At 47.7% G+C, this 72,089-nt stretch overlaps 1 protein-coding gene across 1 annotated transcript; it reads right to left on the bottom strand.

Moving 5' to 3' along the window:
- Positions 1-13,869: 13,869 nt before the first annotated feature.
- Positions 13,870-43,605, bottom strand: si:dkey-234i14.3 (fibulin-7-like). The gene is made up of 12 exons (XM_056282344.1): positions 43,532-43,605; positions 43,080-43,221; positions 42,838-42,989; positions 42,531-42,652; positions 42,109-42,419; positions 35,626-35,791; positions 35,237-35,428; positions 34,235-34,261; positions 32,736-33,029; positions 26,933-27,070; positions 26,694-26,829; positions 13,870-14,230 (listed from the first exon to the last, which is right to left on the bottom strand). Exons 1-12 carry the CDS (start codon positions 43,603-43,605, stop codon positions 13,870-13,872), a joined length of 2,115 nt encoding a protein of 704 aa, XP_056138319.1.
- Between the last annotated feature and the right edge of the window lie 28,484 nt (positions 43,606-72,089).

The following is a 72,089-nucleotide window of genomic DNA, read 5'->3' as shown; positions in this document are numbered from 1 at the left end:
ATCTTTCCTAGCTGCCATGACTAGTTACTGTGGACTTCTCTGCTCTACTACGCCTTACAATAAGTGGCCATGGTTGCTGTCTTAGCTGCCACGCCTAGCTGATTGGGCTTCTCTGGTCTACACAAACACAAAGGTGATATGTGACCCTTCCTAACCCTTACACATACATGTTACACTAAAACCCATTGCCTCGGTAGGGTAAGTGTAGTGTTTCAGTAGTTATCAGGGTGTTGGATAATCCAGTTACAGTTGGATGGAACAAGTGAGACCGGCCGGTCCAACTGTGTTATGATGGACCAACCAGTGGTTGGATGAAACGACAGAGGACGAATGTTCCTGCTGTTGTCGGATGAAACAACTGAGAACGAATGTTCCTGATGTGGTCGGATGAAAACAGCTGAGAACGGATGATGAAGTTGTGGTCGGATGATCCAGCCTCTTTGTGTAGGTCCACCCTTAGAGGGCGCAGGGGTTCACCATTGGCTAAACCTTTGATTTTTTTTTGTTGGATGTTTCAATGTCTTAGCTGTTTTATCCGGTCGGACGTCTGCTACCCACACAGAGGTATCCAGCTGTTCTAGAGCACCAATCGGCTTCAAAAAGGACGACAGTACACTTTGTAACCCTCTAGGTCCCTGGGTTCTCCGTCATGAACCAAGCGGTCCCTTTCGTGGATTTGTTCCCTAACATACCCTGAGCGCAGACCAGTAGCTCTTCATCTTGAACCTAATCTGGTCGGGGTGATAATCAAATCAGTCATGTTTCACAGACAGGAAGAGGCCCTCTTGTGCAGAGGGTTGGTGGTGCAGGCTCGACATATTAGCATCTACACTACGGTGCACTTCAAAGTTACTGGCATAACTCCTGTTGTGCTACGACCTAGATTTTATTCATGATCAGGTTGGTGAGGAAGAGACCTGGGGATCGGTGCGGGACAGGTGGTGCAACCACCTTGTCGAGGAGCCAGTGCACATCCACGTTCTCCATGATGACATTAAGCGAAAAGTAAATGCTCAGGTTTTCCCGCTCAAATGTATATCCTTGGCTAAAAGGTACTTCGAAACTGTAAGACGCGCGCTGACTTTTGGGGACTTCTGTCCGGACAGGGGCTACTACATTGCTCGAGATGGTAACACATCTGCCCTATGCTCCGATGTTATGTTTGGCAGGATGTATTTCATACCTGCAAACAAGCTGAACCAGGACCTTACAGCCTCCGAACTCATCTATGATCACGACAGGTCGGAGGCCGAGGCTAAGCTCTTTGACAGTAAACACGTGCCATATTTCTACAAGGCAGCGTGTTTAGATATAGAGACTGTGTTTGACAAATCGTACCGGGATATGTCCCTACGATGCGAGTCTTTCGCCTACAAGTTCCCCTACTGTACCGACCACATGGTTGCGGACATGACAGAGTACAGGAATAAGCTGGTTCACATGCTAAACACGGGCAGGAAACAATTGTCCAAACAGAATAAATACGTATCCATCCCTGGTCTGGCGCCTGACATGCCAGGTCAGCAGCATGAGATAACTTGCGTCTCTCTCGTGATCCTCAACTCCCATATAACCAAGACTTCACCCGGACACTACAGGAAAAAAACTGATAGTTCTCTATAACAAATGTAAGGTAGCGCACAGTCCTCACCCAGAGGTAGATCACGAACTGGCCAGGAGCACCGGTGTGGACAATGTCGCAAGGATTTTATTTTACCCGTGCTCCGGCGAACTCGCACTCTTGGAGAAAATGATCCAACTGCTGTACCACTATGGTATAGACCTCCTGTACGTATTCAACGCCGAGTTTGACATGAGGGTGATCGAGCAGCATGTGCACTTCTACGCGGAATCGAACTATGCAAAGCGTCACGATGTCGCTACCCAGAACAGATGTTCCTTGTTATTGCGAGCCTGGTACGGGCTCTTTGTGACCAGGGCCCTGGCTGAGGATATGGTCCAATTTGATAACGTACGTTACCTGGATATGTACAAGGACATGCTCAAGAGCGTCGGGTCGGTGTTGCTGAACGGAACCTTGACCGAATACAAGCTCCGATTGATATCTGAACACATGGAAAGGTTCAACAAAGACTCTGGCGGGGACCAGAGACATTAAGTTCGCGTGCACCAACATGACGTTGAACGACGTGGCGCCCTTTGTCATTGCCAAGGTCAGGGAGCTGCACAGAAAGCCACCCAAGGCCACCAGAAAACTTTGCAAGCTGGCAGACGTCGGCTACTCTAAAATGGATGAGATGATCAAAATGGGGGGGGGGGGGGAGTCTATTCGCCGTGCTCGTCTACAACTTGGTCGATTCGCAGCTGTGCGCCAGGCTGGCTAAAGTCCTCAACCCCGTATCAGCTCTGTTCCATCGATGTAGGAGCACTCTCAATATAGACGTCGTGGTACATGGAAGAGGGGATAACTTTGGCGGTTTTGTGCAGAGCATTCACTCGGTACAGATCCCGGAACTCAAGTTTACACTCGATACTCTCCGAGTAAAAGCAGGACCCATGGGTATGGAACTAAACAGCCGCCTGCGATGGGATCCCAAGCTTGCCTCTGATAATGGAAACATGAGAAGTGGAAAGGGGGAGTGGTGTGCGATCCTCTCACGGGCCTACACTACTCCGGACCCGGCATGGGCCTGGAGCTTTCGTTTGACTTCTCGAGTATGTACCCGTCCATCATGTGCGCTCTCAACATCTCGCCTGAGACCACCATCCCCTGGCCTCCCGTGAAATTCCCCCACGATCTATCCTGTTGGGTTTGTTACAACTGGAATGCTGAGGAGTTTGAGTACACATCGTTCATTCTCAAGTACGACCAGACTCAAGGCGGCTTTGTCCGTGCGCCGGCCATATTCTCTTCATCGGTTGAGTACTATCTAAACCAGCGAGCTGAGTTCAAGAGGAAACTCAATAACCCTGACATCTGTGAGGCTGAGCGGGTCTACTACAAGATTCAGGAGGGAGAGTGTAAAGTGCTGGCCTACTCCTTCTACGGAACGGCTCCTCACCCCTGTGGGTCACTCATATTTGGCCACGGCAGGCAACAGATTTCTGTGGTAAACAGCTGCGTATCTACCTTTTACCAACACCGCTGCCCCGTTGTCTACGGAGACACCGACAGCGTCATGGTCTCAGTTGGGTACGGGTCCGGGGACCCTCCTGAGAGCGACGTGCCCGATGTAGATGTCTGCAGAGGCAACGCGCTTGATCAGGAGGACGAAAACGGCCTCCTCAAGAGCTTCGCCTGTAAAGCCCAGGCGGCTTTGGGTGACAAATTTAAACGGGCTGGTGCGCGGGTACCTGCCTTTCTGGACTACGTGCATACGGCCTTGGTAGAGGACACTCTCGAGAGGATGTACGTGATAGGCAGAGGTAACACACACCAAAAGGTAGTCAGAGACCCAAGAGGAACATTCACCAAGGAAGGCTACCCCGTCTGCGTGGCCGGTGTCCCTTGGTCTGAAGAATTTGCGGATATCACCAGACCCTTCGTCAAAGACAGAAGAGTCAAGCTAGAATAGGAAAACAGTTGCTCTGTCTACTGTCACGTGAAGACCTATGTGGCTCTCACCCACAGCTTCAACGACAAGGGTGATCTCTCGTCGGTCTCTGTAAAGATCAGGGAGTTGTCGGCCTTCAAAAGTATGCGCTCCCCTTGCGATTCCGCCGTCACGGACACCTTCATAGCGTGCGTCACGAGGGGAGACTGCATCAATCTGGAGACGGACCAGGTCTCATGCTTTTCCACTTCTCCCTGGCACCAGCTCAGGTCCGGAGATGTAATCTTGTACCTGGAGCGGGAACCCATCTTAGACGATCTGAGTCGGTGGTTAGAGCTGCATCGAGCTAGCTCGTTTCTCACCGCCTACAGAGTGGAAGCTGTTACAACGCTGCAGCTGGACTCTGGTTACTCTGCGGTCTCTACGATACTCGTCCCTGCGAGGGGCTACGAGTCTGGTTCGGTCGCTACCCTCTCGGTGAGAACGCTGTACAAGGACTGGAAATACTGCATGAATCACATTTTCTCACGTAAGCAAGCCATCCTCAGAGACCTGCTCATGTGCAAATCATCTGAACTCATCGCGTCCAACATGGGAGCGGGGTTCCTTCCTTGGAGCAGTCTCATTAAATCCTCAAAGAACAAGCACTTTAGTCAACAAACGCTGGATCGTTTGAACGTTAGCAACTCCAGCGTCAAAACCACGTACGTAGAAATTGTAAAGACATGGCTACAGCAGATCACAGGGCTTTCGGTCAAGCCCGTCCAGTGTAATGAGTATCACAAGTGTAACCCTTGCGAAGCCGCCTTCTACAGATACCCGTTGAACCTTCAGGCCAACACGGGGTGTATCACGGCCATGTTTGGAGGCTCTCTCATGTGCGAGATCAAGCGGTCAGAACCTTGTGAAGTCCCCGATAAACATATGCAATCTGAGGACAACGACACTGACAACAATGTCATCTCGGACACGCGTCAAGACCAACACCAAGAAGCCACGACCAATCACTCTTCCCGCACGAAGCTCATCTCTCACCATTACCAGCCTCTCAACAAATGTTTCGCCGACTCTAGGGTGTTGATAGCTCACTACGCGGACTGCACCTTGGTCAACCGCTCCGGGAAGCTTGTGGCTCACTGCATCATAGACTACTGCTTGCCCCGCCACATGTACAGCTCTGCCCTGGGCACCTGTAGTCTGGATGACTGCAAGGAGCACCTGCTTGCCTCCATCACCTCTGTCAGAGAGAGGTTGAAGAGGGGAACCGCGGCTTTCAACACCATAATGAACAACTGTCCCGAACACATGATACCAGCCTGTGGGACTCGGGAGTTGGAGCACCTAAGGATGAACAGGGAGACTGTGGCTCGTCTGCCAGGTGAGAAACTCAAGGCCTGCCTAAAGGTAATCACCGAGGACATGTCCCTACGGCCCCATGATGTCTACAGGAACCTAAGCGCGTTGCTTGGGAAAAGGCTCACTGAAGCTCTGTCCGAAGGTACGGTGTCCCTCTGAACCACCGATTCTTCACTTGTCACCTGCTTGAACGCCTCCATCTCGCTGTCGCTACCATCTGTCATGCTGGCAGATGCGGGCATCGTATCCTCTACCGGTAGGCTTTTCATAGCAAGAAGCGAGCTGTGCGAGAAGACGTTAGTTGACCTGGCCGGTCTTGTGTATCAGACCGTACTCATGTTGCAGATACACACTCCCGACGCGTTCAGCTCAGCGGCTGTTATGTACCCCGGGTCTGTTCTTGGCATCATGCCTTACTCGTGTGCCGACTCGAACCTAATGCAAACATGGATCAAGACCTTCAGGGAAAAAAAGTGGCTCAAACCCAACCGAGTCAAGCTCGGTAAGAGGACACATCCACTCGCTGACTGCAGGGAGGTGACGTATCATTGCGCAGGCTGTAAAAACTTCTACAGAGACCTTTTTATCAACAACGTCCCGTCACACAGACTTATCCGGCGCGTCTATGGGCAAGACAATAGGAGGAAGATAGGACAGTGTGTCAACGAAAAACGGTGGATCTCTTGATACTCACTTGGGCTCGATTTCCTCCACATGGCCTTACACCACTGGTTGCTTAACGTAGATTGGGACTAAAATCACTGTATATACGATTCCTTATACATGCATGAGCAAACCCTGGCGCCTGTATTCGTCCTCCCAATACAGTTACACTCGGTTAAAGATGTCGTTCAGTCAAAAGGAGTACGTCTTCTCACACAGCATGACCAAGGTCAGTCAGGCCCACCAGCCTACGATGTTCAAAATCGACTTACGTGCCCTCATACCCTTCGGCGACTGCAGTGCTCTGTTTACCATTGACAACATGAGCGTTACAGCCTACGAGCAAGGCACCTTCGACAGGATACCGGTCAAGTTCACCGTACTAAGTGACAACAAGAAAAGGGTCCTAACAAACGATCCGTGCAAGCTGTCCTCCAAGTGGCCGGTCGACATTAACTGTGGATCTTGTATGAAGATAGCGGGGACAGACACTGAACCCTTTTGTCGCACCTTATCTATGTACGATGAAGAAAACAGGCAGGCCTTTGTCAATGTCTTGGCTTTTATGATGTCAAACAGCCTTTGGGCGTCTGACAGAGCAAGAGGGGCGTTCGACGTCCTCGTCGACTGTACTCGCGGGGAGTTTGAATTCACGTGTGATCTGTGTTCGGAGGTTGGCATTGCCTGCCTTATGAAAGGACCCAGCGGACTACCTTCATTCTCTTTCCCACAATGCACAGACGGTTACGTGTGCATACCGACCCAACAACCCTTCGCAGATCAGGACTATGACGCTCTCAGAAATATCATTATGCTTTTGCGGTCGGCTTCCCTTGACAACCTTGGCGTTTTACAACGGGTCACTCAGGAGATGACTGATGCCCGATCTTTTAAAGAGCTTGACTGCATGTACTTTCCTCCTAAACATATGTACACAGGGAATATTGTACTCCCATACGCACTAATGAAATATGTAACCTCCCTGTACCAGACCATGAGTGAGTATGCCGACAACCTTGCCATCGTAGACACCAATACGCCTTATATAAAAGTCCTACTTGAAAGCCCTTCGGAAAACATAGGTGAAATAACCGGGCGTATGTCCATTACTATAATGTACAGAACATCTCTCGCGACCATTTATAGCGATGCCACCGGTGTGCAACACACAGAGGGATGGGAGGATCAACAAAAGGACAATCTCGCCCACTTCACCCAGTTGAGCACCGATGTACTGATTAGGAAAGTATCTTTACTTTTTATGGTGACAAATCCCATGTCCCTAAGGGACTGGTATGCTTTTTACTACGGTTAACACCGTTTGGCTGACTATGTGGTGTATGTGAATATTGACAATAAACATTTGAACGGACTTGTTTTCACTGCCTTTATTACTATTCCATCTGACCCATGACACATACATCAAAATATGACACAGATGGTTATTACACAGATTGATGCTGTAGACGGTCTGAAATATCCAAGCCCCTGGGTGCACGCATCCAGAGTATGCGTATGTGTATGTTGGGGGGGGGGGGATTTGGGTTTACAGTTGTGAAACCGTAATGTCAGTAGCCTTCGTACGTGCTTCGGTTGATGTACTTTTTGATAAGCGGAGGAAGCGTAACGTCTGTATCAATGGCAGCTTTCTTGCGTTTATCGGTATTTATTTTGGTCCTGCACAATTCTTGCATGGTAGAGAAGGGTCTGGTGACTAACGTCATCTTCTCAACAGTGTGCATGAACTCCAGCAAAGCTCTTAAATCGGGGAAACGTGTACCGTCGTCGATCCGAAAACCCGTCTTATCAAACGTCACTTGGTATATTGGACCTCGCGCTCTTATGATGTCAAAGAGGTATCCAAGGAGGTCTTCGCCCATATAACAGACCGCTGCAGCAGGATTGTTGTGTCCATCGTCCAATTTTTGCAGTTCCTTCACAATGTCAGTGTGATGACGTGACTCCAGGAAGCGGCCATTGGACAGTCCCCACCATCCACCTTGCAGCAAATGTATCATCTCACGCATCTCGTCTACGACACGCGTGCCGGAAAACGCATTAGGACCATCAGACACGTGTCTAGGTTTGGCCATCAAGTAACCGTGTGGGACTTCTTTGAGTAGGCGGGCTACGATAGTGCGAGGATCTCCATGCTCCGTGTGGACAAAGTCGGTGAGTCTGTACCGACATCGGCAAATGAGATAAATGTATCCTCAGTGTACTTCACCACACCCGAACACAACCCTCCTTCGATTTCGCCAAAGTACCCCGTCATGGCGATGGCGCCTACTCTAACCTCCGGTGCATTTAGGACGGATACAATCCGCTCTCTAGAGGCAGAGCCCCACCAGCAGCGATCCCGCATCCAGTCTACAAATGTAGGCCACGTGGTACCCAATGTAGCCCAGTTGCCACGTTTGGATGTTTTTACGCTTACGCGTATGTAAAGAAGCGAAATGAACGTGGTTTACATATGCCATCCCGTCGCTGCGTCGTGTTTCCCATATATAGATACCTGTCGAGGTTCCGCTGCCACATTATTGTAAGTAGTTAGTAACCGAAATGTGACCATGGGCATTCGGTTATAGCTGTGTATAGAAGAACACCCACAACCTCTGTGTACAACACAGCACATGTGGGACGTGCTAGGCGACCCCCCCCCCCCGATGGTTACACGGCCAACAGATCGTAATATATCTTATCCAACCGAGCCATTGGTCCATTGTAGAGTTGTATCTATGCCACATGGCAGTGATATAGCACATTGTAGTATTGTACCACGGCCTGTACCTCACGCATGTGTCTGACATACGGTACATGCGCACACGACACTCACAACAATACTGTTTATGTCACAGGTATACGCTGGTTGTCACAACCTAGTAGCAGTGTCGGGGACAGTGGAATTGAAACAGACCATGGCGAGCTCAGTCCGGTAAGATACATACATACATACATAATATGTATGTGTAACCCGCACTTTGCGTTCGGCCGTCGTCTCCCTACACGCCCTGGGACTCTGCGTTGTGCTTGCTGTAGTACGATGTTGGCGTGGAAAAGGAAGGAGGCGGAGGCTTGGGATCGTGGCTGAGACCTGGACACTTCATTGGCACTCGCTTACACCTCACCTCTCATCAATCAGCTGGCCGCTGGCCTCCTCATACTCCAGCTTCCGGCAGAAGAAACAAAAAACGTGATCAACGTAGCCTTTTGCCCGGGACAAGACTTAGGGGTACGGTGTTGCAAAAGGGACAAACATCGCCATTTGCGGCATTCCCAGGGGAACATACAGCATAACAGTGCCACCCTGTGGCGGATTTGCATTACTACCTTACATCTGAAATGGTTGTTTGTATGTGCAATATGCTAACCGGGCACCCTTGTCATGTATGTTGTCCGCCACAACCGTTTGTCCTACAGGCTTCTACCATAATCCTGACCCGGTCTGTAAGTACGCTGCTATGTCACATACACTGTTGTAAAGTACACTATATTATGTATATGGTTATGCTAACTGTACACCACACGTATAATAACACACATTATAATATACATTTCAGGCAAGTGATTATAATCTATCCTCTACCGATGATGAACCGCAACATCCCGATGTACAACAACATCAACGACTTTTACCCCCTGATGTAGTTCTCAATGTGCAACTGTATTCGCCGTCTCAATACCAACTGCATGCAGCATTGCCGCTGCTACCCCCACCGCACAACGCGGATGATGACATGGTAGATGTGGACATGTATGAGGGTGTGTAACTGTGACCATATGTATCAGCTGACAGTAATGTTATTATTTGTTATCTTTCAAGTACATGGGTGATGATGAGGATGACCAGGGGGGAGATGAGGATGATCAGTGAATCGCCATGCCTCCCGCGGCCGTGGCCCGTGGCCCCTCGCGGACCTTGTAGGGTTTGGGTACGTATTTTATACACACACCCCTTGAGGCTGCTACCATGACTGTATATTTAAATGGGTCAAGGTACTATATTCAGCGTCGCGAGCTGCAGTTCACACGAATGGTATCACGTCCCCCTTCTTTAATCTGGGACGTGGCACTAGGTAGGGGGATCCTTTATCTCCATTACTCTTTACTGTGTTTGTGGAGCCACTAGCAGTGTCAGTCAGAGAGGATTTGAGAATTAAGGGGGTCCTGGCAGGAGGCAGGGAGCATAAAACCTTTTTTATGTGCGGATGACATTTTGTTGACAATATCAGACCCAGCTTCCTTTATTCCAGGTGTCATGGACATTGTTGAGAATTTCTCTGAGATTTCATGTTATAAAATCAACTGGCAAAAATCAGAGGTAATGCCAGTCTTTGTGGGTTGATCCCCTGCTGACATTGGCACATTTCCTTTTAAATGGCTGTTGTCGGGGATGAAATATCTAGGTATAAGTCTGAATACAGACTTTCAGGAGATTGTTAAAATTAACATAAATCCAGTGCTCCAAAACATTAAGACTAGCTTTGCCAAGTGGAAAGTGTTGAATTTATCTCTCTGGGTAAAAATAAATACAGTTAAAATGATGGTGTCCGCAAAGGTTAACTATATCAATATGATGCTCCCTTTAAACCTTCCTGCATCGGTGCTTAAGCAGTATAACGATGTAGTTGGGGACTTCCTATGGAATGGGAAGAAACCCCAAATTAGTCTTAATAAGCTATTCACCAGTAGAGGGAGGGATGGACTGGCACTGCCAAATATAGAATTGTACAACACTGCCTTTGAGATGGTGAAACTATGCAAACACTGGTCAGGGAGTGGCTCACATCTGGGGTGGATCGAGATAGAGAAATCGCTTACCTCCCCGTTTAGATTTATAGATGCTCTGTCTCAAAAACCTTCAAAGTTTCATGCTGGAGGGGAAGTCAATCCAGTACTTCAGCAAGGTTTGGAGCAAGCTTAATAAAATGTTCGGCCTTTCTCAATATAAACAAGGTTACTCTTCTGTATGGGAGAATCCTGCAATTAGGGTAGGGAAGAAAACAGTATGCTGGGGGGGGGGCACAGTAAGGGGTTAGCCACAATTGCTGATTTATTTGATGGAGTGTTTTACTCTTATCAAGAGCTAAAGGATCATTATAACCTGACTGATAAAGGGGACTTTAGGAAATTTCTCGAATTACGGAGCTGTGTACAGTCTATGTGTTACAATACAGGACAGGATGAGAATGTATTACAGAGGTTCCTAAAGCTTCCCAATATTGTACAGTCGTCCTCTGCATTTTATAAAACGGCAGCCAATGGTCTGTATGGTGAAAGTGAGAGTCTGAGGATGATATGACAAAGGGACCTGGACATTGAACTTGATAAAGATGTGTGGGAGAATATTGTCCAGAATGTGGGCTGGTCAGTAAGGGATAGTAAGAACAAATCTAAACAAAAGAAAATAATTCATAGGTATCATTGGACTCCAGTCAGACTTAAAAAGCTTGGTCTAATTCAAAGCAATGGATGCTGGAAATGTAAAAGTTCTATGGGTACTTTTGTACACCTCATGTGGGACTGTCCCCTGGTTTCCCCATTTTGGACACGAGTGGTTGGGGCAATTGAGGAGTGGCTGGACCAGCCCTTGCCAAGCTCGTCACGTCTATGCCTTGTTGGAGACAAATCTGCTCTATCAGCTGGACTCACAAAGGCACAGCTTGGGTTAGCCCTTGCAGGCTTCCTTAATGCAGCCAGGGTTATATTAAGGAACTGGAAAAATACAAGCACACTGTGCTATAAGGACTGGATTGAACTGATGATGGCGACAGCCTGATACGAGTTGATGACAGCTACAGTGAGAGATTCTGTGTCTAAGTTCACTGAAATGTGGGGTAGCTTTCTCAGATTTATCAGTGGTATGGATCATTAGGTGGCAATATGTAAAAGAGAGCCTTGATGTATGCATATCATATAGAGTGTTGTGTATTGTGGAGAAGGGGGGGGTGTTGTGGCCTGTCATGCTGCGCTGTTAAGCTTGCTTCTGTTTTTTTGTTTTTGTTTTTGTTTGTACTGTAATGTTGGTGTTTTGGAAAAAAATATGAATGACAAAAAAAAACAAAACAAAAACAAACCTGCTGTTAACCGTGGGATTTCGGGGAGGTGGGCTGTCTGGATCACTTAGTGTGTGTGTGTGTGTGTGTGTGTGTGTGTGTGTGTGTGTGTGTGTGTTGCCTCAGTCAGTCGGGGGGCAGACAGGTTGTGTGTGTGTGTGTGTGTGTGTGTCCGCGCGCGCGCATGTGTGTATGTGTGTTGCCTCATTCTGGGGGCAGATAGGTTGTGCATGTGGGTGTGTGTTGTGCGCGCATGTGTGTGTGTGTGTGTGTGTGTGCGTGCGTGCGTGTGTGTGTGTGTGTGTGTGTGTGTGTGTGTGTGTGTGTGCGTGTTGCCTCAGTCAGGGGGCAGACAGGTTTTGTGTGTGTGCATGCGTGCGTGTATGTATGTGTGTTGCCTCAGTCTGGGGGCAGATAGGTTGTGTGTGTGTGTTGTCTGACAGGGCAGTGTTACATTCTCATCCTCCCACACACGCAGGCAGCTGCATGTCAGGCCCGTCGTGGATGAAGAAGATGTAGCGCTGATCTAGAGGCTCAAAACTGCAATTTGTTCCGATGACCAAAATATCCCGGACAAAACCCAAACGGCTGCCTGGTTTGATAGCCTCCCTGTAAATCCATTCCCGGCACGCATAACAGCAAACACTCACACTTGGGCTAAGCGTACTTGTTGTGTGTCTCGTCTGATGTCTTTCTTTAGAGAAACAACAGGGATAGTACCGGACTGCTAAAGCTGACAGGATCTGGGCACAAATCCTACTATACTTCTACGAAAGCGGACACTCCTCAGTCCTTTTTCCTTTTGAGAAAAAGTGACCTTTCACCCTCTTCCTCTGCTCCAACATGGCAACACGTGCTTAACTATCTTCTCAGACATCTTCCAGTACCATTTTAAATATGTTATTCCCGTGTTACCTCCGGCTTGGTCGGGCGCCCCTACAGACACAATTGGCATATCTGCGGGTGGGGAGCCAGATGTGGATGTGTGTCCTGGTCGCTGCACTAGCGCCTCCTCTGGTCGGTTGGGGCGCCTGTTCGGGGCGGGGGGGGGGGGACTGGGGGGAATGGCGCGATCCGCCCACGCGCTACGTCCCCCTGGTGAAACTCCTCACTGTCAGGTGAAAAGAGGCGGCTGGCGACTCCACGTGTATCGGAGGAGGCATGTGGTGGTCTGCAGCCTTCCCCGGATTGGCAGAGGGGGCGGAGCAATGACCGCGATGGCTCGGAAGAGTGGGTTAATTGGCCGGGTACAATTGCAGAGAAAAAGGGGGAAAATAAAGAGTTTATTCATGGCCACATACAGGGTCCCATCCTCTGCAGGTAGCAGGGCCTGCTGTCGCTGCAGGTTTACAGTGAACGCAGGATGGATGTGTCTGATCTCCTGACCTTACCCACCCACATCATACAGTGGTTTGAACCTCAGCCGTGTTGTCTCACCAGAACATGACCGCCAGGCGGATTTTGAAATTACTTTACTTTACCAGAAACTTTGCCCAATAACCATCCAACATTTCGAGTTCTTTTTACATCTTAAAAATCAGCCAGAAGCAAGACCGAGTCATAAGTAAGCCTCAAGTCCTAAATTTTGAGTTTCCAGTCCTAAACAAGTCATCATATGCTCCTCATCAGAATTAATGCTATTTCAACATTTTAACATTTTAACAACAGTTGATATACTAAATTTATGCAAATTGTGAATGCTTTTTAAAACTGTGTATTTATTACAGACTGATTCAAAGTGGATCTTTAATTATGGAAAAGAAGAGTTGATTGGCTGTACACTTTTAAAGTATTTTATCTTTGGGCTTGGAGAGCGTATCAAGTCTTTTAAGTCAAAAGGCTCAATTCCGAGTGAAGTCACGAGCCATTGGTGTTTACGTCCAAGTCAAGTTGCAAGTCTTTTTTTGTTTTGTCAAGTCTAAACTCGTCAAATTTATGACTTGAGTCTGATTCCAGTCCAAGCCGTATGACTCAAGTCCACACCTCTTCATCGAGCTGCTGAGTACACTGGAGTAGCTGATAATGTAGAATCCATTTTTTCTTCACTTTCAGTCTCCTGCATCCAGTCACTTTGGTCCTCATATCTCCCATCTATTCATTCCTCTACACCAACGGTGTCTGGGTCATTTCACTTCCAGTTCATTGAGTCAGACCCTCAGTTTGTATTTGATGTACATAGAAGTTGAAATTCTTTATATGCTGACAGAGTGATGCAAATTATATAAACTATAACATAACGCCTCTATTTAACCCCCCCCCCCCGCTTTATACTGCCTGGTCTAGAAACTGTAGGGTGACACGAACATGGTGACCTTGGTGAGGTAACGGCCCAGTAGGGTGTTTCTCTCCAGCTCGCTCATCTCCACCTCCGCCTCCAGTGTGGTGGGCCCCTGGACAGGGTTCACCAGGAGCAGGGTGCCTGTCTGGCGGTCAGATCGCTGAACGCTGAAATGGCCCCGCCCGCGGCCCCCTGCCAGGCCAAAACGCAGCGTGTCTCCCAGGACCCGCGCCGCCGACACCCTGAAGAGCACACGGGGGGCGGACATGTTGGATACCACAGACAGGAAATGGAAAGAGATGGAGTTTGGTGCCTGAGAGCAGGTGCTGTCCCCCACCAGGCATGGGTGTCTCTCGCAGCGTCTGGACAAGAGAGGACAGACATGTCAGTTAAGCTAAAGTCAGTGTTGTCGTTTTTTTTTAAGTCCTCCATTTAATTAAGGACTTTTAACATGGTACTAATACTGTAATGGCTCCTTTACTGTGGTTATGGTTAGCATGGTAATGTGTCTCGGTATCAATTGTCACAACATCCCAGTGAAAAACACCCTCAAGAAAAGCATTGCTTTTTAAATGTCAACACAGTTCCAACATTTCACCTGGAAAGGTTTTCTCCAAAGGAGTGGTCATAAATAGGAGTTAATGCCAGGAGAATCCCACAATAGATCACTTACTAGCTCATTGGTTTCTACAAGAGTGAATATAGCTAACAATGTAAAATACAGTCAGAACTTGTCTTTAACCAGTCTGATCGACTGAAACCTGCCCGCAAAAATAAAAGAAACAACGAATCAAATTAAGTTAAAAACTAAAGAGGCAAACCTATCATTAATGGAAAGGAAAGGAAGGGGCAATAACATTAGCGCAGATATAAAAGTGCTTGAAGTGTTTATTTTTTAACTTCCCTATAATAATAAATGGATAGGCTCCAGCATCCTCATGACCCTGGGAGCAGGATAAGCGGTTTGGATAATGGATGGATAATGGATGGATAATAATAAATAATAACTTTATTTTTTGCGCTTTTCTAAAACAATGTTACAAAGTGCTTTACAAAGAAATAAAACCATACAAGGCAAAAATAAGAATAAGGCCAAATAAGTAAGCGTAAAAATAAAAACAGTATGAATAAATAAAAACAAATATCAAACATTTGTAAAAGCTTTCACAAAAATATACATTTCAAGACGATATTTAAAAGAAGCTAGAGACTTGGTTTGTCTGAGTTCAAAAGGAAGAGATGTCCATAGCATGGGGGCTCTTACAGCAAAAGCCCGATGAGACCTGGGGATAACCAGCAGGGCTCCATCTGTGGATCTTAGTGATCAAGAGGGCGTATACCAGGTTAATAAATCACAAATGTGTGTAGGAGCAAGACTGTTTAAGGCCTTAAAAGTGAGCAATGAAATTTTAAAATCAATACGAAAATGAGACGAGCAGCAGCATGTTGTACCAACTGCAGACGGTGGAGGGAACCCTTGCTGACACCCGAGTAAAGCACGTTGTAATAGTCAAGCCAAGAATAGATAAAAGCATGCACAACCTTTTGCAGATCGGTAATTGATAAAAATTAACTAATTTTTGAGATTAGCTTGAGCTGGAGAAAGCATGATTGAACAACATATTTGATTTGATTATCAAAACTGAGGTTAGCATCGAATATTACCCCAAGATTCCTAGCAGCCTGCTTAAGACTACCTGACAGACCACCAAGATTAGTAACACAAGGGCTGATGGAATTTTGGGGACCAAACAGAATGACCTCAGACTTATCATCATTAAATTTAAGAACATTTTCGAACATCCAGGATTTAATGTCAGCAAGGCAAGTTGTGAGATTTGCTTGGGTGCTAGGATCTGTGGGTTTCAGTGGCATGTATAACTGAGTGTTTTCAGCACAAAAAGGGTATAACATGTCGTGATTTTGAATGACCTGGCCAAGGAGCAGCATGTATATAGAAAACAGATGGGGGCCAAGAACTGAGCCTTGAGGGACACCACAACCCAACTGAGCCATTGAGGAAGTAGAGCCACCCAGAACAACAGAAAACGTTCTGTTGGTGAAGTAAGAGTGTAATAAACTAAGAGCCGAGCCCTTGATGCCAACCCAAGTCTATAAGCGGATGTTGTGATTGACTGTGTCAAAGGCAGCACTTAGTCTGCCTTTGACAAGTCTAAAAGAACTAAAATTTCCCTGTCACCTCTGTCTGCAGTCACCCGTAGGTCATTAGTGACCTTAACTAGAGCTGTCTGGGTACCATGAAGTGTTCATAAAAGAAATCAATTGAGATGAAATTACTCTCTCCAGAATCTTGGATAAAAAAAAGACAATTTGGAGATTAGTCTGTAGTTAATTAAGGAAAGGGGATCTAAATTAGGTTTCTTCAGCAATGGGTGAACAATTGTATGCTCAAAACTGTCTGGAAAAGAACCAGAGGCCAGAGAATTATTAAAATTTTGCAGAATAACGGGGATAATAGTTGAAAATACCTCCTTGAGCAGCTTAGTGGGAATGATGTCTAAGATGCAGGAGGAGGCGTTCATAATGGAGACTGTACTGTCTAACACTGAAATTGTAATGGATTGGAACTGGGTAAAAGAGGCAGAATTAACATGGGGAATGGAACGAATGCAAGGGCCAGGCTGGGACCTAATATTCTCCACCTTATTTACAAACTGAGTGAGAAAATTTTCAGACAACTCAACATCAGGTTCAAAAAAAGTGGAGGGACCATTAATAACAATCAGTTACCCTAAGGAGAACTTTAGGGTTGTGGCTATTTCTTGATATCAGTTTGGAGAAGTACGCTGATCTCGCATACTTAACTGCCTTCTGGTAAATTAATATTTGTTTTTTAAGGGTGTTATATGTGCTAATTCAGACTTGTTGACCCTCCATTGTCGTTCTGATTTTCTAGAGTCTCCTAAGGGCACGAGTGTGATCGTTCAGCCAGGGGAGGTTATGTGATTTTTGTTTCCTACTTTTAAACTGTGCAATTTAGTCAAGGATGGATAGGCATTGATCATTGAATGAATTTAACAGTGCATCTGGATTGACGGGGGGGGGGCTGGGGTGTAGAGGGATTAAAGGATCATGAATTAAAAGCATCCTAGAATTTAACTGCAGAGCCAGCGTTGAAAATGCGAGAGCGTGTTTAGCAAGCTGTAGTGGAAATTTGAAAACAACAGCTTTATGGTCAGATACAGGCATATTCACCAGATTAAGACACTCAAGAGAGAAACCAGATGAGAGTACAAGGTCTAAAATGTGACCTTTGGAATTTGTGGACCCTTTAACAGATTGAATGAGGTTAAAAGAGTCTATAAAATCAAAAGAATGGGAAGTCAGGGAATGGGAAGGACAACACACATGAATATTAAAATCACCAAGAATAAGCACCCTGTGATATTTAGGCATGACAGCAGATAAGAGGTGAGAAAACTCAGAGATGAAATTAACTGGATTAGGGGGCCTATAAATTAAGATGCAGAGTAAAGGGGGGAAGGCCAGTGATTAAAAAGCATAAAACCTCAAAGGAGATAAAATTACCAAAAGTAACAGGATGGCACTTCAGACCTAACTTATAAAAAACAGCGAGGCCACCCCCCTCTTCCAGAGGGCCTGGGAATAGGAAAATATGTAAAATCAGGGGGGCTAGCCTCAATCAGGGGAACAGTGTACCCTGGGGACAGCCATGTCCCAGTAATCATAAAAAAGTCCAGATTGTTAAAAAACAATCAAATCATTAAGCATAAAGCACTTATTACCAAGAGATCTCATATTCAAGAGGCCAAAATTGTTTGGTTTCAAAGCAGAATTAAAACCAATGGGAGTACAGCAAATAAGACACAAATTGCAAATACTTGCTCCAGATATTTGGTTGTTCTGAGTCTACCCCGGGGGTCTCCTCCCAGTTGGCCGTGCCTGGTAAGCCTCCAAAGGAAGGCGCCCAGGAGGCATCCTAATCAGATGCCCGAACTACCTCAACTGGCTCTTTTCAATGTGAAGGAGCAGCGGCTCTACTCCGAGCTCCCTCCGGATGTCAGAGTTCCTCACCCCATCTCTAAGGCTGAACCCAGACACCCTACGGAGGAAACTCATTTCAGCCGCTTGTATCCACGATCTCACGCTTTTGGTCACTACCCAGAGCTTATGACCATAGTTGAGGGTTGGAACTAAGATTGACTGGTAAATTAAGAGCTTTGCCTTCCAGCTCAGCTCCCTCTTCACCACAACGGTCCGGTACAATGTCCCCATTACTGCTGATGCTGCACCAATCCGCCTGTCAATCTCCCGCTCCAGCCTACCCCCACTCGTGAACAAGACCCCAACATACTTAAACTCCTTCACTTGAGGCAACAACTCATCTCCAACCGGGAGGGAGCAGTCCACCATATTCCGATAGAGAACCATGGTAGAGTTCTGGGTAGACCCAGAACTTGTTGGAAGGACTACATGTCCAATCTGTCCTGGGAATGCCCTGGGATCCCCCAGGAGGAGCTGGAAGGTGTTGCAGAGGAGAGAGACGTTTGGAGTGCCCTACTTAGCTTGCTGCCACCGCAACCTGGCCCCGGAGAAGCGGCTGAAGATGAATGAATGAATGAATGAATATTCGGTTGTTGTTTTTTCTACCATTAGATACATCATGTGGATGCGAGGCACGGTGCCCAATAATAGTCTGTAAGGGGAAAGCGAGGGTCGATGACAGATGAGGCCAGTGGAGGGAGGCTATATTAGGTAGTAGGATGTTGGGTATTAAGAATGAAGAAAGCATTTCTCTTTCTTGAGGATTTTTGTGGAGCATATCAACACAACTAGCAAAAGTTTTAAAACAAGTTGCTAATTCCTGTTTTATAACCCACACTGACTATTTCCTTTTCTTTTTTTTGGATTACAACTATTAGTAACGACCAGTAATACCATTATTTTAATAACGATTCATAGTTTAACTTGTTTAAGACCCCTCGTGGCTGACATTCTCCAGCCAGATTCCAAGTAGACAACCTGTCCCCCATCTGCTGGATCACCAAGTCAGCCTTGCTGAAGTTTATCTTGTTACACTGAAGTGTTTGAAAGAAGCATGTTTGATTTGGACTGTAGTTCTTTCAGTAAAATAAAATCACTACCACACTATATGGAAACTCTGCCATCAGCCTCATCACTAGTTCACAGAGGAGCAGCTCGGTCTGGTGAGGTTTACGAGCGTGAGGTTCATCCAAGTTGCGAACACAAACGACAGCCTTTAGTCAAACCGTACTTCATATAAGGTTCATCTGGCACACAGACACCCACACACACACCCACACACACACACACACACACACACACACACACACACACACACACACACACACACACACACACACACACACACACACACACACACACACACACACACACACTTCCCAAAACAACAATGACCAGTTACAATTGTGGTAAACATGCCTCATCCCTGACCAACGTGATAAACATCTCAAACCTCTCATCAGCTCGCTCTGTAGACTCCAGGCCTCAGCCAAACCCCAGAGGAGGTATTCAGTCTGAACTTCAGCTTGATTTACAACAAAGGAGGAGTGTGTTTGGAGATGGGGACACACTAAGTGATGGGTGAGAAAGGGTAGGTGACGGCGGGATTACAATTCTTCCCATGCCGGGTGAACTCTTTGTTTAGTTTGATTTTTTTTTAATGTATTGCCCAGAATGCAAGGAATCTCTTTTTAAAGTCCCTGTCTTTCTCTTTCTACATTTACAATCGTTTTCTTTTTCAGTTAAAGCAACTGACAAGAGTGTCAGTAAATTAACAGATCTGTTCCTGCCTAAAGACATCTTGGAGCACTGAGTGAATAGAAATCGCATCAAAGCAAAGAGTGCAGGTTGTGTTAAATGCAAAACACATATATTATCAGTAGTGACTTGAGTGCCAGGGTCCTCAAATTACAAATTATCTGGACAATGCCTCAAATCAGTATCAAAGCCAAGAATGCATGACATGGCCAGTGCGAATAGTGTTAGTGCACAAGACATAGAGGACTCAAATCAGAAATTATCTGGGCAATGCCACAAATCAGTATCACAGTCATGCTTAGAGATCATCTATGGCTTAAGATCAGCCTAGAAAATTAAAGTTTTGTTTTGTTTTTCCCCTCTTTTTTGTACTTGGCCAATTACCCCACTCTTCCGAGCCATCCCGGTTGCTGCTCCACCCTCTCTGCTGATCCGGGGGGGCTGCAGACTACCACATGCCTCCTCAGATACATGTGGAGTCAGCAGCCGCTTCTTTTCACCTGACAGTGAGGAATTTCGCCAGGGGGACGTAGCGTGTGGGAGGATCACGCTATTCCCCCCAGCCCCCCCCCGGACAGGCACCCCGACCGACCAGAGGAGGCGCTAGTGCAGCGACCAGGACACATACCCACATCCGGCTTCCCACCCACAGACACGGCCAATTGTGTCTGTAGGGACATCTGACCAAGTCGGAGGTGTAACGGGGGCAGTCCTATGCTGTTCTATGCTGGTCAGCCTGCTGCACGCCCGTCACTCTCATCATCAGCTCTGCGTTGTGTTCTAGTTGGGTGGGGCCCCAGGTGTTGTGGGGGCCCTCAGTCTCTCATCATCATCATCATCATCATCATGATCAAGGAAGGAGGGGGGACACACAGGACTCTATTTGGCTCACCTTGCCATTTATTTTGGTTTCAAACCCTTCGACAAACGTCCAGTCCTCCAGCGGGAGCGGTGTTTCTTACGGACGTGGGGGTCAAAGTTCAACCACTGCCCGGACTTCACTCGTGTGCGTTAGAAGGAGAAACCGTCCACGGGACTCCGATGTAAGAAAGGATAAACAAGTATTTTATCCCACAGCTTGCAGTATCTTCTTACAGGGATACTCAAGGTTACGTTCTCCTCAACCAGCAAAACTGTCCTACGGTAAGAAACTCGCGTGGCTCGGCTCGATCGCTGCTTGAGACTCCTCCCACAAAACAAAAATGGCCTCTCCCGCGTTCCCTCTTCCGTGTACCCACAAGACCTCTCTCTTAAAGCGACAGTACACGTATATGACGGTCGTTGGAAAACATACATAAAAGTAAATAATGACATAAAATAAAATGTAGTAAACACAAATAACAGCACACAGACAGGATTTGGTGATATTTCATACTCAAACAAAATAAAATAAAAACATTAATTTTAACCTGGTTACATTCACCCCTCCTGAAATTCACCAACATCCTGACAGCAGGATAAAAAGAGAAAGAGGAAAGGTAAAGCCCATCACTGACTACTGGCACAAGTGAAAAGAAGGATCTAGTCCTCCAGTCAACTTAGGAGCTACCTCGGTTACGAGGTTCAGAAAATAATGAGGTTGATCAAGTCTCAGTATTCCCCTAGATCAATGTGACGCCTGATACGCCACACCATGCACTTGGCCCAAAACAACCCTGTCTGATAGACACCTAATAACTCACATTAAACTAGTTTGAATGACTCCAACCTCCATCAAAGTTCAAACCCTCACACTCCGTAGAAATGGCATCTGAGCCATAGATTCTATTAACCTGTTCACTGACCTCACCACCCTCCCTGTGCGTGTCCTAACCCGACCATCGCTCTCTACTTGTGTGCGTGAGACAGTGCGAGCTGCAACATCTGTATCGAGTGAGTGTGGTGCTTCTGTGTGCGAATCAGTGTGAGATATAACACCAACATCGAGTGAGTGTGATGCCTCTATGTGTGGTGCATGTGTGTTGTGTGGTGCGTGTGTGTTGGGTGGAGTCTGAGCAGTGGCCCCCACAGGACTGACTACCAGACTAGACGGAATGAACTCTTCCGCTTCCGCCCACTCAGATCTAGGCGAATCTCCAAGTGATGAGACTGCTAGCCCCACTGCATCCCCTGAGACCGTCAGGCCATCTGCACTGTCCTCCTCATCGGACTCTGCGCAGTCAAGCAACTGACTGGTTGTACTGGACTCCTCACCCTGATCTAACTCAGGAAGGGGCAAGAAGTTGACCTCCAACAAACGGTTCCTGTGCACCACTCTGGTGTGCCCCTCTGCATCCTGAATCTTGTAGACGTGGATATTGGGGTTGACACCGACAACCGTGTACACTCCGTTCTCCCATTTGTCAGCCAACTTTCTCTTCCCTCGCTCACTCTGGTTCGCAACCAAAACACGATCCCCGACAGACAGGACAGTGCCCTTGGCATGTCTGTTGTACTGTCGCGCCTGATGCTGCTGCTCAGCCGTGGAGTGCTTCTGAGCGATCTCCATTGCACTCCTTAGACAGGAAAGCAGAGACTGAGCATAAGAGTCATAGTCAACAACGTGAGGATCATGCAAAACCTGCCTGAACATAACATCCACCGGCAGTCTTGGGACACGCCCATACATCAGGAAGAAAGGTGCATAACCCGTGGTCTCGTGAACAGTGGCATTGTACGCGAGCGTGAGAGAATGGATCTGCTGAGGCCACTGTTGCTTCTGCTGAAGCGGAAGGGAACGGAGCATATTCCCCATCGTGCGATTAAAACGCTCTGTCCCGCCATTACCCATAGGATGGTAGGCCGTCGTGTGGGACTTCGCTACACCCGCCAACTTGAGAAGCTCTGCAATCAGGTTGCTCTCAAAGTTTGTGCCCTGGTCAGAATGTATTCTCTCCGGAAACCCGTAAACACAGAATACATGATCCCAGAGTTTCTTGGCGACCTGCTTCGCTGTCTGATTGGTGCAGGGGAACGCGTGAGCAAGCTTAGTGAAGTGGTCAGTAACCACTAGGACATCGACTGACCGCTGCTTACTGTCCTCAGCGGACCAGAAATCCATACACACAAGCTGCATCGGTGCGGAAGTTTTAATGCTCTCCAGGGGCGCGCAAGCAGCTGGCTCTGGGGTCTTCCCAAACACACATCTCCGACAGCATCTGACATATGCTCTGATATCCCTCTCCATGTCAGGCCAATAAAAACGCTGCCTTGCAAGAGAGAGAGTACGGTCCTGGCCCTGATGACCAGCATGATCGTGGATGCCAGACAGTGCCTTGTCTTTCAGACTCAGAGGTAAAACATACTGAGACCTCCTCTGCTTGGACACTGGGTCCTTTGTCACCCTGTACAAGACACCATCATTGACTCTCCTATCTTCTCTGCTAACCGAGTAATGAGCATGGCTAACTCACCCACTGGCTGCTCGCTGTTACCCAGCACAGCCCCTTCGCTGATACCTGGCCTGGCCCGTTCTACGTAGCGTGTGGAGGTGAACTGAGGAGTGCCAAATGTGGTCGGGTCTCTAGGTCCTGGTGCTCTGGTGTCTGGTTCCCCGCCCTCTAAGAGCTGCCCGAAACTCCTACCTACACCTAGCCGTAAACCCCCACCCACATCTAACTGGTACCCCCTCTCCATAGCACACTGGCGATCCAAAAGATCCTGATCAGCAATGTTACCCCCACCTACGTACGAATCACCCTCTGCCATGTTCCTACCTCTAACACTCAGATAAAATAAAAAATAAAATAAAAAAGTGAAAAGCTCAATTCATTTAAATAATTGAATCTAGAAATCACTAAGAGATTGAAACAATCACACACAATCAACAAATTCACCAATAGATTAATCACATATGCACATATCCAGTAGTTTACATCAATAGATTATTCACACGAGTCCTTCAATCATAAACAAAAATTAACCTTTTTTCCTTTTTTTTTGTGTGTTTTTCTTCCTTCAGTATATACAAATGTCCTGTTCACAAGCCCAGTCCATGGTAACCACAGCTATGAATGTCCAGTGTCCACACAGCTCAACTCCAGTCCACTGTAACATGAGTGTACAGTCTGTAGAAATACCTGAGGACGTCTGGGGCTTAATGACAACAGCAGCCTCCCGCGGCGAGCAACTGATGTCACTCTCAGGATCCAGGAGGGTCACGGCACCAATGTAACGGGGGCAGTCCTATGCTGTTCTATGCTGGTCAGCCTGCTGCACGCCCGTCACTCTCATCATCAGCTCTGCGTTGTGTTCTAGTTGGGTGGGGCCCCAGGTGTTGTGGGGGCCCTCAGTCTCTCATCATCATCATCATCATGATCAAGGAAGGAGGGGGGACACACAGGACTCTATTTGGCTCACCTTGCCATTTATTTTGGTTTCAAACCCTTCGACAAACGTCCAGTCCTCCAGCGGGAGCGGTGTTTCTTACGGACGTGGGGGTCAAAGTTCAACCACTGCCCGGACTTCACTCGTGTGCGTTAGAAGGAGAAACCGTCCACGGGACTCCGATGTAAGAAAGGATAAACAAGTATTTTATCCCACAGCTTGCAGTATCTTCTTACAGGGATACTCAAGGTTACGTTCTCCTCAACCAGCAAAACTGTCCTACGGTAAGAAACACGCGTGCGGCTCGATCGCTGCTTGAGACTCCTCCCACAAAACAAAAATGGCCTCTCCCGCGTTCCCTCTTCCGTGTACCCACAAGACCTCTCTCTTAAAGCGACAGTACACGTATATGACGGTCGTTGGAAAACATACATAAAAGTAAATAATGACATAAAATAAAATGTAGTAAACACAAATAACAGCACACAGACAGGATTTGGTGATATTTCATACTCAAACAAAATAAAATAAAAACATTAATTTTAACCTGGTTACAGAGGCAACATCGGGATTCGAACTGGCGACCCCCAGTAGACCACCGCGCTACCCAGACGCTCAAATTAAAGTTTTTTTTAGCCTTATTTGAATGGAGTAATGGTAAATAACCTTTCAGTGAGTTATGTTATTGTTTTGGTAAGTGCTCTTTTTTTGTGCTCATGCATATTCGTTTACGATAGCGTTTTATTTCTTAAAATGCGCTTTTATTTTGAAGCTCGATTATACTGCCTGATGCTCGTGCGCAGTTGTGTCAAGCCGGAATGAGGAGAATCGGAGCAAACAGGAAGTAGATAAACGCAGAAAAAGGTTTGCAAATGCCGGCGGACAAAAATAATCACCGTCAAAGTGTTGGAGGGCCCGCGAAAGAGTGTATTTAATATTGTTTAGCACCAGGCTGAAAGGGGCACAAGGTTAGTGGATTTGTGGTTGATTTTTGGCTGTTTTGAGCGAAGTGTATGTTTCGTATTTTGAACTACGATACCGATAAATTGTTTTGTGTGTTCAGCTTTTCCGGTCCCGTTAAAAACAAACAGCAGTGCAGTTTAATTTGAATATTGCTCTAAACAATTTAGCGAACTGACTGTGTTTGACCATAATTTATAATGTCTTCGGTACATTCTTTATTTGTATGTAAACTACCAATAAGACACGTTAGTTCCTAGCTAACGGGTCTGACCCTTCAGCCGAGCGGTTAGTGATGTCGCCTTGTGGGGCAGTACACCTCGTATCGAATCCCGCACCGGGCAAGAAAACAACCGGTTACATGTACAATATTATATGTAGGAAGATAGGTGGCTTTCTGCTATATTTTCTTGTCGTGTAAACGTATTTTTTTTGTTTTCTTCCTTTAGCTCTTACGGTGTGTTTGTGAAGACTATATATGAATAAAGCGAGTCTTTATAAACCATCAGTTTAAGACGACGACCGCCAGTCAGCTGAGGATGCTACAGCAAGCATGTCTGTAGCTCTGATGGCAGATGGGAGTTCACTCCACCATCTTGGTGCCAGGTGAGAGAAAGCTTTGGCTAAACAGCTTGGTCCTTTTGAAGCAAAACGTGCATAGGCAGAGCTAAAGCACAGAGGATGAGCAGGAATGGAGACATTAATATGGGTTTGGAGGTAAATCAGTGCAGTTCCTTGAACTGCCCAGAAAGCCTGCAGCAAGAGCTTGAATGGGCAGCAATCTGGAGCAAGTGTAAGAAAGCACGGAAAGGTGAGATGTGTATGCGTCTTGGCAGGTGAGACTTTTCTAGAAGCCATTTTAGGACCCCTCTCTCTCTTGTCTCCCGTCGCTGTTCGCTGTCCTGTCTAGCCCCTGCACTACTTGGATTACCTTTCCCCTCATTTTACAGCATTTCATTTGAGCCACTAAACGAAATGAAACTAAGCTGGGGCGTCCGGGTAGCGTAGCGGTCTACTCCGTTGTCCACCAACACTGAGATCATCCGTTCGAATCCCCGTGTTACCTCCGGCTTGGTCGGGCGTCTTATGTGTCCTGGTCACTGCACTGGGGCCTCCTCTGGTTGGTTGGGGCGCCTGTTTGGGGGGGGGGGGGAATAGCGTGATCCTCCCACACGCTATGTCCCCCTGGCAAAACTCCTCACTGTCAGGTGAAAAGAAGCGACTGGCGACCCCACATGTATCGGAGGAGGCATGTGGTAGTCTGCAGCCCTCCCCGGATCGGCAGAGTGGGTGGAGCAACGACTGGGACCGCTTGGAGAGTGGGGTAATTGGCCAAGTACAATTGGGAGAAAAAGGGGTGGAATAAAAGAGAAACTAAGAAAAAGTAAACTAGACTGCACTACACCACACTAGACTTAACTAGATTAGACTGGACTGGACTACATATTTAACTAAACTAAACTAAGCTAAACTCAAATAAACTAGACTGCAATACAACGCACCAGATTACACTAAATTAGACAAGACTAGACTGGACTGAGCTAAACTACCCTGAACATGGATGGATTATAGACTAGTTACTAGAAGTGAGATAGAGTTATTGTAGATTATCAGAAATCAGAGATGGAGAGGAAGAATGTAGGGAGGCAAACAACTGAGGACAAAAGTAAGAATTTTTCTTTTCAAACTTGCAGAACTTTCTCGCTCTCTCTTTTTTTTTTTTTTTTTTTACTCCCAGACAACAAGCAGAGTCAAGCCAGTAGCGGGGGGGCTTACATAGGTGACGTCTTGATGTACGTGGCGTTTTTCATGCGAGGACACTCCACCTGCACACACTGGAACCCTCCATACGTGTTCACACACACCTGGTCTGCCGTGCAGTTGTGCGTCTGGCTCTCGCACTCGTTGATGTCTGCACACAGGATACACGCAAAAACACATAAATGCCATACTCATCGCCACTCACATCTTTTAAATGCCAAGGGAAACTCGTCAAATGACCTTTGAACTCAGACCTTTGCAGCCGCGTGCGTCTCTGGAGAGGTCGTAGCCGGCGGGACAGATGCAGTGGAAGCTGCCGGCCGTGTTTACACAGCGGTGCACACAGAGCCGGCCCGGCTGGCCCAGGGGAAACACCTCACACTCGTTGATGTCTAAGACACAGAAAAACCCACTTCTGCTGTGTGTGTTGGTGGTTGTTTTATTTTTTTCTCGAACCTTTAATTATCCTGAGATGCTTAGCTTCACATTCATACAGCTTCACACACTCAATTATCGGAGATGCCTAGTAAAACCACAGACTTCCACTGTCAAACACTGGGAGCAGCCCAATGAACCGCAGGGTTTTTTTTTTGCTGTCAGCCAGTAGGAGCTGCCAAGTGCAATCACAGAGTTCAGCTGTTGGCCAGTGGATAGAGTCATTGGGGCAACTGGGGGATGAAGGCCTTGCTTAAAGGTACCTGGACTGTTGTCGAGAAAAGGGATGTTCCCTTGCAAGATTTTCCTAGTTGGGAATCCAAAAGTCCAACAAAATAACTCCACGGAGATTCATCCACACACTGTAGTTCACAGGAAAAAGAAAAAACTAAAATAGAAATTTGCCCGTTAGTTCATCTTGTATCTTGCTTTTAAATACGTTTTACTTTTTGAAACAAATGGAAACTCTACATATAATGGCACAACTTGTTACCCAATGCAGCCGACCTTCCTCATCAGTGATATCATCTTTAACACTAGAATGACCAAGGCGGTCATGACCGTTTTGGATTTTCAAAGTTTCATAATTTTGTGGGGGGGGGGGGGATACAGACCTGCCACTCCCCAAATGCGCCTAAAATGGCATATATTTGCATTAAAATGAGTTTTAGGTCAATTGCACACAAAAAAAGTAATGATAAGATATACCTAAAATGACCATGAGTGGTCAAGATGACCAGGTGTAATTTGCGCGTCATCGTGCACGTCATGTCAACCCAGCCAGCCACTAAGGATGCACAAGCCAGTGCATTCTTGGTGCCAGTCCCAAGCATGGATAAATGAAGAGGGTTTGCGTCAGGAAGGGTATCTGGCGTAAAATCTTTGCCAAATCAAATATGCGGCTCAAGTTATATTTCCATACCGGATCGGTCGAGGCCCGGGTTACCAACGACCGCCGTCTGTACAGTCGGCCAGCAGGGTGCCGGTGGAAACTATGCAACTGTTGGGCGAAGGAGAAGGAGAGGAGGAAGGCGTGCCCAGAGGCAGCGGGAGGGGAGGAAGAGTAGGAGTGTGGAAGTGAGAGTCAGAGCCTTGAATGTTGGCAGTATGACTGGTAAACGGAGAGAGCTGGCTGAGACGATGGAAAGAAGACTGTGTGTGCAAGAGACCAGGTGGAAGGAGAGTAAGGCCAGGAGTATCGGACGTGGGTTCAAACTCTTCTACCATGGTGTGAATGGGAGGAGAAATGGGGTAGGAATAATTCTGAAGGAAGAGTAGGTCAAGAGTGTGCTGGAGGTGAGAGTGTCGGACAGAGTGATGAGTATGAAGCTGGAAATCGAAGGTGTATTGATTAAGGTTATCAGCGCATATGCCCCGCATATGTGATGAGATGGAACATGAGATGGAATGAAACTATGAGATGGAAGAGAAAGAAGAATTCTGGAGTTAGTTGGATGATGTGGTGGAGAGTATACCCAAGGGGGAGAAAGTGGTGTTTCGAGCGGACTTCAATGGACATGTTGGTGAAGGAAACAGGTGATGAGGAGGTGATGGGTAGGGTATGGTGTCAAGGAGAGAAATGTGGAAGGACAGATGGTGGTGGATTTTGCGAAAGGGATGGGAATGGCTGTGGTGAATACATATTTCAAGAAGAGGGAGGAACACAGGGTGATGTGTAAGAGTGGAGGAAAGTGCACAGAGGTGGACTATATCTTATGTAGGACGTGCGATCTGAAAGGGATTGGAGACTGCAAGGTGATGACAGGGGAGATCGTAGCTAGGTAGCATTGGATGGTGGTATGTAGAATGACTTTGGAGACCAAGAAGAGGAAGAGAGTGAAGGCAGAGCCAAGGATCAAATAGTGGAAGTCGAAGAAGGAAGACTGTTGTGAGGAGCTAAAACAGGCACTGGGTGATAGTAAAGATTTACCAGATGGCCGGGCAAGCACTGCAGAAATAGTGAGGGAGACATCTAAGAAGGTACTTGGTGTGTCATCAGGACAGAGGACGGAAGACAAGGACACTTGGTGGTGGAACGAGGAAGTACAGCAAAGTATACAGAGGAAGAGGTTGGCAAAGAAGAAGTGGGATAGTCAAAGAGATGAAGAAAGTAGACAGGAATACAAGGAGACGCAGCATAAAGCAAAGAGAAAGGTGGCAAGGGAAAAGGAAAAGGCGTATGTTGAGTTGTATGACAGGTTAGACACTGAGAAAGGAGATAAGGACTTGTACCGAATGGCTAGGCAGAGGGACCAAGCTGGGAAGGAAGTGCAGCAGGTAAGGATGATCAAGGATAGAGATGGAAATGTGCTGACAAGTGAGGAGAGTTTGTTGAGAAGGTGGAAGGAATACTTTGAGGGGCTGATGAATGAAGAAAATGAGAGAGAGAAGGTGGGATGATGTGTGGATAGTGAATCAAGAAGTGCGGTGGATTAGCAAGGAGGAAGTGAGGGCAGCTATGAAGAGTGGAAAGGCAGTTGGTCCAGATGACATTCCTGTGGAGGCATGGAGATGTTTAGGAGAGATGGCAGTGGAGTTTTTAACTACATTGTTTAACACAATCTTGGAAAGTAAGAGGATGCCTGAGGAGTGGAGAAGAAGCATACTGGTACCGATTTTCAAGAACAAGGGCGATGTGCAGAACTGTAGCAACTACAGAGGTATAAAGTTGATCAGCCACAGCATGAAGATGGAGGAAAGAGTAATAGAAGCTAGGTTAAGAGGAGAGGTGATGATAGCGAGCAGCAGTATGGTTTCATGCCACGAAAGAGCACCACAGATGTGATATTTGCTTTGAGAATGTTGACTGAGAAGTATAGAGAAGGCCAGAAAGCGTTACATTGTGTCTGTGGATTTCGAGAACGCATATGACAGGGTGCCGAGAGAGGAGGTGTGGTATTGTATGAAGAAGTCGGGAGTTGCAGAGAAGTATGTAGGAGTGGTTCAGGATATGTATTAGGGCAGTGTGAGAGTGGTGAGATGTGCGGTTGGAAAGACAGATGGGTTCAAGGTGGAGGTGGGATTACATCAAGGATCGTCTCTGAGCCCTTTCTTGTTTAGCTTCAAGACTGGAGCAATACCCCTTGTCACGAATCGAGGAGCTTTTTACCAAACTGGCAGGAGGCAGAAGCTACTGCAAACTAGACATGTCCCATTCCTATCAACAGTTCCTATCAACTCGGCCACTGTATACAGAGCCTGAGGATCAGGTACAATGACCACAAGCTCTTGGGGGGATGGTGGAAGTGAAGCTGATCAGCTGCCTCAGCCGCCTGATACTGAGCCTGATGTTAGGGAGGAGGAAATAGGGTATGAGGGCCCTTGCCGTTCCTGTAGATCAAGGAAATTCCCCGAAAAACTTGATTTGTAGTTGGAGTGGCCAGAACTTGTTGGGACACAATAATTCCTGTTCTGAGTCCACCAGAGCTGGGAGAGTCTACCCCCACTCTGAGTTAGCTGCTTTTATATTGTTCTTTGCACTGATCGTTTGTCTTTTATCTAGGTCTATGTCTTTTCACACAATGACAGACGGAGTACCCCTCCTCATTTCACTGCATGTTTTACTTTGTATTTCTATGCATATCATCTGTGAGTGTTCGTGGGAGTTTATTTCAAAGTAATGGTTATGCTTCACGAGGGGTGCAGGGATGTTATATCTTGTAGTTAGTCAGGAAAATAAACAGCTGATGTGGATGGTTACTGAGCAGTTGTGTTGTTTCTGCTGTATAATATGTGGGCAAATAACATCGTATAAACTTGATATTTGATAATTTCCAACATGTCTGGGTACAGCTGCCGTTTCAGACGCACCATGACTACCATTGATGCATTGCAGTATTTACAGGCGTTGGACAGTGGCCATTTTAAATTGTTTGAAAAATAGTATTAAAGTTGTTAAAATTTTAATTTTGGTGTCAGCCGTTTCTTAACAGACATACTAACATATGCAACGTATAAATAGCTCAATTGGGTATTTACCTTGACAGAATATAGAGTTTAAAAATCGTGGGCGGTCATTTTGACTGCCATGGTCATTCTAATAGTTTTTAAGTCCCGCTCGTTGTTTGGGACTGTTTCAATGGTTATTTTCAGTTGTTTTTTTTTGTTTTTTTTTTACATTTCACATTTTATAGGCCTTGTTACGTTTGTTAGATTAGCAATATGTGTTTTCTGTTTTGATTTCCAGGTACATTTTCAATTTTGCTATTCAAGTTTGACCATCTCTCTATGAAGTTGAAATTGTTTGAAAATAGTATTATAGTTTTTAAAATGTTAATTTTGGTGTCATTCGTTTCCTAACAGCAAGGTTGGATTACGGACCGGGCGAGTGCCCTGGGGCCCAGGACCACAAAGGGCCCCAAAAGGTCAGGGGTATTGTGTTTGTGTATAGTAGGGATCCCCAGTCATACCCTACAAGAGACATTTGTTCCAACCCTGCATCGTTATAGAGAGTATAAGAAACCTGGAGTCGAAGCGGAAGCCTTTTTCGGTTGCTAGGGACTCGTTTGAAGCAGAGCAATAGATATTACAAATATAAACGTACTAAGTGTGTCAGGGGTGGTTTCTAAATGTATCACAATCCTAGTTCGAAGAGTTTGCGCCTCATGTTTACATTGTAGCAATTAAGAGTGCAACATGTGCCTTGTGTTTACGTTGTAGCGTTGAGAGTGCAATAAAGTCTGATATAGTGCAAACTAGATGCTTATGATCAAATTCTTTGTTTCATTGTGTATAGTTAAACAAATGTGCTAGCTAGATTGCCCATACTGAAAAATAATTAAACAGATAGTTTTACTAAAATCTGCCCATATTTCACTAAATTATTTGCTCTGATTATTTGCCTAACAGACATACTACCTTATACAATGCATCAATATCTCAATTGCGTATTTATTTTGACAGAATATAGAGTTTAAAAACCTGTGGTCATTTTGACTGCCCATGGTTGTTTTGGGTAGGAGTGAAATCCCGGTGAGGGGAGAAAAGTAATCTGGTGTTGCTTCTTTCTGGAAATAGTCTTAACACGAGCTAAACTTTTTTTATGAGCGCTTTGAAGGGAAACAATCATGAATTTCAGCATTATCTCTAGATATACTATGTTGTAGGTGTAACACTGCATTAGCAGCCATAATACTGAGCAGCCTTCTGTGTGTGAACTGTGCTGAAATTGTGTCCAACGTTGACATCATTGTCAGATAGTCAGGGATTTGAAAATGTACTTCCTGGTTTGCCAATCGGCTGCATTGTGTAATGAAAATGACACTACATTGTTCAACTGTATGCTGATATCCACGTTTTCTTATACAATACAGCTAACAACAAACCATGAAGTAAATTTAATCATTTACAGTTTGTCTACCAGTGACATCATCGATGAACACAAATTTGGTGGCATTTCAGAGACACACAGTAGGTTAGTATTATGGCTAATAATCCCCACAACAGAGATAATGTTATGATTCATGATTGTATATGTTTAACATTATCTCTCCAAGTTTGCCACATTCGTTTTACTTGCAGTGATAAAAGTTTGACTTCAACACTAAAAACAACATTTACTGACTTGCAATGAGAGAAATTTTTCTACTGCAGCCTGGTTTGACTAAGGGGTTCCTCACCCACCTGTACAGATGTTGCTGTCACGGCCTGAAATGGTGAAGCCCACATCGCAAGAACAGCGGGTGGAGCCCAGGAAGCGAGTACAATGGGACGGACGGACAGAGGCAGGGCGAGAAGGAGGAGTGGGGGAGGTAGGGGGCGCGAGAGAGGTGGTTGACGGTGATGATGATGAAGATGGGTGAGAGGAAGAAGAGGAAGATAAGGAGGATGAAGGAGAGGAAGAGGAGTAGGAAGAGTAGGGTGCGGCTGGGGAGTAAGAGGAGAAGGAGGGCAGTGAGTTGCTGCTGCTGTTGAGGACTGAAACAAAGAAAGAGATATCAGAATCAGTTTTACTTGACCAGCAAATATTCTCATTACCAGGGATTTGATATGAGTTGCTCGTTTGAACCATTAGACATACAATTTAGGAGAATATGAACTGTAAGATGTAATATAAGGGAAGTAAGTAATGGAAGAAGTAATAGAACAAGTAAAAAGTAATATGATATGATATGAATAAAGTATATGATATAACTGATCAGCCAAAACATTAAAACCACTGACAGGTAAGTGAATAACATTGATTATCTCGTTACAATGGCACCTGTCAAGGGGTGGGATATATTGGGCAGCAAGTGAACAGTCAGTTCTTTGGTGTGTTGAAAGCACAAAAAATGAAATTGTGATGGCTAGATGACTGGGTCAGAGCATCTCCAAAACGGCAGGACTTGAGGTTGTGTTTCCAGTATACAGTGGTCAGTCCCTACCAAAAGTGGTCCAAGGAAGGACAACCGGTGAACCAACAACAAGGTCATGGGTGCCCAAGGCTCGTTGATGTGTATGGAGAGCAAAGGCTAGCCCATCTGGTCCGATCCCACAGAAGAGCTACTGTAACTTAAATTGCTGAAAAAGTTAATTCTGGCTCAGGTGTCACAACACACAGTGCATTGCAGCTTGCTGCGTATGAGGCTGCGTAGCCACAGACTGGTCAGAGTGCCCATGATGACCCCTGTCCACCGCTGAAAGTGCCTACAATAGGTACGTGAGCATTAGCACTGGACCATGGAGCAATGGAAGAAGGTGGCCTGGTCTGATGAATTACATGTTTTCCATCATGTGGACATCTGGGTGTATGTACGTTGTGTACCTGGGGAAGAGATGATACCAGGATGCACTATGGGAAGAAGGCAAGCTGGTGGAGGCAGTGTGATGCTCTGAGCAATGTTCTGCTGGGAAACCTTAGGTCCTGGCAGTCATGTGGACGTTACTTTGACATGTACCACCTACCTAAACATCGTTGCAAACCAGGTACTCCTTCATGGCAATGGTATTCCCTGATGGCAGTGGCCTCTTTCAGCAGGATAATGCGCCCTGCCACATTGCAAAACGTTCAGGAATGGTTTGAGGAACATAAAGATTTCAAGGTGTTTCCTTGGCCTCCAAATTCTCCAGATCTCACTCCGATCGAGCATCTGTGGGATGTGCTGGAAAAACAAGTCTGATCCATGGAGGCCCCACCTCACAACTTACAGAAGTTAAAGGATCTGCTGCTAATGTCCTGGTGCCAGATACCAGAGGACACCACCAGAGGTCTTGTGGAGTCCATGCCTCAACGGGTCAGCTGTTTTGGCAGCACGAGGGGGACCTACACAATATTAGGCAGGTGGTTTTAATGTTTTGGCTGATCGGTGTATAAGGTTGAGGTTCTATGTATATAAAAATGGTGGATTGCTATGTGTGCAAACATTTGCACAAATGTTAGACCAGTGAGACTAAGTCATGTACCATGGAGGGCCATGTGTATGACGGTTTTCATTTCAACCCAACTGCTGATTTCATGAATTAATCCTTCCCAGTAGATTAGATAGATAGATAGATAGATAGATAGATAGATAGATAGATAGATAGATAGATAGATAGATAGATAGGTAGATACTTCATTAATGTATTTCTCAGTGTACTAATTAGTGAAATCAGCTGATATGGAATAAAAACCAGCATACAGGTGGCTCTCCATGGCACATGATTGAACACTACTGAGGAAGATAATATCAATAATGTGCCAAATTGGACAACATGACACATAAATCAGTCTACAACTCCTCTCTATACACAAACAATGTACCACAATGAGGTCACTACATCGTTGGTAACAGCAGATATTGCTCATTCATTTTACTCAGTTTACAGAAAGTGGTCTCTTGTTTCATGGTGCAGATACCATGCTGTGCCCATACTTGGCCTACTATGGCTATGTACGGTATCGAAAGCCTTTATTTTCACATGGGATCTCAGGCAGTTCTGTTTTTGTTTTTTGTTTTTTTTTGGGGGGGGGGTTGTCATGATGACTTCCCTGACTTCCCCCAGCACCAGCCTTTGAAAAATGTGCTCGAACCAAATACTCTCCCAATGTGTCTAATGTTTTCAAACTGACATTAAATGCCAAAAATGGACTGTAGCTATAAAGTGTTGTGTACTGGGCCGATGTGGATCCAGCATGGCACACAGACACTCTGGTAAAACACCTGGTTTGGGGTCTGACTCACATCTGCACATGGGCTGCTGCCCACTCCATTTGAGGGACTCCAGACACACTCGTGTTCGCGGGCCAATCAGCTCGTAACCAGGCTTACACAGGAAGTGGACCTCGTGCCCGACACCAAACACCCTTCCTAGTCTCCTGCCGTGGGGTGGGAGTTCTGGTCTGGGACAGGAAGCTGAAAAGTAGATGGAGAAGAAAAATCTCGTTTCTCTCTCTCGCTCTCTCGCTCTCTCTCTCTCTCGCTCTCTCTCTCTCTCTCTCTCTCTCTCTCTCTCTCTCTCTCTCTCTCTCTCTCTCTCTCTCTCTCTCTCTCTCTCTCTCTCTCTCTCTCTCTCTCTCTCGCTCTCTCTCTCACACACACACTACACACACCGTTCTTTGTGGTCTTGCTGTTGCTGAGATTCATGGTGCTGTTCTGCAGGGCGCTGAGCTTCTTCCTCAAAGAGCGAAGACTCTGCTGAAAGGATGCCTCGTGGGCTGCCAGTATCTTCTCTACCTGTCGCAGAGAGGTCTGCAGCTCCTGATTGGATTGACAGTCCTGAAGGCGGGACAAGGAGAAGACAAGCAGGTTGGCGTGGAGCCTGAAAAATGCTTCTGTAGGACCTTGGCACGTGGCGCGTCCGGGTAGCGTAGCGGTCTATTCTGTTGCCTACCAACACGGGGATCGCCGGTTCGAACCCCCGTGTGACCTCTGGCTTGGTCGGGCGTCCCTACAGACACAGTCGGCCGTGTCTGCGGGTGGGAAGCTGGACGCGTCCTGGTCGCTGCACTAGTGCCTCCTCTGAACGGTTGGGGTGTCTGTTCGGGGGGGGGGGGGTAGCGTGATCCTCCCACGCGCTACGTCCCCCTGGCGAAACTCCTCACTGTCAGGTGAAAAGAAGCGGCTGGCGACTCCACATGTGTCGGAGGAGGCATGTGGTAGTCTGCAGCCCTCCCCGGATCGGCAGAGGGGGTGGAGCAGCGACCGGGACGGGTCAGAAGAGTGGGGTAACTGGCCAAGTACAATTGGGGAGAGCCCAAAAAAACCTTGGAGCGTTTGGCTGCCTGAATAAATCAATATGTTACAAGGTTATGCGCATGGGCATCAACACACAGTTTGTCCACTATAACCTCACACACACACACACACACACACACACACACACACACACACACACACACACACACACACACACACACACACACACACACACACACACAAAAGAGTAAAAGAGGCAGAATAATTCAATATGTTATGTTGGTCTAAACCTCAAAATAGGTCATCAAATGACTCCGAGAGGGCGATCTTAATGGGACACATTAAAGACTGGGAGGTTGGGGGTCAGATTCCGCCCAGCGAGACAGAGCAGTCACGCTGGCCCGGTGGGAAAACAGCGCCCAGTGACTCCCACCGCTGGTCTGACATACACAGACAGACCGGGAAGTGTAGCATGGTTTTGAACATGAGCAACAGGTGTTAAGTCTATACATAGAGGCGGTGGCTCCGGAGTCTCGGTCTCCTGTGAAAACCGACGGTCTCACCAGGGTGAAAACTGGACCCGGGTGATGGCCGACCGGCGCCCAGCCGTCTCAAAAACAAGTCCAGGTGGCTTCATATGTTGTTGTTGTGCGCCCTGTGGATGGCGGTAGGTTCGACACCCTGACACTACAGCCGGTTCCCGCTGTCAAAGCCTCCCTGGGCAAGGCATGACATGAGCATGTTATGACGCGAGCATGGTATGACGTCAGCATGGCATCGCCCGTCCTCGTCGCCCGCTTGTTGTAAGCCGGGGAACGTGATGACCAGCCGAACTCATCGCAAGGTCCGCGTCATCATGGGGTTTATGAGTATCGGTTCACTTTTTCTTTTGTTCACACAAGATAAAGATAAAGGAAATGTGTCATTTTACAACTTCACAAGCAATTTTGCTCGAAGACATAATTTGAGTTTCCTGAGCTGTGAACCTTTCCTGAACCTTTTATCTAGGCTAAAATACGATAAAACAAATAAAATAAAATAAAAATGATAATAATAAAAAAGAAACAGAAAGGACTTGTATGCAATGTGGACCAAATCTATGCATATCACCGCTGAAATAAAATGTAATGTTCTGTCACTGTGTCGGATGTGTGGCTGAAAATATTATTCACAGCAGCTCAGATGAGCAGTGTTTTAAGATGTCTTGGCAACACCGGTGGGAAAGTCTCCAGATAGGCTTCCATTTGTCAAATAAATACACAAAATACTGTCAGACATGTTTTACAGCACTCTAAAAAGACTTAAACCGTTTTAAAGAAGATTAGCTTGTATGTATGGTGGAAAACTGTCGCCTGTTCTCTTCAGTGTGTATATGGGTGATCTCTCCAAAAAGTTAAAGGAGTGTAAGACTGGCTGTATGGTGGTGGTGGTGGTGGTGGTGGTGGGGGGGGTCTTATTAACCCTCTGATGTACGCTGATGACTCAGTCATACTGTCCCCTTATAGTGCTGGCTTACAGCAACTGCTCAGAGTCTGCTCAAGTTATGGTGTGCAGCATGACGTTGCCTTTAACTCTAAAAAGAGTGTCGTCATGATTGCTAAAACCAAGGAGGATCAGAAGCAACATTTTCCCTCATCCTTCTTGGCAGACCAAGCACCAAATGTGGTGAACGAAATAAGATATCTGGGTCACATCATCAAGGATGATCTACGTGACGACGATGATGTGCAGCGCCAGTGTTGCAAACTGCATGCACAAGCCAACATGCTAGCACGCAAATTTCATATGTGTACAGACGAGGTTAAAACTGCTCTTTTTAGGGCCTGCTGTACTCCACTCTATACTGCCCGCTTGTGGCGCACTTATAGCCAAGAAAACATGAAAAAGCTGCAGGTAGCCTGTATATAATGTTGCATTCACAATCTTGCTCAAGCTTCCAAGATGGACAAGTGCAAGTCATGTGTTTGTGACTAGTGAGGTTCCCACTTTTCATGCTGTGTTGAGGAAATGTATGTACACATTTATGTGTCGATTAACTGAGTCTAAGAATGTAATTATAATGCTGTTAACGGAGCCTACATTAAGTGACACCAGGTACTCCTCTTTGTTTCTGGAAACACTGGAACAGACCTCTGTGTAGCTTTTAATCATTGTGCACTTGTGAGCTGCTGTTTTTAGCTCTATTTTTGTGTTCTTGTCTTGTGTTGTATTTCTTTGTTGTTATCTTTAACACGGACCTGCCTTTGTGTCTGAATAAAGTAAGATTTGATTGATTGATATATCGGCAGGTAAAAAGAAAATAATGTCCAAAACTTCTCCATCAGCACGAGTTAAACCCGTTAGAATGAGGCTGAACAGGTAAAATGATGGACTCACCTGAGCCGCGGCAGGGTGCAGGTGTTGCAAACACACCATCAGCATGAAACCGGCTGCCTTCATCGTGGACCCTCACCCTCCTCACCTCTGCTGACTGGCCGCAGCTCCGCTCTCTCTTCTCTTCTGCCCGGTGGCGCGAGGGCTCGGCCAGGAGACCTCTCCTAACAAAGTGATTTATTACCGCCTAATGGCAATGGCAGCCCGGATGCAAAGCGGCGCGGAAATAAATCTCTTAAAAATAAAGATTCGCTCAGACCATGTTTCACGCCAGTCTCCCTTCACTGTTCGCCTCTAAATCATCTCCTCCTCCATCTGCTGCTGGTTTCGAAGGCACTTGCCAAATTTCTCCACGCACACAGCTGCCCTGTCGGACGTTTTAAAGCCGGGGGGGGGGGGACGGAGCAAGAGCGCGCGAGAGAGAGAGGGGGGGTATTGTTTTATTGTTTCTTTATTGTTGGGTATAATGTTGTGTTAATGTTCATGATCAGTGTTATTGTGCACTGTCCAAATTGCACTTTGATGCTGTGGCAACATTGTTTTTAAAACTTTCATGCCAACAAAGCCCTTTGAACTGAATTGAATCGGGGGGGGGGGCGAGAAACGGAGAAAGAGAGAGAGAAAGAGCGAGAGAGAGGGAAAACGGGGAAAGAGAGACGGAGAGAGAGGGAGAAAGAGGAAAGAGAGAGAGAGAGAGAGAGAGAGAGAGAGAGAGAGAGAGAGAGAGAGAGAGAGAGAGAGAGAGAGAGAGAGAGAGAGAGAGAGAGAGAGAGAGAGAGAGTGTTTACTGCTGGCCCAGAAGAAACGGCTCTCACATCTGCCCAGCGGTGAACTGAGCTTTGAATTTTGATAGATGACATCACCCCCCCACCCCCCAAAACAGAGACGTAAATTAAAAGGGGGCGAGTCCGCTCGCAGGAGCGTCTTTTAATTATCCTCACAACAAAGGAGCTGCTTCTGGTAACTCGCCTATTTCAAATCAGTCGCTGGCAAAGGAATGTGACATATTGTAGCGTCGCCGCTATTAAAGGACACACTGGTGCAAGTTATAACGGCCCGTCGTCTTTATTTTCGGCTGTTGTCGGTCACAGCCCCGCCTTACACAACACAATTAACTTTATTTAAGTCCGTTCCCACGCTTAGTGCATACACTCCTATAGACCGCACCATGCATCACACAGACCGAGCACACACACACACACACACACGCGCGCGCGCACCGGAAGGGATGGGCCTCTCCCTAAACTCCCATCAACATTTGGCCCAGGCAACAGCGCACCATTCCTTAAAACTGTGCACATCTCATAACTAAACTGTGCACATCTGATAACTTTATACACCACGGCGAACTTGAACATGCTACACACACTACCACCCCCCCCCTTATTAAAGTCTTCGACACCGAGGACAAACTCTCTGAACCTCAGTGGAGTTCTCCTCCGCCTTCTTGGTTGCCCCCTGGGCGTTGCATGCCCTGGCTGGTCCCCCCCCCCTTGGCTCTGGATGGGGTTGCCCCCAACCCCAAGGAGATGAGCTGGGCACTAGGGAAGTAGACTGGGCCCCGCTTGTTGTGTTGTCGAGGCTGACTGCTAGACCCCCCCCCCTTCCAAAAATGTCACTGCAGGAAACAAGGGTGCCCCCCCCACCGGTCGACTGTGGCGTTGCAGAGCCCGTGTAGGGTGCAACACCATTTTGTGCCCCCGCGGAGGCAATTGTACCCCACAGACCATTGGTTGTCAACCTGGGGGTCAGGATCCCCAAGACTGTCGCGAGATAATTTCTGGGGGTTGCCGGATGGTTGGGGAGAAAAAAAAGCATGAAACCATCCAGAAGCACGGCACACCTGATGGCGTACTATCCCTTTAATTGATGTGCCGGTACAATATAAAAGGCAGTGCGCCCTTCACTGGCCCTCAGTATATATCAAGACTTCATTGCGAGAGCAATATAGTACTAAATGTCTGTATATTTAGTAGATAATAATTCTTCATATAAGGATCAGCATGAAAAAATATTGCAGGCATTGAATGTTACAGAATTCAAACATAAATCATTGTCGCCCTTAAAAACGCATTCAAGTTATTGTCATATGATTCACCTGAAGACATATACATCAGCAATAACAGTTTCTGTGCAAATGACAGGGATACATTTTAAGCGTCAGCTTCCCAAAGTGTCATGGTTGTACGGTCTGGGTCATCTCGGCGCACCTGTTTCCCATTCCCCGTTTTGGCTTGCCATTTCTTCCCCTACTTTGCTCACCTGTCCCCCATTCCCTGATTGGCTCTCCGGCAGTTGTCTAGTCCCCCGGGTTGCCCTGACTCTTTGTCAGATCGTCATGTAAAACCTTTTGGTAGCCGGATGCTTCATCCCTCATCTCGAGTCTTCCTTGCTGCCCGAATCTACGTTCCTGTTTTGTAAGTTTGTTTGTTTCATTAAAACATTGTTCTAGCCCAGTCTGTCTCCACGGTTTGCATTTGGGTCCTCAATTCTTGCTCCCGGCGTGACACCAAGAGGACCCTGGAATCCAGCGGTCTTGGTGGTTATTGTGCTTCGAGGAACGGTTGTTAAGAAAATAGAAGGACAGCGACAACAGCAGACTAATAGCATGTGCAGTCCAGAACCACAAGGCTTGTGTATATAAGATGATATATCAAAGGCACGAGTAGGACAAGTGAGTTGCGGCGATCGAAGGACAACAAATACAACAGCAGACTAATAGCAGTCCAACACACTTGCGTGTGAGTGACCACAATTTGCTTCCATGTGTGAGTGACTATAATTTGCGACACAGCCTACGGCAGTATTTCTGCAGCGCCGTGAGCACCACCACCTACCAACTCTTCTCCCCGGTTGCTGGCTCCACCCAGGCTCATTGGAGGAAAATACGTAGCAGCCGCAGAGTCTTGAACTTGGCCCACAGCCCTTTTGTCCACGGGGAGAGGGCTCACTACCTCCTCCCATGGCTGTCGCTGCTGCACACCCACCCATAGCTGCAGGTCCTGTCTCTGCTCTGCTCTGGTGACCAGTCTGTAACGTCCACCACCTGTAGCTCTCTACTCCCCAGCACCTCCCTCAACCCTCTCTGTCTTGCTTGTCTGTCCCCAGGACTAGCTCATGTTCCCTGGCCTCCCTGCGGTCACAACACCGGCAGCACTCTGTGCTGCATGGCCGACAAGACAGTGCGTCTGCGTTGCCATGCCGTTCTCCTGCACGGTGGGTCACGGTGAACTCGTAGCACTGCAACTCCTCTATCCAACGAACCAACTGCCCCTCTGGCTCCTTGAATGACATCAGCCACTACAAAGAGGCATGATCAGTGTGTATGGTGAAGGACCGGCCACACAGGTAATACTAAGTATTGGATGGCAAGGACTGCTGCCTCTCGCTGTTGCTCGTTATGCACTCAAAATTTTTTTTTTCAGTCTTGCTTCCCAGGGACCACAGATGTAAATTAGCTATATACTAGCTAACTCTGGCCCAACGGTTGTGTTGTGAGTGGCCCCTGTTAAATAAACTAATACAGCCAGTAGCTCCCTGCAAGTGACACAATACCACTGCTCAGTTTTGCTCAGTTCTTTGCTGTAATAGGCCACGACTTTCTCATCCTCTGGCCACACCTGTGACAGGACCGTGCCTAGCCCCTCCCCGCTCACATCAGTGTCCAGGACGAAGGGTAAATGGGGGTCAGGGGACACCAGGATGGGTGCGCTTGTCAGGGCCTGCTGCAGTGTGTGAAAGGCTGTTTCAGTCCTCTGACCAGATGAATTGATGGTCTTTCTGCAGTAACTTGTACAAGGGGGCTGTGATGCATGAAAACCCCTGCACAAACTTTCTGCAGTTGGAGGGCACAAAAAAAAACCAAAAAAACTTTTCAACCCCCTCTGGTCTGTAGCAGTGGGCCACTCAGCTATGATGGGCGCCTTCTCCTCTGCAGTGCCAGTACCCTTGCTGCCTATGCGGTGCCCCAGGAAGGTCGGCTCCCTGCTCAGTAGCCTGCTCTTGTCAGGGTTTAGCTTCTGCCCCGCCCCTCTGATCCTCTCCAGCACCTGGGCAGTGCTGCCACAGCTGAATCAAACGACATGCCGTGAGCCATAATGTCATCCAAAAAAAGCAGGAATCCTCTCCATTAAGCACTTGAATGGCAGACGGGGGCACTGCACAACCCAAAACAAAGCACTTTAAACTACCATAGCCCCTTCCCTGTGCAGAACGCGGTTTTGGGTCACACATCAGGAGATAGCGGGGCCTACCAGAAGCCATTCCTTAAGTCCAAGTAAGAAAACCAGGAGGAGCCAGCCACCAGATCCAGGCATTCATCCACACGCGGAAGGGGGTAGTACTCATTCTTGGTGACGTCATTGAGTCTCCTGTAGTTATAGCAGAAGCGCCACTCTTCCCCCTTCTTTGGCAACAGGACCCAGGGGCTCCGGGGGCGCCATTATGCCTTCACGCTGCATTTTTGCTCGAGCCTGCTCCGCCACTTCCTATTGACCCAGAGGAGGCGATGTGGGCTCTGCCATATGGGCACAGTGTCCCCTGTATCAATGGAGTGCTGCACAAGAGAAGTCTCTCCCAGCTGCTTGAGCTGGCAAGCCAGCTGGGTAACAATGGGCAGGTCAGATGGGGAGAGCGCCCTGAATTGGTTGTGGGCAAGCTCGGTTTGCACAGTAGATGGCATGTGTGCACATGAACATCTTGTCAAACTTTTAATGTAATTAGCCAGAGTCCGCACTGGATCAGCCACAAGTTTATGTCGGCCATGCAGCTCAGGCTGCAGGAGCTCTGCCGTCCGTCAAACAAAGAAGTTAAAGGGCTTTCTGTTTATCTGAACAAGTGCTCACCGGGGCTAACCGTTCAAATTGGGCATAGAAAGCCTCCCAGTCCGATTGTTTTTATGTTACCGGCTTATGCAGCTCCAGGAAACTGAATACTTTTCCAGCTGACCTTGTGGCCTGAGGTGCGAAATAGTAGCTGTCCTCTGGGCCCCAGTAGCGGCTCTCATGGATGTTGGCTCTCATTTTACCTCAGAGTCCTTCCGACGACCATCAAAGGCCACACGTTGTCCTCCTGACAATTGCGTGACACCAGTGTAGGCATACCTGTCCTCCATCTTTTTTTTCCTCCCCAATTGTATCCGGCCAATTACCCCACTCTTCCGAGCCTCCCGGTAGCTGCTCCACCCCTTCTGCCGATCCAGGGAGGGCTGCAGACTACCATATGCTTCCTCCGATACATGTGGAGTCGCCAGCCGCTTCTTTTCACCTGACAGTGAGAGTTTTGCCAGGGGGACGTAGTGCGTGGGAGGATCACGCTATTCTCTCCAGTTCCCCCTCCCCCCTGAACAGGTGCCCCGACCGACCAGAGGAGGCGCTAGTGCAGCAACCAGGACACATACCCACATCCCGACTAGACTCTCTAGCCCGTTGACTAACGGGTCGGACCCTCGAGTCGACTGGTTAACGTAGTTGCTGGTGGTGGTGCAGGAGACCCGGGTTCGCGCTCTGGCTGCAGCGCCTCCCCGAAGTCGCTGCATTGGTTTTCAGAAGTGGGCTGGTGAGACCGTGAGGCCATCAGAAGCGCGTGCGCCCAGAGGCCTGTGGGAGCTGGTAGGCTGAAGCGTGGGGACATGCTTCCCGAAGTAGGGGGCTAGTGTAACGATCACAGATGACTAGACTCGCTAGCCCGTTGGCTAACGGGTCAGACCCTTTAGCTGACTGGTTAACGTCGTCGCCCGTGGTGGGGGAGACCCGGGTTCGCGTCCCGACTGCGTCGGTTTCCGGCTGCCCCCTGAAGTCCCCATACACTGAAGGCTCCATCTCACAGCAGTAAAGAGCCAATGCTAACAAGGAAGGGTGTCCAAACGGCTAGCGTTAGCCCTCCGGTTCACAGAATGTCTGTATATAGTCCAATATTATGTTTCTTCTGACACCAGTACAGCGTTCGCCGCGATTAAAGGACACCCTGATGTAAGTTACGACAGAACATTGTCTTTATTTTTGGTTGTTGTCGGCCACACCTTACAAAACACAAACTTTTTCAACTCTTAGGTCGTCTTTTCCCACACTTAGTGCAAACACTCGTATAGACCACACACACACACACACACACACACACACACACACACACACACACACACACACACACACACACACACACACAGAGACACACACACACATCCTGGAAGGGGCTGACCTGTCCCTGAATTCCATCCAACACATGGCCCAGGCAACAGAACCATTCTTAAACACTCTACATTTCATAACTGTGCATATCTGATAATTTTATACACCGTTTTGAACTTGAGCACACATTATGCACCTATTACAGTAAATCTAAATCTTAACTCTGAAATCATAACCTGCTGTCTGGGGCATAATCAGCCTTTTTAATGACAGGGCACTGATTGCTGCTGTATGGACTGGTACCCTGCAACGGACAGTGTCTAGGATTAAACCAGATCGGTGCAGTTTGGTTCATGTCCACCAGGTGATGCCTTTGCCTCTAGCTGCAGCTCATGAAGAGGGTTTGCCATTAGAAACCGATATCTCCCTCCCTCAAACAACGCCCCAATGACTTCGATCTGGTGGAGGGATTCACAACGTCACTCTGTTAACATTTTTGAAAGCGTACTCGTGGATAATGTTCTGGTTCAAAAACACCAAGAAAGAAAAGCTTGCATTTCTGCAAAACCACATAAAGGGACTGCATTTTGCACCGCAGAAAGACATTGAACCATTGCATCACATCTCACTCATAGTGTTAGAGTTAACAGTTCAGTGCAGTTTCTGTTGGTTTTATTTATTTTTTTAGATACCCCCTTTTCTATTCCCAATGTTACATAAGATTGTTGGGCCAAAATTGGCAAGGAAAAAAAATCACATTCTAAACTATGTATATAGAGTATGTGTGTGTACATTTGGGATAGTGTGAGTTTATGTGCTATCTTATGGATAGTTACATGGCAGGCCTGCTTTTGCTGTGTTTCACAATCTTTTATACAGCGACTGTGATATGTACAAGACAGTGTGTGTAACTATTGTTGTCCAGATTGGGGAGTGGGGGTTTATTCTCTGTATTTTCTGCCATCCCTACGCCCTGCATAAACTGGCAGATAGACAACTCCTCCTCCAATCAACACGCTGAAGAGGTGCTTAGTTCCACTCCGTTTAATGGTTGACTGGAAGTAGTGTAAAACTACAAGAGATACAAAGAGTCACATTAACTAATACTGACAGCACACACCTCTTATGTGTGTTTATATTAGGGGGGGGGATCTCTGTAAGGCCAAAGTGTAAATGCTGTATTATACCAGTAAAATATATATTTGCCAATTTTATTTTCAGTAATTACAATTAGTAATGATAATACATGGGTCCCTCTGAGAATTGACACCTTAATGTGGTGGAGGGGTTTGGGTGAGCCTGAGAGCTGTGTTGTCAGGGGCAATAGCTCCTGGTAGGGTCTCCCAAGGCAAATTGGTCTCAGGGGAGGGGCCAGACTAAGAGCGATTCCCAAGAAACCCAATGAAAGTACACCAGCAGAGCTACAGCAACTCGCCCGGAAAAGGGAAACCGGGGCCCCCTCCTGGAGCCAGACCTGGGAAGGGAGCTTGCCGGCGAGCATGTGGTGGCTACGCCTTGGCCCATGGGGCCCGCTCGGGCCCAGCCCGTGAAAACATGGAGCCACCACTCCGTGGACCCACCACATGTGGGGATGAGCATTGGGGTAGGGTGAAATGCAGGCTGGGCGGCAGGCAAAGGCAACGACCGGGTCATGCCGACTTCGGGCATCGCAGATTGGTCCTCGGGATGTGGAATGTCACCTCTCTGGCAAGGAGAGGGCCTGAGCTGGTGCGGGACGTGGAGTGGTACCAACTAGATATATGTAGTTGGGCTAACCTCCACACATAGCATAGGCTCTGGTACCAAATTCCTGGAGAGGGGCTTGACTCTTTACTTTTCCAGAGTTGACCAAGGTGATAGGCACCGGGCAGGTGTGGGGATACTCCCAAATCCCCTGTTGAGTGCCGCCGTGTTGGAGTTCTCCCCAGGAATGAGAGGGTCGCCTCTATATGACTTCGAGTCGCTGGGGGGAAGGCTCTGACTGTTGTGTGTGCTTATGCACTGAATAGTGGTTTGGAGTATCCGGCCGTCTTGGAGTCTCTGGGTGGTGTCCTGGATAGAGTTCCGCCTGGGGACTCTATAGTTCTACTGGGGGACTTCAACGCTCACGTGGGCAATGATGGAGAAATCTGGAGGGGCGTGATTGGGAGAAACTGCCTCCCCGATTGGAACCCAAGCAGTGCCTTGTTATTGGACTTCTGTGCGGTCATGGATTGGCCATAACAAACAACATGTTCGAACATAAGGTAGTTCATAAGTGTACTCGGTACCAGAACACCTTGGGCCGAAGATCGATGATAGACTTTGTGGTCATTTCATTAGATCTGCGGCCGTATGTTTTGGACCCTCGGGTGAAGAGAGGAGCAGAGCTGTCAACTGATCACCACCTGGTGGTGAGTTGGATCAGATGGCAGGAAAGTCTGCCAGACAGACCTGGCACACCCAAACGTGTAGTGAGGGTGAACTGGGAACGTCTGGCGGAGGCCTCTGTCCATGAGGTCTTTAACTCGCACCCCCAGAAGAAGTTCTCATGTATCCTGAAGGAGGCTGGGGACATGGAGTCTGAGTGGGCCATGTTCAAAGCCTCTATTGCAGATATGGCAGGTAGGAGCTGTGGTCTGCTGTGGGCTAGGGAAAACGAAATTTCATTTCTTTGTGTATGCAAGTACGTCTAAGAAATGACAATAAATTGTTCCTGATTCCTGATCAGTGCCTGTCGAGGTGGCAACCTAAGATCCCGCTGGTGGACACCGGTGGTGAGGGAAGCCGTCAGGCTGAAGAGGGAGGCCTTTCGGGCTTGGTTGGCCCAGGGGTCCCCTGAAGCAGCAGACAGGTACCGGGAGGCCAGAAGGGCGTTGGCGGTCGCAGAAGCAAAAACTCGGGTGTGGGAGGAGTTTGGCGAGGCTATGGAGAAGGACTTTCAGTTGGCCTCAAGGAAGTTCTGGCAAAGCATCCAACGACTCAGGAAGGGTGAAGCAGGGCTTGACTCAGGCTGTGTTCAGCCGGGGAGGGAACTGTTGACCTGGACTGGGGATGTTGTCGGGCAGTGAAAAGAACACTTTGAGGAGCTCCTGAATCCGGCTAAGGCAGCCTCAGTGGAGGAGGTAACGCCTGAAGACTCAGGGGAAGCCCCACCCATATCCCTGGCAGAGGTCTCCGAGGCAGTTAAGAAGCTCCTCAGTGGCAAGGTGCCGGGTGTGGATGACATTCGCTCTGAGATGCTGAAGGTTCTGGACATTGTTGGGCTGTCTTGGCTGACATGCCTCTTCAGTGTCGCGTGGAGGTCGGAGACAGTATATGTGGAGTGGCAGACTGGGGTGGTGGTTTCCATATTTAAAAAAGGGGACCGAAGGGTGTGCTCCAATTATCAGGGCATCATATTGTTCAGCCTCCCTGGGAAAGTCTACTCTAGCGTGGTGGAAAGGAGGCTCCGAGCAATTGTCGAACCTCGATCCACGGGGAACAATACAAATTCAATCCTGGCCGCGGAACAACGGACCAACTCCTTACCCTTGCGGAAGTGCTGAAGGAGGCACGGGAGTTCAACCAGCCTGTATAAATGTGTTTTGTGGACTTGGAGAAGGCTTACGACCGTGTACCCCGGGGCACTCTGTGGGGGGTACTGCGGGAGTATGGGGTAAGTCAAGCCAATTTTATTTGTATAACCCAAGATTACAAATTTGCCTCAAGGGGCTTTACAGCAACACGGCATCCTGTCCTTAGGCCCTCGCATCGGATAAGGCACTACTCCCTAAATAAAACCCAGGGCAGTTGCTACAAGCCATCCGGTCTTTGTATAACCAAAGTGAGAGCTGTGTCCGCATTCTCGGCACAAAGTCAAACACGTTTTCGGTGGGTGTCTGCCAAGGTTGTCCCTCTGATTCTGTTTGATATTCATGAACAAGATCTCAAGGCGCAGCCAAGGTGAGACGAGTGTGTCTGTTTTGGGAATCTCAGAATTGCATCTCTGCTCTTCGCAGATGATATGGTTTTGTTGGCTTCATCAGAACGTGACCGCCGGTGCGCACTGGGGACGTTTGCAGCAGAGTGTGAAATGGCCGGGCTGAGTCAGCACCTCCAAGTATGAGTCCATGGTTGTCTACCAGAAAATGGTGGATTGCACCCTCCGGATTGGGGATGAGTTGTTGCCTCAAGTGAAGGAGTTCAAGTATGTTGGGGTCTTGTTCACGAGTGAGGGTAGTATGGTACAGGAGATTGACGGACGGATTGGTGCAGCATCAGCAGTTGTACCAGACTGTTATGGTGAAGAGGGAGCTGAGCCAGAAGGCAAAGCTCAATTTATCAGTAAATCTTCATTCCAACCCTGACCTATGGTCATAAACTTTGGGTAGTGACCGAAAGGGTGAGATCATGGATACAAGCGGCTGAATGAGTTTCCTCCGTAGGGTGTCTGGGCTCAGCCTTAAGCACTGTTCACACCGAAAGACACAAAATAGTTTCGCGCGACGAGATTACATACAAAGTCAATGCAGACGCGCGACGAGGGGCGACAAGTCGCTCCGTCGCTCCGGGCGACGCGATTCGCGCTGTAGGAGCGACGCGATGACGCGGAGCGATTGTCGCTCGAGGCGTCAACTACAGCGACATTTTCGCGCTGACGCTGTGCGCGAAAGCCAATCAGTGCCGAGAGTCGAAGGACGTTACGATTCCCCCTTGTTCATTCGAAAAAACTGAGAAACGAGGCGGTGAAATTCCCCGAGCTCTCGGCGTCTCCTGATCTTGAACCCACACACGTTTGGTTCTCCTGAGGGACCTTCTCAACAACAGATACAGTATTCGCAGTATACCGGCCATGGTTAATGACGGACACAAATGGCGGAAAGACGTTGTCGGTATATTAGCCCCTCCTCCTTTTCCCCGTTCTGTAGCGCGACGCAACCTGCGCGACAAAATAGAAGTGTGTGCGACGTCTCGCGCGACGCGAATTATTTTGTGTCTTTCGGTGTGAACACGGCATTAGGGTCAGAAGCTCAGATATCCGGAGGGAGCTCGGAGCAGACCTGCTGCTCCTTTGCATCGAAAGGAGCCAGTTGACGTGGTTCGGGCATCTGATTAGGATGCCTCCTGGGCACCTTCCTTTGGAGGTTTTCTGGGCACGGCCAATTGGGAGGAGACCCCGAGGTAGACCCAGAACTCGCTGGAGGGACTACATGTCCAATCAGGCCTGGGAACGCCTTGGGATCCCCCAGGAGGAGCTGGAGGGCGTTGCTGGGGAGAGGTATTTCTGGAGTGCCCTACTTAGTATAACACTTTGGGTGTTATTAGAAGGAAAAATCAAACCGTTCTCATTTCTCAGTCGGCACGTTTATCTTTAAGTCACCAGAACACCCTTCTTCTTTCCTCCCTCTCTCTCACATCATCTGTATCTCCTTAACCTGTTCTAGCTCCCCCCACCGGCTGTTGGTTGGATTGCCACATTTAACATTTAAGTCTCAACTATTAATTCGGTCAATAGAACAAGCTATATTCTCCCAATAAAACCTGGGCTATCCTGTCCTTACAAATTATATCTCTTACATTAACTTGCTGCCACTGCGACCCGACCCTGGAGAAGCGGCTGATGATGAGATGAGATGAATACATTGGTGTAGCCAAGGAGAGCAGTCGGTTGATTCATTCAACCACCCCAAAAAACAAAAGGTTCAAGTAGTCTTAACTTATTTTCAGTGAAACTAAGCAGCAGTCCCCTATGGAACAGAATAAGCTCATAGTGGCTCACCATGGCCCAGTGGTTAGCACCGTTTCCTCTCAGCAACAAGGTCCTGGGTTCGAACTCCGGGTCGTCCCAGGTCCTTTCTGTGTGGAGTTTGCATGTTCTCCCGGTGTCTGTGTGGGTTTCCTCCCAATCATCAAAAAGACATGCATGTTAGGGTTAATACTCCTGTCTGTGCCCCTGAGCAAGGCGTTTGAAAGAAGAACTGGAGTTGGTCCCAGAGTGCTACAGTTGCCCACTGCTCCTATACAATAGGATGGGTTAAATGCAAAAGACACACCTTACTGTAACAATACAATTTGTTGTAACAATACAATGACAAAATAAAGTGGCTTTCTTTAGTCACTTCTATATGATGTTTGTAAGCCTGAAATAGCCATTATTATTCGGTTATCTTTCCACTAAAGTTTAGTATATTTTAATGTACAGTGTATTAGAGGCTGGCTTGCATGAGATATCTTGTGCTCGGACAAAAAAGGTCCACGTATTAAGCGCAAAGACCCACTTCTTTTATTAGGCTGACCACAGCCCTGAACCATTCGGCTTTTGTCCTTGGAGAACAGGTACGGTAGGATGGTAGTCAGCGTCCAGGAGGATCCAAAATTTGCCTGACCAGCTGGTGTTGGATCAACTGGGGGAGCCTGGTCTGCTGCGCCCGGTGGGCCCAGGGACCACGGCCCTGCCTGGAGCTGCACCTGAGGAAGAAACACCGGGGGCAGTCTGACAGGACGCGGAAGTGGGGCAGGCTAAGCTAACTGCTAGCTCATGCAGACTGGCAGTTCCAATAGTCATCCTGGCTGGTGTTCGCTCTCTTGGACAGTGAATTTTTTTTGGGGCTATGTTGGATATATTTGTTTTTGTAGGCTTTTTTGTAGTTTGGATATATGTGTGCTTGTAGTTTGGTTGTGTTTTTGTCTTTGTATTGCACTGCTGTGGGCTGGGGGATATGACATTTCGTTTCATTTCATGTGTGCAGATGCATGGAATGAAATGACAAATGTTCCTGATTCCTGACATTTCTTAATTAATTGGACGATGGGCTTCAGTTTTGGTGACAATGAAAGAAGGACTGTCTGGTTTGTTTGGGGTGCATTTCAAATTATGTTTTGGAAAAGATCTTGGTTTATAGTCTGCACACCCCTCCCCCCAACTCTAACAGGACCCAGTAAATGAGAGTTGAGTTGATGAACTCATTTAAATAGATTTGAGCGGTTAATAGGCCTTACCTGTTGACTGCACTTGGCAAAGCTGGAGATGGTGTGAAGTTTGGCTACTGCTACACAGGACAATGTAAGGTCACTTGATGCGTGTGTGTGTGTGTTTTAGTGTGTGTGTGTGTGTGTGTGTGTGTGTGTGTGTGTGTGTGTGTTTTAGTGTGTGTGTGTGTTTTAGTGTGAGGGGGCGCTGATATAGGAATGTAATTTTCTCTATCATTTCTGCCCTTGTATGAATGTGTCTGAGTGAAGCCCTATAAGCTTTGATTAAACAGAGGGGATTTAGAGAGGACCTGATTGGAAGCAGGGGGACAATGACAGTGGGATTAGGCCTTGAGCTAACCAGAGCATACTTTGCCCATTGAGTTGAAGTCTGGCTCTGCATTGTGTGTAAAATGGGAATATGCAGTTTCTGTTGAGAAGAGATGACAAATCCTCTCTGAGAAGTGTCACCTCTTAAATGACTTTGTCCTCAGGCGAGAGAAGGAAAGCCCAACCAATTACCATGTGTGTTATCCTGGTGGAGTGACCTCGCTATGTTTCAGCTCGTTAGGCTGTGCAGTCACCAGAGGACTGTTAGTAGGAGCCTTGCACACACACACACACACACACACACACACACACACACACACACACACACACACACACACACACACACACACACACACACACACACAGATGCATGTATGCACATAAACCATGTATACTATATACACATGGGCGTCCGGGTAGCGTAGCAGTCTATCCCGTTGCCTACCAACACATGGATTGCCGGTTCAAATCCCCGTGTTACCTCCGGCTTGGTTGAGCATCCCTACAGATACAACTGGCCGTGTCTGCGGGTGGGAAGCCGGATGTGGGTATGTGTCCTGGTCGCTGCACTAGCGTCTGTTCGGGGGCGGGGGGACTGGGAGCAATAGTGTAATCCTCCCACGTGCTACGTCCCCCTGGTGAAACTCCTCACTGTCAGGTGAAAAGAAGTGGCTGGCGACTCCACATGTATCGGAGGATGCATGTGGTAATCTGCAGCCCTCCCCAGATAGGCAGAGGGGGTGGAGTAGCGACTGGGATGGCTCTGAAGAGTGGGGTAATTGGCCAGATACAATTGGTGAGAAAAAGGGGGAACCCCCCCACCCCCCAAAAAAAACTATATGCACATACATGCATACAGTAACGCCTACACATAGCCTTTATCCCACATGATTATGTTCTCATGCACTTCTACAACACCTGCTTTAGCAGACTCTCTCTCTCTCTCTCCACATTCACATCTTGAAGATCAGAGTACACGGGCACAAATACAGTAAATACAACATATACAGACAAGTACAGGGAGAAACGTACATAATCTCTCTTTCTCCCTTCTCAAATGTTAAGACTCTTATCTAGAGTCACATTACCAGTCAAGTTAGCGCCCTGTGTCACACTGGGCGGTAGTTTGATAATGATACAGCTAGACGAATAGCTAGGCAGCTAAAGTCCTTTTCTTCTCCAGAGCCTCAAAAACACATCCCTCCTCCAGACTGATCTCTGCCCCCATTCCTTCTGCGGAGCTATTAGCTTTGATAAGATGGCCGACTGGCTGATCAGTTGGCTGGCTGGTTAAGGTAATTAGTTACTGGCTTTCACCTTACTTTCCACCTTACTTTCATTTTATTTTCTCTTGTATACGCATACATTTATTATTATTATTCTTAACTTTTATCTTTACTATTTGCTGTTATTTGTTCCCTCTTGCACCAACATACCAAGACGTGTGTTCTTGTACATGGCAGTAGATTCTGATTACAGGATGATGACAAAGTCATCTTGGAGATCAGTGATCCTTTAAAGGCGCCGCAGGACAAATCCAGTTCCTGCCAGTTCTGTGAGAAGCTTTTTCCCCACCATGGGGTGTTGTGGTGTTCGATGCCGAAAGCTTTTTTTATTTGTATTTGGAGGTGTCAGAATCTGGCGTGTTTGTTCTCCCATAGGCCACGACCTCCCTACTCATCTTAACCTCTCTGAAATCTTCTTTAGGATCAGCCCTTTGCCACTTGTCTGGCAGGTGCAGCCTCAATGAGAAGTGCGGTGAGTGACAGTGCTAGTGGTCAAGCGCTGGGGATGAAGGCCAATTTAAACCTGCAGTGCAGAAGTTTTGTCTCCCACTTCTGGCAGTGAGAGTAATTACATAAACACTTGAATAGTTACAAAAATACGAATTTCCACATTTCCAAGACAATAATCCGTCATTTACGTACAGTAAATGTAATAGCGAGATAGCCTACTCCAAATATTTTTACAAATATCAACTTGATCAAGAGAAGTAATGTGACATCCATGTCTGCCCTCAGTCCCTTCTCTTCTTTCAGCGCTGTCCAACAAGGAAAAGCTACACCAATGGTCATCCGTGTTTGTCCACGCCGTAAATCGCTTTCTTTTTTGAGTTTAATCCTTCCTGCGAACACCGAGTTTCTTTTTCCCGCGGTGCAACGCAGCTGCCGCCGTGGGCCATAGATACAGTCGGCATCTATAGGAACGCCCGCAAAACGCTGTGGGGGGGGGGGGGGGGGCAAATCATTCGCGTTAACGTCATTCAGTACCAGTACTTCGGGTTCCAGAAATTATGGATTTCCATCATTTCAATCCCAGCTTCAGAGAACCAGATTTTTTTTTTAATCATTGCGTACCAGTAGTCAGAGTAGGTGGTTTGACACCGGATCAGGAGCAGAGGAGCAGAGGCTATGGTAATAACGTGTTTCACTTTTTCAGTCCATGATGAAGGTGATGAGATCAGGGAAAACCCCACCAGCGGGCATAACACAGTCGCAGTCACTGAGCAGGGGCCTCTGCTGCATACATGTACATTTCAATCCCAAAGAAGTTACTCCAGAGACTTTAGCCCCCCCCCCCCAATACACTACTGGGGTGGTGGGTAAATTGGTGATCAGTACCAGTATTACATATTTTGCAATGTTCAATAGGCTACTAGTGAATGATAATGAGCAATTATATCAGGGACACTTGATATATATTAGGCCTACCTGTTTCGAGGTTTAGCCGGTGCAGCATCAGTTCTGTATCGGGGCTCTTGTCTAGTTTATCTCAACCCTGCCTCGGCTCAGGCTCAGGCCTGTCACTCAGTCCATCCCATATGACAATCTGACACTGTTTACATTTGCCTGATTTCTGTCAATGGTTATACATGGCTTGGATGTGCTATACAACTGCCTCCCACACATCAATACCCTACAGACTCTCGGATTGCTCTAGGGAAGTTAGTTTATCGAAAAACTGTAAACACCGAAATGAACTCTCCGAGCATAAGTAGGGGTAAGCTGAGGGGGACCAGTCCAGCCTGCGAATCTTCACGGTCCAAACTGCCCTCCTTTGTGCATCCTGTGGAAATCGATGCATCATACGGCCTTGGCCCGGCCGAACGGAACAGCCCCAAGCCGCACAACACACCATTTCTCCTTCAACTGCTACAAATCGGCGAGAAATGGGCCGAAAATCCAGGAAAAATCATTGAAACGTCATAATGACAGAGCCAGATGTTGGTAGGCAAAATGGCGCCCGTCAAGCACGTGACATGCTCTCAGCCAATCACAGCACGTGTTGCAAAGATCACAGGACGGCCAGATTCTCTCTGTACGCGTGATTTTTTTTCGTACCCGTTTTTCCGGGAACTCTGCCTCTGATTGGCTAGTACTCGTGCCTCCGTTGATTAGGTTGGTTAGGGTTAGGGTGGGGTTAGGGATAGGGTTAGCCAATCAGAGATAAAGTAGGGGCGGGTCTTCCCGGAATCCAGGTGAACGCTCTCTCAACGAGTACTAGCCAATCAGAGGCAGAGTTCCTGGAAAACGGGTACGAAAAAAAATCACGCTCTCTATACACGGCGCTGGGCCTTCCTGCCCTGACCTGCTCACAGGCTCCCCACTTCCTTGATTGGCTTTCTAGCAGTTTCCCCTTGTTTACCCTGGCTCAGTGCCGGATTATCGAGTTTTGTATTCATGGTGTTTGTCTGCGCTGAGCTACCGAGTTCTTCAGTTTATGTAAAGTACCGTAGTTCATTAAAGCCTTGCTTTATCCCCGCCTGTCTCCGCTGTCTGCATTTGGGACCTGTTCCTGCTCTCCCCATGACAAAGGGTTTTTTTAGGGAGTTGTTCCTTATCTGATGCGAGGGTCCAAGGACAGGGTGTTTTGTTGCTGTTAAAGCCCACTGAGGCAAATTTGCAATTTGTGATAATGGGCTATGCAAATAAAATTGACTTGAGTGTCACGAACATTTGTTTATATGTAAAAGTTCCGCACCCTGGCTTTTACTGCAAGACAAGGACCCGGCTCTCCTGATCATCGTATCTTAATAAGATAAGACAGCTTTAATGAAAGCGTAATCATTTAATGGATTTTCTAATTAAAATGGAGTCAGGTGGTGGCTGTTGGGTTCATTGGGATGGTGCAGTGCAGTGCAAGCAGCCTCCCCGTGACCTCAGCCAGCTGTTACACATCGTTCTGTTTGCTTTAAACTCGGCCAAGTCGATCACAGAAAAGTAAACAAAGTCAACTTTTAATGTTTTCATGGGAATATCTAAAGTCAGTAGATTGATTTATGCTGGAGGTAAGCCCCGCACAGCTAGTTAAGGATGAAGAAAACCCATAATATTGTTGCGAGCTGGTGTGTGTGTGTGTGTGTGGTGTGGTGTGGTGTGGTGTAGTGGGTTGGGTTGGGGGGGTGGGGGCAAGAGACAGGGATCTCGTTTTAGTAGCAGCTCCCGCGTCCCATAAACCGCACGACCCCGGGAGTGTTCTTTAATTAAACCCTCAAATTTGTTGCCGAACAATGGCTTCAGCATCAGTTTCAGTCACGGTTCTACAGTAAATCAGTCAGTCAGTAAAATGGTCGTCTATCCAGTCGGAGTCGAACCCCCAAACAAACAACACAACAATAACCAAAATATGAACTAAAACAACAATTTGAACACAAACTAACAGTCCCAGAATCCTTTGTGCTCCCCCAGCGCAGAACTGCCGAGAGCGACCGCCCTCTCCGGTCGTTACAGTAATATTAGTTGATACTGACTGTGGGTAGGTGCACTTTGTGCCTTGTATACGTGTGTGTGTGTGTGTGTGTGTCCTAATTGAACTGTCAAATCATGGGCGTCCAGGTGGCGTGGCGTGGCAGTCTATTCCGTTGCCTACCAACACGGGGATCATCGGTTCAAATCCCTGTGTTACTTCTGGCTTGGTCGGGCGTCCCTACAGAAACAATTGGCCGTGTCTGCGGGTGGGCAGCTGGATGTGGTTATGTGTCCTGGTCGCTGCACTGGCGCCTCCTCTGGTCGGTTGGGGCGCCTGATCAGGGAGGAGGGGGAACTGGGGGGAATAGCGTGATCCTCCCACGCGCTACGTCCCCCTGGTGAAACCTCTCACTGTCAGGTGAAAAGAAGCGGCTGGTGACTCCGCATGTATCGGAGGAGGCATGTGGTAGTCTGCAGCCCTCCCTCCCCGGTTCGGCAGAGGGGGTGGAGCAGTGACCAGGATGGCTCAGAAGAGTGGGGTAATTGGACGGGTACAATTGGGGAGAAAAAGGGGGAAAAATCAACAACAAAAAACGAGTCTTTGTAGTATAACTGTGGTCTTGGGACTTTAAAAAAATAAATAAATAAGAAAAACTGTCAAATCTAAAGAAAACTTGACATTCTTTCATGTCTTGTGGAGAGTCGCCCACCCTCTTTCTCCAGCTCTGCCTCTATTCCTTTCTCTTTCAGCGGGGAAAATTTGCGGCCATGTTCTTGCTGTTTTCAGGGTTGTTTCATAACTTGTACAGAGGGACGGTCTTCTTCTGAAGACCGTCAGAAGATCAGAAGATCGAAACAGTCAACTACCTTAAATATGATTTGAGTTTAAATCCAGTTTATCAAGCCCCCCCACCCCACCCCACCCCACCCCACCCACACGTTTCTCTCATGCTACTTACTACCTGTCATTTAGTAAGTGAGATATTGTAGCGAATACGGGGAGGGGGGGGCAACCACAGGAACTGCCGTGGCGTGAACCCGTATCGCCTGCACCGCGGGAGACATCGCTAACCGCTCGACTAAAGGGTCAGACCCGTCAGCCAGCAGCCAACGTGTCTACTTATCCATGCACGTTACACTAACCCCCCTCCTTCGGGATACACGTCCCCGCGCTTAAGCATATCAGCTCCTTCATGCCTCTGGGCGCATATGCTTCCAGTAGCGTTACGGTCTCACCATCCTACTTCTGACACCAATGTAGCGAATTCAGGGGGGCAGCCTGGGTACCATTGAACCCTCAGATAGCCCGTGGGCGTCCCCTGATGTGCTGGTTACCAAGAAGGATGGTTCCCTCCGATTTTGGGTGGACTATCGGCGACTCAACAACTTGACCCGGAAAGACTCATACCCACTCCCCCGCATCGACGAGGCTCTGGACTGTGTGGCAGGTTCCCAATGGTTCAGCTCCCTGGATCTAAGAAGTGGGTACTGGCAGGTGGAGATGGCCCCAGAATCCCGTGCAAAGACTGCCTTCACCATTGGCCGAGGACTCTGGCAGTTCACAGTCATGCCATTTGGCTTATGTAATAGCCTGGCCACATTTGAACGCCTCATGGAGTGTGTCCTTGGCCCCATCCCTCGCTCTGCCTGCGTGGTGTACCTGGATGACCTCCTCGTGCATGCAGCTCCGTTTGCAGAGGCCCTCTCCAACCTCCGACTGGTGCTCGAACGCATCAAGGCAGCCAACCTGCGACTGAATCCAAGAAAATGCAATCTATTGCAGCGGGAGACAAGGTTCCTTGGACATGTGGTGGGTCCCGGAGGTGTGTCCACAGACCCTGACAAGTCACTGCAGTCAGGGATTGGCCAACACCCACCTCAGGAAAGGAGGTGAGGAGTTTTCTGGGACTGGCATCGTACTACATTGGTCCATGCACGCCTTTGCAGACAAAGCCCGTCCGCTCCACTAGCTCACCGAGAAGGGACGACGGTTCCGCTGGACTGAAGCATGTGAGAGCTCCTTTCAGATACTCCGGAAAGCCTTGACCCAAGCACCAGTGCTAGCCCTCCCAGACAGGCAGCGGCCATTCATACTTGACACTGACGCCAGTGATGTAGGTGTGGGAGCAGTCCTGTCGCAGCCCAATGGAGAAGGGGAAAGAGTGGTGGCCTATTACAGCAGAGCCTTGAGCAAGGAAGAAAGGAACTACTGTGTGACTCGGAGAGAACTCCTGGCAGTGGTACAGGCCGTAGAGCATTTTAAGCTTTACCTGTATGGAAATTACTTCCTACTGAGGGCGCCCATGGAAAGAATTGGAGTGGATGTGGTTGGGCCATTCTCCGTGACAGAGGATGGTAATTGTTACATCCTCACAGTGATGGATTATTTCACCAAGTGGCCCGAGGCCTATGCCATCCCTGACCAATCTACAGCCACAGTGGTAGACTGCCTCATTGTGGGGATGTTTACTCGGTTCGGGGTGCCAGAGGAGTTGCACAGTGACCAGGGGTGCAATTTCGAATCCCAGGTGTTTGGGGAGGTGTGTCAGCGCCTTGGAGTGTGGAAGACCACGACCACTCCCCTACACCCTCAAAGTGATGGCCTGGTTGAGCGGTTCAATCGGACCTTGGTCACACAACTAACCATGCTCACGGCGAGGCATCAAAGGGATTGGGACCGCCATCTGCCCCTGGTACTCATGGCATACTGGTCGGCCACTCAGGAGTGTACAGGGTGCACCCCAGGTGCACTAATGTTTGGCCGGGAGCTACGGACGCCTGTGGAACTGGTCTTTGGCAAACCACCAAACCCATCAGTACAAGGGCCGCCAGGCCAGGACTGTGTAGATGCACTACAGGACCAGATGGAGGCTATTCATCAGCTGGCTCGAGAGAATATGGTTTCTGCAGGGGAAAGGCAGAAGAGAGCCTATTATGTACGTTGCCACAGCAAAGAGTACAAGCAGGGGGACAACGTATGGGTGTATAACCCACGGCAAAAGAAAGGACGGTCTCCAAAGCTGGACAGCAACTGGGAGGGGCCCTGCCTCGTCCTGAAGAGGATCTCAGAGGTTACCTATAGAGTGAAGCTGCACAGCTGCCCTCGGATAGTCATCCTCCACCAAGATCGCCTCGCACCTTACTTCAGCCGGGACAGCAACCAAGCCGGGATTGAAAGTGCGGTGGGAGGAGGTGGGGTGCCAGACCCCTCTTCCTCTGTAGACCAGGCTACCGGGGTTCAGGGAGGGGGTAAGGACACTACTGGATCAGAGCCAACCTCCCTGGATGTCAGCAAGGAGCTACCACCAGAGGACCTTGTTTTGGGCCAGGGAGGGGGCAGGGACACTGGGTTTACAGAGCTGCCCTCCCTGGCCAGGAATGGAAACAGCGGTGACGTCAAGGGTGGGGGCTCAGACCCAGCGGATACAGAGCCGCCCCCATCATCCATCAGCAGCCCGCCGCAAGGAGCAGCCCGGGATGGGAGAGGTGCTCGGCGGAAGAAACCCTCATGGTGGATGGACCCATCCACATGGGATTTGGGTTAGGCCAACGGGACGTTGGTCTTTCAAGGAAGGGGGCAGTGTGGCGAATTCTACTGGAGCGTTCCTGCTGGAAGTCAGAGGGTTCATTTACACATTACCCACGATGCAACTGAAGGGTGTTAATGTTTTGGTTATATTGTAGGATATTGAACATGTTAAAAACGGGCATATCTGTTACAGATAGCGGGGATGTTGTGGAAGATAATGGGGACGTTATTAGAGAAGTTGTATTAGACAGCATGCTATTTCCCACCATGAGTGTAAAGAGAAGGAAAATAGGTAAGGTCGGTTCTGTGGCCAAGAAAAGAAAAGAAAATAAGCTGAGATCAACACAAACTTGTGTCTGTTATCACTGGCATGTCTTATGGTCATTAAAAGCTTGCTGGTTGATTCTGAAAGGTTGGCTGAGAAGTCCATTATTTGACCACGTCATAATATACTGTCTTTATATTGTAGCGAAGCCAGGGGGCAGCCGGGAACCACCGCAGCAGTCGAGAAGCGAACTGCGCTAACCAGGCAACTAAAGGGTCCGACTCGTTAGCCAAGTCTAGTAATCCTTACACTACCCCCCTCCTTCGGGAAGCGCGTCCCCGCGCTTCAGCATACCAACTCCCTCACGCCTCTGGGCTCACGCGCTTCCGATGGCCTCACGGTCTCACCATCCCACACAGCGAATTCAGGGGGCAGCTGGGAAGCGAACCCAGGTCTCCCGCACCACGGGCGACTGCGCTAAGCAGTCAACTAAAGGGTCCGACCCGTTAGCCAAGGGCTAGCAAGTCTAGTTATCCATGGTCATTACAATATTCTTAAAAAACAAAAACAAAAAAACATCAGTAAACACTGCTTTTACATGACAGTGAAAACTGCTGTGGGAATGTGAATGAACAGACTGATAGAAGTCACTCATCCACCACAAAGCTGCTCCGACAAATTCTCAGCGGTGTATCACGTGCTTATCACGTGTGTGGAGGGATGACTGACGGACGAGTGAGGATGGAAAGATGGAAGATACAGTCACGAAAGTAAAGCGTTTGCATTGTGACTGCACCCAGCGCTGTTGCTCAACTCCCTCGGTCGCCCGCTATGCAGGAGGAGACCGAGGCAGGAGATGAATGATGGGGTGAGAGAGGAGAGTGGAGGGAAGTTGTGTGTGTGTGTGTGTGTGTGTGTGTGTGTGTGTGTGTGTGTGTGTGTGTGTGTGGGGGGGGGTGCTCTTCTGATTGCATTGGTTCTGGGATCAAAGCCAGCTTGGTTCTTTTTCATCTGAGGAAAATTCTTCCGATCAAAACATGATCATTACAAACTGTCAGCTGCTGATTTTCTCTTTCCTGTACAGCTTAATGGATGGAAAAGGACACTAACGCTTCCAGGGACAGGGGTTAAATTCCCTGTTGAGTTCAATGGTTTCAGAATGGCACTAATGCCGGCACAGTTAGAGGTTCTTCTTCTGTGGTCACCCTGGCAAATTATATATATACACTACCGTTCAAAAGTTTGGGATCACCCAAACAATTTTGTGTTTTCCATGAAAAGTCACACTTATTCACCACCATATGTTGTGAAATGAATAGAAAATAGAGTCAAGACATTGACAAGGTTAGAAATAATGATTTGTATTTGAAATAAGATTTTTTTTACATCAAACTTTGCTTTCGTCAAAGAATCCTCCATTTGCAGCAATTACAGCATTGCAGACCTTTGGCATTCTAGCTGTTAATTTGTTGAGGTAATCTGGAGAAATTGCACCCCACGCTTCCAGAAGCAGCTCCCACAAGTTGGATTGGTTGGATGGGCACTTCTTTGAGCAGATTGAGTTTCTGGAGCATCACATTTGTGGGGTCAATTAAACGCTCAAAATGGCCAGAAAAAGAGAACTTTCATCTGAAACTCGACAGTCTATTCTTGTTCTTGGAAATGAAGGCTATTCCATGCGAGAAATTGCTAAGAAATTGAAGATTTCCTACACCGGTGTGTACTACTCCCTTCAGAGGACAGCACAAACAGGCTCTAACAGGTACTATTTAATGAAGATGCCAGTTGGGGACCTGTGAGGCGTCTGTTTCTCAAACTAGAGACTCTAATGTACTTATCTTCTTGCTCAGTTGTGCAACGCGGCCTCCCACTTCTTTTTCTACTCTGGTTAGAGCCTGTTTGTGCTGTCCTCTGAAGGGAGTAGTACACACCGGTGTAGGAAATCTTCAATTTCTTAGCAATTTCTCGCATGGAATAGCCTTCATTTCTAAGAACAAGAATAAACTGTCGAGTTTCAGATGAAAGTTCTCTTTTTCTGGCCATTTTGAGCGTTTAATTGACCCCACAAATGTGATGCTCCAGAAACTCAATCTGCTCAAAGAAGTGCCCATCCAACCAATCCAACTTGTGGGAGCTGCTTCTGGAAGCGTGGGGTGCAATTTCTCCAGATTACCTCAACAAATTAACAGCTAGAATGCCAAAGGTCTGCAATGCTGTAATTGCTGCAAATGGAGGATTCTTTGACGAAAGCAAAGTTTGATGTAAAAAAAAATCTTATTTCAAATACAAATCATTATTTCTAACCTTGTCAATGTCTTGACTCTATTTTCTATCATTTCACAACATATGGTGGTGAATAAGTGTGACTTTTCATGGAAAACACAAAATTGTTTGGGTGATCCCAAACTTTTGAACGGTAGTGTATATATGTGTGTGTGTGTGTGTGTGTGTGTGTGTGTGTGTGTGTGTGTGTGTGTAGCCTTTTATTTGAACTTTTCAGAGAGCAGCTTTAAGAAAAATGGAAAACACAGCTTTTACATCCAAACCTTACATGTTGGTCTTTAAGACGTTCTCTTAATCAGGGGTTCGGTTCTTCAGCCCGGTCAGGTTGATACGTCCCATTGCCACACGCTTCAGGGCACCTTGGATTAAAACATGCCCCATTTGGCGGATGCTATTTACTTTCATATATGATGACATTTGCTCTTACCAGCCCTCCACAGTCAGCACAGTCCTGGGACATTAAACTTTACATTACATAAAGTCATTAAAATGGTGCCGTACAATCAGCTATATATATGTTTTGTTCGTTGATACTGTTTTCCACCTGCCTCCAAACACACACCAGTTTCCAGCAGCACCTTCCAGTTTATCTACAAACCCCCCCCCCCTCGTTGCAGGAGAGTGCGCCAGTCCAGCTCTCTGTATGCCCCCCCCATGTGGAGCGTTAGATGGTACAGCCAGCTGCCAGCCAGCTCTCTGAGCAACACTCATTGATTTCACAGTCAGCAGGCACCTCTCTCTTTTCTCTCTCTCTCTCCCCTTCCTCTGTCAGAATCGCAGAGAGCCACACGGCGAGAGGGGAATCGGTGGAGGAGAGAATCACAGTGAAGCTTGCTCGCTCTGTTATGACCCTGTTCAAGAGTGACTACCACAGCGCGGGACGTGAGTACGAATACGGCTCCATTTGACTATCTATCTAACAACATACATTCTCTCTCTCTCTCTCTCTCTCTCTCTCTCTCTCTCTCTCTCTCTCTCTCTCTCTCTCTCTCTCTCTCTCTCTCTCTCTCTCTCTCTCTCTTCTGTCAGTCTATTACTGTCTGTGTTCTGGTACAGTAGTTGGTTTGGGACAGCAAGCGGTAGAAACATGCAGGGAACTGAATGTCATGCTGTCATGCTTTCTGTAGCATCTCTGTGTGACACTCTGGGTCTGTTGTGGCTACTGACTGGAGCTTTCAGGAGCGGTTCAACAGCAGCATGGGGCGCAAAGTTGTCTAATTTTTATTTTGTTCCAATCTGCACAGGCTAATCAAACAATGTCAGGATATTAAAAACTGTACAATCCAAGTGGATCTGTGTGTGTTTGTGTATGTGCATGTGTGTGTCATTGCGCCCAATACACGTCTTTGTGGGTATGTGTGTATGTTGTTTTTTGGGTATCTGTGTTTGTGAGTTTGACGGCATATGTCACTGTGTGTGTGTGTGTGTGTGTGTGTGTGTGTGTGTGTGTGTGTGTGTGTGTGTGTGTGTGTGTGTGTGTGTGTGTGTGTGTGTGTGTGTGTGTGTGCGTGTGTCTTCTCCTGGATCGCCACCTTGCAGTGGTGGAGAAGCTTGCGTGTACTAATAATCCCAAGAGCTATGCCGCCTGGAGCTTGGCTCCTGGTTGGGTCACCCAAGGTGGATAGGTCAAACGGGGAGGTTCTAGACAAAGTGCAATCCAACAAAGACCTCAGCGACGGAAATGGCTGAAGCTGTCTCCAGGTCACAACGGCAGTGAAGGCAGATGAAGGCTGCAACAGAGGGTGGTCCTCAATCGTCTTGATTCTCCATGCCATTAGACTCTGGTCACCCCTTGCCAAGGACCGTGTAGTGGCTGTAGGTGCATCAGCCTCTCCACGTAAAAAGTAGTCACGTACAGGCGCCCTCTTGCAAGAGAATCAACCCATAAAACGTCCTGGGTCAAAGCTGTGTGGTGATCAGGAAGAGGTGACGGTGGCAGGAGAGTGAAGTCTGGCAACTCCTAGCCACAACCTGGCACACAGGTCGTGGGTGTGTGATCAGTTGCTAAGCCCTGGGACTGAGGCAGAGGGGCTTGTTGGCTGCTGCACCCATGACTGAGAAGCCCTATTTAGGATCCACGCTCACCCCAGTTGGGAAGGGGGTTAGAAAAAGTGCCCTAAACATAGTCTGCCTAAGCACTATATAAAATACAGCTTGATTGATTGATACCTCCTATCTGGACCACCACATCCAGAAGGATCAACACCATACAGTCAGAAACAGAAACTGGCATATTTTGGAGCCTGGAACATACGAATCCTTGTGGACCTTCAAGCCAGAAAGCAACCTGAATGGTGTACTGCCATCATCGCCCAAGAGCTCAGGAGATTCCAAATTGATATTGCTGCACTCTCTGAAACCCGACTGGCCGACCAAGGACAGCTGAAAGAGGAGAAGGGTGGTTACACTTTCCTCTGGAAAGGAAAAGCAGCTGATGAGCCGAGGATCCACGGTGTTGGTTTTGCCATCAAAAACAACCTCATTTACCACCTTGCTGAGCTTCCTCTGGGCATCAATGAATGCCTGATGACAATACAGCTGGCAGTTGTAAATAGCCAAAGCATCACTGTCATCAGTGCATATGCCCCAACAATTGACTCGCAAGGTGAAGTAAAGGAGACTTTCTATGCCAACTTGGTCAATGTTCTCACCAAAGTCCCCAAGGAGGATACGATAATCCTGCTTGGAGATTTCAATGCCAGAGTGGGACAAAATTACAACTTGTGGAGAGGCATAATTGGTAAGGAAGGAATTAGAAACACAAACTCCAATGGCATGGTTCTGAGCATGGTTAACAACATGCTCAGAACACATCCTAATCACCACCAATATACTTTTCCACTAGAAAAACAAATTGAAAACAACCTGGTGTCACCCTCTATCTAACATTTGGCACCTCATTGACTACATTATCCGTGCAGATGACTGCTGGACTGACCATCGCCTTATCCACTCCACCCTGTCCATTCATCTTCATCAGAAAAGAAGGGTGCAGAAAAAGCAGAGCCACCCAAAGCTCAACCTTGAACAACTGACTGATATGTCCTCTCGTCAACAGTTCCAGGCTGTGCTCAGTACATCAATGCCCAAGCAGTGTCCAGATGATATTCAAAGCCACTGGGATATGCTCAGGACTGCAATCACTGGCACCTGTAAAACCACTCTTGGACATAAGATGAAAAACCACCAAGATTGGTTTGATGAGAATGATCTGGAAGGGGCAAGCCTTTACCATCTGGCAGAATGACATCAACTGCCAAAATAAACGAGCTGCCCATGCAAGAGCAAAGTCAGCCATCCAAAGCCGGGTCAGGGAATCGAACAACCAGTGGTGGATGAAGAAAGGCCTTGAGCTTCAACACTTGGGGATACCAGAGACTTCTTTAATGCTACCAAAGCAATAAACGGTCCCTGCCACCGCAGTCTAATCCCCCTTTGCTCAAAAAATGGACACACACTGCTAACAGACAATGAGTCAATTAAAGAGAGATGGAAACATCACTACCAGGACCTTTTAAACCGGGACTCTAGCCCTGACATGGATGCTCTCCAACAACTCCTTCAACAATCCAAAGAGGAGGGCATGGCATCACCACCTAGCCTAAAAGAAGTCCATGATGCCATCAGGAAGATGAAAAGCAACAAGGCTGCTGGTCCTGATGGAATACTGGCAAAAGTACTGAGGGCAGGTGGACCTATACTCCTCAGACATATACATGCCCTGCTACTCAAAATATGGGAAAAAGAGGAAATCCCTGTGCAACTTAGGGATGCACTCATTGTCTCTATTTTTAAGAAAGGTGACAAAGCTGAGTGCGGAAACTACCGTGGCATTTCCCTGCCTTCCACCACAGAGAAAGCTCTGGCTAGGGTCTTGGCTGACGGACTCCTCCCAATATCAGAGGAAATTCTGACAGAATCCCAGAGCAGTTTTTGTCCTAACAGAGACACCATGGACACATGATTTTTACCGCTTGCCAATTCCAAGAAAAAGCTCAGGAACAGAATCAACCATTGTACATGGCCTTTATAGACTTAACCAAAGATTTTGATTCTGTAAACCACCAGACCCTCTGACTAGCTCTGTCAAAAAAAGGCTGCCATGACAAATATATCCGAGTACTACTACTAATACATGACAATATGTCAGGTAAAGTACTCAACAGCTATGCAGATGAGACAGAATATTTCAAGGTCCACACAGGAGTTAAACTGTGTCATTGCCCCAACCCTGTTCTCTGTCTTCATTGCCACCATCTCCCACCTCACGTGTCCCAATCTGCCTCAGGGAGTCAAAAACATGTACAGCACTGATGGGAATCTTCTGAACATTAACAGATTTAGGGCTAAAAGTAAAACCACCACCACATCCATCACAGAGCTGCAATACGCCGATGACAACACCTTAGTGTCCCTCATAGAAGAGGAACTGCAGAGCATACTGGACGCCTTTGCAAAGTCATACAACCAGCTTGGCCTGGCCATTAACATAAAAAAGACCCATAACCTCTATCAACCCCCATCCAACAGAAATATGCCTGCTCTGCCCCCATCCATCTTTGTAGACAACACCAGACTAGAAAACGTGGAACAGTTCCCATATCTTGGAAGACTCTCCTCCAAGGTCAGCATTGACATCGAAATACACCACCGTCTCAGCTGTGCCAGCCGGGCCTTCTCAAGATTGAGAAAAAGTTTCTGAAAACCACGACCTTCAGGCCAGAACAAAAACTCTGTTGTACAAAGCGGTAGTGCTGCCTACCCTACTGTATGGGTCAGAAACCTGGACCACATATAGCAGGCAGCTGAAGGCACTCGAGGCAACCAACTGCGACACCTCAGGAAGAACCTTAAGATCAGTTGGGAGGATAAGCGCACCAATTTCAGTGTCCTTGAGGTGGCCAACATGCCTACTATAACTGCCACCATCGCACGACATCAGTTTAAATGGACTGGCCATGTCCTCCGAATGTTTGACTCTCACCTCCCGAAATAAGTCCTTTACTCCCAGCTTATGACAGGATGCCATGCCCCAGAAGGACAAAAGAAGCGATATAAAGATAACATCAAGACCCACATCAAAAGGTTTGGCATTGACCTTAACACCTGGGAACAAGCAACAAAAAACAGGGAGGCCTGGAGACTAGCTGTCCATGAGGGGGCTGAGTGCTACAACCATGACCTCCACCGTGCTGCTGAAAACAAGTCAAGTGCAGACTCAGAAAGGAGCGAATTACCAGAAAGGCCCAAACCACATCCTCAACCACTTCTTCACACCTTTGGCCATATTGCCCCAAAATATGCAGCTCCAGGATTGGCCTGTATGCCCACCTGAAGACCCACAAAGACCTACTCGACCCCGAGTGATCGCCAGTGATGATGATGACGAGGGTGTGTGTGTGTGTGTGTGTGTATGTGTGTGTGTGTGCGTGTGTGTATGTAAAAAGTGACAACAGGACAGGCTGTGATGAGACTGACAATATCTCTCTCTCTCTCTGTGTCCGTCTCATATTACTCCCTTGTATAACTCCCAAGGCCATATCTAACAAGTCTACCCTATCCGTAGGTAGACTGCCAGGTAGCTTATCAAACAACCCAAAATCAATCTCTCAATAGTTTTGATTGGGTGAACTTGCCATACATTTGATCCACATACACAAATAAGTGGGTACTACTAATGACTATCAATTTTTGAAACTGATATTTTTAATCAGAGACTTGATTGAGGAAGACAAAATAAAAAATCGTTATTTATTGATATGAAACATATTTATCAAAGTTCTGTCACATGAACTGAAAAGAGTTAATCTTAACAGCTCAGAAGGAAGGAAAAACAGCATTAAACTGACAAACCTTCTCGTCCAGTTTTTTCCTGATGTTCTCTCACAAGGTGAGAGAGAGAGAGAAGGAGTAGGTGTCATGTCTTTGTGGCTCTAGTTTTGAATTCACCAGAAGGAAATTGCCTTTTGAATGTAACTTCCCCTCTGAGCTCATACTTTATGGAGAAGGGACTAACAGGGGGCAAAACCAATACCAGTGTTGATTGAATAAAGAACTAAATTGACAGACCGATTTGAAAATGAAAAAAAATCTTAATTTCAATTCTATAAATAACAGGTAACTAGCAAAGTCATGCCAGCATCAGGGTGGTTTTCAGCGTTAGCACCAGTTTTAATGTGTTTCTGCTGCATTCTGCTCAAGCCAGAGGTGTTGGAGAGATTTTTAAGTCGGGCCGCAGTGGTGAGAGTTGAAGGTATCTAAGTGAGAGAGATTAAAAGCATGGATGACTCTGCAAGATCGCTGAATGTTAAAATGGCTTAATTCTGAAAATGGTTCTTACATGATGGAAAGAGGACCATCCGACTCTCCTTCTCGGTGAAAGGTCAGCCTCAGAGATGGCTGTTTGGATTTTGGCATCAGGCTTTTTAATATGAGTTGACCGAGGGCCAAGATTCCTTTGTATTAAATTTCTGGTGTTATGAAATACAGATGTAATATTTCTCGCTATTTAGTTGTTGAGAGTTCAGAGACGTGAAGGAGGCTATAATTTCTGATTTTAGATGCAGGTGAAGCTTGCAGCTAGAAAAGCGCTATAAAATTGAAAAAGGGTGACAATCTGAGCAAGATGGATCATGTAAATAGAAAAACAATGGGTCCTATATCTGAACCCTGAGAAACCCCACAGCGAATGTCTGCCGCTGACAGTGAGCCACTTCCATGTTAAAATGGGCAAAGATCTACAAGAAAGATAAACGCTGAACTGGTTTATTGCAGTGTCCTTATCATCTCAAGAGTTTGGCTGATCACTGAAGAAGTTATGGTCAACAGTAAAATGAATTTACACCCTCATCCAGACTAGCTGCCACGGAGCAGAGATTTACTTCCGTCGAGGGTGTGTTTTCTGTGCTGTGCACTTTTCTGAAACCAGTGTTGGATTCCACATAGAGAACCTGAGCTGGGCTCAGGTTCACTTTGCCCCGCTGATGATGTGTTGCTGCTATTATAATCCCTCTCTGACATGTGACATTTGGTGGTTGCTTTTATCCAAAGCGCTTTATTCTCCGCCAGTGTACACAGATTTACCATGTGGAAAACTTTGACAATGGCAATGTAAATTCCCTGCTCTGCGTCTTTTGATTGATTGGACGCGTGTGTGTGTGTGTGTGTGTGTGTGTGTGTGTGTGTGTGTGTGTGTGTGTGTGTGTGTGTGTGTGTGTGTGTGTGTGTGTGTGTGTGTGTGTGTGTGTGTGTGTGCGTATGTCTGTGTGTGTGTGTGCTTGTTTTTCTATCTCAGTGGGGACCAAATGTCCGCATTAGGATAGCAAAACCAGAAACCACCTACCTTATGGGGACGTTTTATGGGTCCCCATGAGGAATAGAGTCTATTTTGGGGTTAGGATTTGGGTTTAGGGTTAAGGTTAGGATTAGGTTAGGGTAAGGGTGTAGGTTAGGCATGTAGTTATGATGGTTAAGGTCAGGGTTAAGGGCTAGAGAATGAATGTAGTCAATGAGGGGTCCCCACAAGTATATCTGTTGGAGGTTCTTCAGCCTAGTATTAATACCATGATATTGAACACACTAAACCCCTCCTCAAACCAGGCCACCGGTAATAATTGTAACAGGCAAAAGAGTCTGCCAGGCTACGTGGTGATCCGAGGGTCATCTTCCTGATGAGGGCTTCACTACACACTCGGTCGCTTTCCTGTTTTGTTTTTTTTTCCTGCCAAACTTCTAACAGCCTGTCCCTGAAAACCAGGAACCAGGGAGCTGTGAAATTATCCTGTCATCACTCAGTGACCCCCCCTCCCCCTTTCCCTACCTCTCCTGCTCCTCCCCTCTCCTCCCTGCCTCCCTTCCTACCCTACCTCTTTTCTTCTCTGCTCTCCTCCCCCTCTTCCTCGAACCCGCACGTGTCGTCCAAACAATGCAAAACAATGAGCAGGCAAATAGCTGTAATCACTCAGTCAATGACGCACAATTACCCCGTAAGTACGCTGCGAGTATAGCCGTGACCTGGCAGCCTTATCGATCTCGGGGGGGGGGGGGTTGGGCAATTAAGAGCACCCCGACAGGTAACAGAAGGAGAGCGACGGTGCTCATAAACCCCACACTAAAAGACTAATGCCCTACAACCACGCAGCCAGCACCACAGCGATAAACAACACCGCCACCACCAGACCTATGTGTGTGTGTGTGTGTGTGTGTGTGTGTGCGCGTGCGTGCGTGCGTGTGTGTGTGTGTGTGTGTGTGCATGCGTGTGTGTGTGTGTTTGGATGACAGGCGGCCTGGGTCCAGCTGTTGCGGTGTTGCGGCGATGCCTTGCCAAGTGACATTGATGCACAGGGGCTGCTCAGTGGTGGCAGCGGGGCAGGGGTTTTAATTCACAGGTGACTGACAGGTGGCCGAGGGGGGGGGGCGGGGTGCTAGCCTGCATCTGTACATGAATCATCACGTGCTTAATTAGAGAACTCGGACCAAGACGGAAATGATTGATGAAGGCGGGCAAAGTTTTGCGGACAGGATGTTCTGGATGATGCGACGTGACACGTGTTGTGTTGCACAGTTGGCTGTCGCGTGCGGCGCATGGCACCTACGCCGCCAGGTCGCTACGCTTCGTAGCGTCTTTGCCGTCGAACACCTGGTATTATCGTGTGTTTCAAATTCCGGGATTGTTAATAAATGCCCCTTTCACAGACACCTAAAAACCCAGTCTAGGGATTATAGTTAACGTCGGATGTTGCTCCACCCCCTCTGCCGACCCGGGGAGGGCTGCAGACTACCACCTGCCTCCTCTGATACATGTGGAGTCGCCAGCCTTTTCTTTTCACCTGACAGTGAGGAGTTTCACCGGGGGGATGTAGCATGTGGGAGGATCACGCTATTCCCCCCGCCAGTTTTCCCTCTCCCTTGAACAGGCCCCCTGACCGACCAGAGGAGGCGCTAGTGCAGCGATCAGGACACATGCCCACATCCGGCTTCCCACCTGCAGACACGGCCGATTGTGTCTGTAGGGAGGCCTCACCAAGCCGAAGGTAACGGGGATTCGAGCCGGCGACACCCCATGTTGGTAGGCAACGGAATAGACCGCTACGCCACCCAGACGCCCCCCGGAAACATGCATTTTCATTAGTTGTGTGTTTAACGTGACGTGGCAAACACAACATGTCGAACATGCAAAAGCTGGGATGTTATGGGACCCTTTCACATTGACACAATCCCTGGAAGACAAAAAAATCCTGGAAAGGGGGTCGCCTTTGTTCTGGGTCCACAGCCCATTAACAGCCCCCCCCCCAAACCCCAGGATTTTAGTTCCGCCTGCAAATGGCTATGTTTAGCATGACTGGAAAAGCATGGC

The sequence above is a fragment of the Lampris incognitus genome, chromosome 6, assembly GCF_029633865.1.
Source record: "Lampris incognitus isolate fLamInc1 chromosome 6, fLamInc1.hap2, whole genome shotgun sequence".
NCBI lineage: Eukaryota > Metazoa > Chordata > Actinopteri > Lampriformes > Lampridae > Lampris > Lampris incognitus.
Note: the sequence above shows the minus strand (reverse complement) of the source record. Positions and strands in the feature narration are given on the sequence as shown.

Coding starts and splice junctions, on each gene's coding strand:
- si:dkey-234i14.3 (XM_056282344.1), bottom strand. CDS start 43,605: ATGAGAGCCAACATCCATGAGAGCCGCTACTGGGGCCCAGAGGACAGC. Junction 43,222..43,531: donor TTCGCACCTCAGGCCACAAG/GTCAGCTGGAAA, acceptor CAACCAATTCAG/GGCGCTCTCCCCATCTGACC. Junction 42,653..42,837: donor GACTTAAGGAATGGCTTCTG/GTAGGCCCCGCT, acceptor CGTTTGATTCAG/CTGTGGCAGCACTGCCCAGG.